Raw genomic sequence first — 72089 nt, forward strand, 5'->3', positions numbered from 1 at the left:
TGCTTTTTTTTTTTAATTTTTTTTACTCGGCCTGCTTTGTTTATAAGGAGCAAAACATGAAGGTTTTGTGTGTGTGTGTGTGTGTGTGTGTGTGTGTATTGTATGTATCTCTATATAGATACATACATCCATATACATACACATATATTTAAATATATTATATATATATACACACATATATATTCTGTATATATACACCTAATATATACACATATCTATTTGTATAATAGGTATTATATATTAGGTATATACCCATATACCTATAATAGATATAATATATTAGTATGTATGCTATATATACTTATATATTATATATACATATACACATCCACACACATATACATATATATACACGCTGTAATAACAAACCTTCATGTATTGTTCCTTATGAGCAGAATCAGTTGAGAATACAATTATATTTAAGGAACTTCATTACTAAGCCAACTGGATTAGGTACTTTGGACAGCTGCTGTTGTGTTGTAAAGTATTTCTGCTTCTACTGTCAACTGTAAACACTTGTTTATTTGAATGGAGGTCTGTTCAGATCATGACATTAGAGTATCACCTCTTGTCTCTCAGCAACATATGATCTTCTTGAATTTCACCAATATATTTGAATGACAAAAGTTGCACTGCTGGCCCTCAGTTTCATTCAATAATTTCATATCAAGATTGTCCTGTAGGAAAGCACACAGCCAGTCTGTGAAATAAAGCTAACAGCAGGAATCTAATTAATGGATTTGTTAACAGACCATTCCTGAATTACAGAATATTGGAACAGTAAAGAGCCTCAGAAACTACCTCATCCAACCTATATCTAAGTAAGAATTCTTTTTTCAGCATACAATTGGTTCCAATTTTTGATTAAAAACTTCTGATGGACTACTACCTCTTGAGGCAGCCCATTTGACTTCTGTATAACTTTAAGTAGACGTTTCCTATTTTGTTTTGCATTGAAATTAATTTGTATTTTCTAGTTAGTGTCCTGCTTTCTGTAGCCAAGCAGAATAATTCTAGTCCCTCTTCCACATGGGTAACTATTCATCTATTTTAAAAACACTATCTTTTTTTTTTTTTTCAGATTAAACACTCCCATACTCCTATAATCCATCTAAGACAATAGTTCTCAAAGAATGGTCTGGAGACTGCTAGAAGTCCCTGACACTCTTTCAACGGGCCTGGAAGGTCAAAACTACTTGATAATAATGCCAAGCATGTGTAATGGGCTGAGGCTTGAGTTGATGCATTGAGATCTCAAGCATTGTGAGGCTAAATAGTAATTGGACCATACTCTATTAATATATATATGCTTGAAGAAAAAATGGCCCCGCCCACTCTTTGTGCAAGTCCTGATGTGTTGCATAGGAAATGACGTTTTTGGTGGGTGGAGGCAGGGGAGTGAAAAGGGAAGTGAAAGGAGAGACTGCTGGCTGGTGTCTTGTCACAGCTGCTCGCATTGCTATCATGACCGCCCTTTACCTCTGATCCCCCTCTGCTAGCTGGCTTCCTGTCACAACTGCCCATATTGCTATCGCAATCCTTCTTCACCTCTATTGAGAATAAAGATTGAAGATTTTTCCCTTAACCTGAATTCCTGACTTCGGATGATTTTAAATATGCAGTCATCACAAGCATGTTTTCTTTTTGAAGTAATTATTTTTAAAAATTCTGGCAAATGTATATATATATATATATATATTATATATATATATATATATATATATATATATATATAGCTTTATGAATCATGTTGGGAGAGAAAAATCAGAGCAAAAGGGAAAAACTATGGGAGAGAAAAAAAAAACACAAAAAAGAAGTGAACATATAATGAATGTGTTGTAAAGTCTCTCAAAAAAGCAGATAATCATTTCCTGCCCCCTCCCCCCAAGGAATACATTTTCTTTTTTTAAAAACTGACTCTAGCCCTTGAAAATTTTTGAATTATGAGATAATTTGTTTGTTTTATCAAAATTAGAATGTAAGTAGATGTTCATTATTTACCCCCTTTTAATTGTTTAGATACATTTACTTTTTAAGGTTTCCTTTTTTATCCTTGAATTACATTTCAAAGATAATAATGATGATTACAATATTTGTGGAATTAAAAGTACATTTTCACCCATATAAAATTATATTGCGCTTCAAAGGAAAAGTTATTATTGGTTTAATTCCTAGGGCATGTATATTTTGTCCAGCTTGGACTTATCCCAAATAATTTATGTTCATTTTCCATTTTTACCTATTCTTTCTGAGTGTTTTCTAGATATCTCTGCATGTTTTAGCCATGATTCCTTATGTGCTGATTCTAAGAAGCCATGAACCTTGGGATTGTTGTGGTCTCGTAGTGAAATAAAGATGTTTTAAAGGTCTGCTTGTATAGTAATTTACTAGAAGTGAGCATTGGCCTGTTGTGATATGGGAGCCACCTGCCAGTGGCTGCTGGAGGTCTAACTCAGACCTGTAGAATGGATCTCTTCATGTGAGAGGATGATGATGATACAAGGAGACTGAGAGGTTCTTGCATTCTCTGACCTCTCTCCTCTTCCCTCTGCCTCTGATTTATTTCATTCCCAATCCACAAGGAACATCTGTGTTAGTAAAGGCTGCTTTGTAACTCTTTCAAGTGTTATGATTCACAGCTGGAGAGGCTCTCGGAGAACTGACCTGCCCCTTCACATGGACCTTAACATTGGCCCCTAACAAGTCAGGATTAGCTGACTTCAAGGCTCCATATACCAGAGAGTGGTCTGACCTCAGCACTGCTTGTGCTTAGAGAGAGCTCCTGTAGGCTTTTGAACATCTTGTGTAGTTCTTAGACAGATAGAGGATTTTCCTGATATTTTCTTCTGTATATATTGATTATTGATTCATCAAGAATCCTTGTAATTCTTTACTATGAAATTTCTTTGATGAAATTGGCTCAGTTTTAACCTCTTATAATGCTATCTTTATCATCAGTCTCTCCTGCTTTATCTACATATACCTTGCCTAAATTTGGTCAAGAAGAGCAAATGAATTGTTTTTCATCCATTCAATTCATTCAATCTACAATTTGTATTTTTTTCACTTCACTGACTCCAAATAACCTATATTCGTTTTCCATTTTCACCTACCCTCTCTGAGTGTTATATAGATATCTCTGCATGTTTTAGCCATGATTCCTTATACGCTGGTTCTAAGAAGCCAGGAGCCTTGGGATTTTTGTGGTCTGGCACTAGTGAGATAAAGATGCTTTAAACAAAAGATAAAGATTATCTGAGATTAAATCTTGTAAATAATGTATCCTCTGAAACAAATTCCCTGATACTCCAGGGAAACTACAGAGCTGAGTTTGAGGTTATCTAATATCTTCATGCATATCTGAGCTAATAAGTTTCTTTGTTTTCCAAATGTAAAGGATTTATTTATTTAATTATTTTTACTCCTTAACTTTTTACCTTTTCTGGGTACCCAAGCCATCTCAGAGACTTGTTTAAATGTATTGCCTTAGAGTCTGTTGAGTCCTGACAGAAGTCAGGACCATATGTGCACATGCTTAGAATTGAATTTTAGAACTGAGAGAAGCTTTTGGAAATTATCCAATCCACTTTCCTTAACTTTACAAGTTAATACTACAAATAATAGCTACATACTAAAAAAACAAAAGCAAAAAAATAGCTACAATTTATAAATCACTCTAACATTTACAAAGCATTCTAAACAAGTTATCTCATTTGATCCATTCAACAAGATGGCAAAACAGAAGTACTGTTATTATTATCGCCCAGCCATCTTTTTTTTTTTTTTTAAAACGTTGAGTTTTAGACAGTTAAATAACTTGCCCAAGGTCACATAGTCAAGGAAGATCTGAAATAAAATTTTAACTCAGTTCTTAGTGACTTAGTGACCAAGTCCAGAATATGCAAGGCTTAATAGGAATGAGACAGCTTATTCTTTAAAGGCTAGACTTTCACAGTCCATTGTATGTCCTTTTTGTGTAAAATAGACAATGTGGGTAAATGTGTATAATTTTTGTACATTTAAAAGATCTGATGCTTGATTCAGTCTCTGAGACTGAATTCCATCATTCTAATAATATTGCTTCTTGTCTAGGATGCATCTTGGTACATTGGAAAGAACAAAGACTCTGAATTTGCTGATGGGAAAGGGGAGACAGAGACAGAGACAGACACACACAGATAGACAGACAGACACAGAGAATGGGGAGCGAGAGAGAGAGAGAGAAAGAGAGAGAGAGAGAGAGAGAGAGAGAGAGAGAGAGAGAGAGAGAGAGAGAGAGAGAGAGAGAGAGAGAGAGAGAGAGAAAGAGAGTCAAATATGTGGGCAGGGATAAAGGATGTACTTGTTACTGAACAAAGCTTGGGACCCAATCACACAAGTTGCTAACTCTCTATGACCATGGTCATAGATTTTCTCCTTTCTCAGCCTCAGTTTCTGTGTCTTCAAAATATAGCTAATAATAGTGCCACAGGCTCTTCATGAGTAATAAATGTAATAATGTATGCAGAGCAGTTGACAATTGGGAGTTATTAGTCTAATTACACAGGACTTAAGGACTCTTCCTGTGTTCTCCTGTGAGACTCTTGAATGATCATTGTTAAATTTAACAAATGTGTCCTGGATATTGGCTGAGAGTAAGATACACTATGAACTTTCAACTACCCTTGTCAGATATACACTTTGTGTATTATTCATAGCAATTAAAAATGTTTTGTTCCAGACTGCTATTGCCTCTCACCCTTCACACTTTTGGTGTGAAGGACATCTGTGTCCCGAAGGAACATACACGAGAAGATGAGATTGGCACTATTGTTAACAGCTCCTAGGTGGGAAATGTCATATAATACAAACCAAAATCAAATACAAAGTATTTGTTTGGATTTATCTGCTATTTCATATTATCAAGGTCTATTTACCCCCAATAGCCTGGAGGGAGAATTAAGATTTTATTGAATTTAGGAGAAACATATTAAATGGGTTTAAAAGCTGAGATGTGACTGAGACCCAAAATAAAATGTAAGGATGAGAGATCCCATATTCAAGAAAGGTTATTATTAAATGTATTTAGAAGTCACTTTTCTGACTTAATTATAAATAATTCAAGGAATCATATGTTAACATGAAAGAGTCCTTGGAATTATAGAATATAGTATATAAAGCAGGCAGGAATCTTAAATCATCTGATTCATCTCTTATTTTATAGACAAAAAAACCTTGAAATCCCAAAAGAGAATTAGCCTTGTGCAAGGTAATACAGGGAATTATTGTTAATATAGGGCTAAAACCCAGGCTATTCTAATATTATCACCATGCCATCAATAGACTCTTTCTTTTCTTTTCTTTTCTTTTTGTTTTTTTTTTTTTTTGTTGTTGTTGTTGTTCTAGGAGACTTTGGCATTGTTTTCTATCTAATTTCTAGGAATTTAGACCAATAATTTTCCTTCTATGGATCACATTTTTCCCACATATTAATATAAATATTATGCAAAATCAGAGAGATTGCATATTGTGGTAGAATGATTTAGGGGAAATTCTGATTTGGGAAGAAATTTAGAAACAGCATATTGTAGTTGAGTTAACTTGGGAGACAGGATGATGAACTGGGTTAAAATTTCATCTCCAATGCATACTAGCTGTATGACTTTAGTTAAGTCACTTAAAGTCTTAATATTTCTGGAAAACCTCAAAAAAAATATATATATATATATATATTTCAGAGCCATCACCCTATCTGTATTAGTGGAATCTCCACTGGGTGCCTCCTGCTCCAAATGGAATCACAAATCAAGATCAAGTAAAAAATGCAGTAAATAAAACTCCCAATTTATAAAAGAGAATAATTTTTATATAAAAATGGCAACATTCTTAATTTAATTTACCTCATATTTGTATTTCCTTCGGTATATAGATCAGTGTTGGTTATGTAATAGAGACTTAACAAATTATTTTTAAAATTTATTAAAATTGAGCAAAAAAACCTTCTGCACTAATGTGTTTAAAATTTCCAACCATTCATTTTGCACACCTGGATTTTAGTCCCAGTTATGCCTTCAGTTGTTTCATCTTGTGCAAATCTCTTCCCCCTTTTTTGCACCTTATTTTCTTCATCTTAAAAATGAGGACATTAAATTTAATAGTTTCTAATATTCTTCTCCAGTTGTAACTAATATCCTATGCTCTCTGTTCCTAAGTTTCCTTCATGCACTATATTCTATATTAATATTCTATATTCTATAGTCAGTCAGACCAACAAGGATTTATTGAGAACTACTATGTACCAGATACTGTACTAAGTATAGGGATATAAGAACATATTTGATTGAATAAAATAAGAAAGTCCCTTCACTAGGAGTGACCTCTTTTAATCATAATCAGTTATATGATCTTCATTGTTCTTCACCTCCATAATGCTCTTTTTGACATATATTTCCAGAGGTTGACTTTTTTCTTTCCATGTTCCAAAAGAAAGCCTTTGGGGCAATAAATAACTTTTTTTTTTTTTTTTTTTTACTATTGATACTCTGGAAGTATACATATAGATGCATGTATATTCACAATTACCCTGCACATGCATATGCAAGTATCTATGTGCATGCATATTCATTAAAAAGTAACTCTTTAATGATACATTAAAAAAAGAGAAAGGACTTGCATGATTACAACTTGTTAGCTTTGCTCCTGCTCCAGTTCCGTTTTAAAAAAAAAATATGGCTTTACATTCCCACCTGCTGATTTTCAACTAAAACAGAACTTAGTTGCCTGCTGATCCTGCTGGCTTTTTAAAATGAAAAACTTATTCTTCTTAAACTCCTGGAAAATTATATTTAAAAATCAACATAATGCCACTGCCTTTTCTTTCCCTCTGCCTTGAAAAATGTTAGGGAAATATCTGGAACAGCCAATTGTCATTTCTTGTACAGATTCAGTCCCTGTCATGAGGAAGGTATGGAGTTGGAAGTTAGCAGGCAGGAGAATTGGTTTTTACGGGGCCATTTAAATCAGTGTCAGCATGTTGTCCTGAGAGAAGCACTAAATTTGAAATCAGAAGCCTTGACTTTGTTTTTTTTTTATGTTAAATCCAATATATGCATACATATTTATACAATAATCTTGCTGCACAAGAAAAATCCCATCAAAAGAAAAAAATGAGTAAGAAAACAAAATATAAGCGAACAACAACAAAAAAAGTGAAAATGCTATGTTGTGATCCCCACTCAGTTTCCACAGTCCTGTCTCAGGATAGATGGCTCACTTCATCACAAGATCATTGGAACTGGAGACCCTGACTTTGAATCCCAGCTTGCTATTCACAACCTGTGTGTAAATAGCATGTTCCTTTTTTAAGCTTTTGTTTCACCAAAATGAGGGGGTTGGAATAGATAGATGATTTCCAGAAAACTGCTTGGCTTGGAATCCTATGTTCAGAATAAAAAGACATTTCTAATTGCCCAGTTGTAATAGGTAAATTTCCATTTTATCTTGGCAGAAATCAGGCCTCAATGCCTGTTCCTGGTTATCTCATATTTTTGCTGTCCTAAACAACTATTCCCATTCCCCACGGCTTTTTAGCTTCCTTTGATATATTGTCTTCTCTTAGACTATAAGCTCCTTGAGGATAGACATTGTCTTGCTTTCTTATATTGATGTTTCCAACTCTTATCATAGAGTCTTGCACATAATAAAGACTTTCTCTTTCTATTTAATCTAATGAAGGTTTGGTACAATTGTTTTGTACCAGATCATCCTTTAAATCATAAGTTATTATCACATAGTTATTATCAAGTGGGAAAAAATGAGCTAATACATGTGAATAGCTTTGTAAAACTTGTCTTAAATGCATATGAATACTCCCAAATACAATGAATTCCAGCATTAGATATATGTTATTGATAATTAGAGAGGCAGCATATTGACAAGGATGTAATGGAACATGCCTTGGATCAAGAAACATATGACTTGGTTTTCTTTCATTTTAGGTTTTGCCTCTGATATTCTGAAAGCCCTGGAATAAATAAAAGAAACAAACATTTATTAAGTACTTACTATGTGCCAAACACTGTGCTAAATGTTTAACAAATATTATCTAATTTGATTTCCTCCCCATTTCATAGTTGGGGAAATTGAGGTAGACAAAGTAATTTGTTGAGTTCACGTGGCTAGAAAGTGTTTGAAGGTTTACCTTGAATTCTGGTCCTCTTGACTTTAGGCGCTGTATGACTTAGCCATCTATGATAGGTCTGACATTTTCCTCCCTCACTGTCTCTGGCTTACCTAATGTAGCTTTTGTATCAAATGGAAAAAATAAAAAACAACCAAAAAAAAAAAAAAAACCTTCCTTGCTGGATGTAGCTAGGGTCTATGGGACTTGAGTCCTGATACCACATAAGTCATTGTACACTGATGAATTATAGAACAAATGAGTTTCCAAAAGAAGGTGAGCGGAGCTGTGTTCAGGTAATCTATGTGCCATTCTATCCTTGCTGCATATCCTTGCAGTGTTAGGGCAAAGTAAATCTCCTCCTTTGATGAATGTTCAGTGACTTGTGCAAGCTTCATATTGTTCCAATATCAAACAAGTTCTGGCTTTAGATTTGGGCCACAAAGCCACCTCCCTGGATCTGTATTTTTGAAGTAATAATTTGAAGACTTTCAGATGACTCACCATCATGGCTGGCTTTGAAATTTTATGGCTTGAAATCCTCTTTTGCTGTGATATTTTTTGTTCTGATTCTGAGGTCTTTTCTTATGCTAACATTCCATAACAAAAATTTTATAAAATGAAAACGCATCTGGAATGGTTAGTATAATAAGCCAGCTATCCACTATTCATACCTGGTTGAGAGGGAAAGAATAATTTTAGAATTTAGGATACTAGCTTGAACACAGACCTTCAAAAAGTGATTCTGAGTAGCCAGTAAAAAGACAAAATTCTTTGGACAAAATACAAAATGTAGGGAGTATAATAATAGCATTTATATAGTGCTTTAAGATTTGCAAGGTGTTTTGTAAATATCGTCTCATTTTATGCTCACAACATTCTTGGGTTTGGGGCACTATTGTTGTTCCCATCTTACAGAAGAGTAAATCGAATCTAAGGGAGGTTAAGTGGCTTGGCCAGGGTCATAAGTATCAGCTGGACTTGAATTCACGTCTTCTTGATTCCAAGTCTAAGACTCTATTCACTAAACCATCTAGCTGCCTCTAAAGAACCACAGAAGGGAAAAAAAAAGAGAGAGAGAGAGAGAATAAAGGATTCTCATTGAGAGGACTCTCATTGGCCCTTTTATGGTTTGGCCAAGATTTAGCTTTGGAAAGCATGATCCAATATATATTATCATAGTTATTGTTTTCATTTGAGAGTTAGGAACATGGAGTGAACCTGTGATTCCATTAGTGCAGAGAGAATTCCTGGATAAGAAAGCTCTCTCTCCATAAGCAAAGTCACTGCTTCTGACAACTCATGGTTTTAGTGTTTCATAGAACTCTGAGAGGGTCACATAAGTTTGTAGGTGTTGGGATGGAATTAGACATTTACTAACACACATTAATCTTTAAGTGCTGAAAAAATGACAAGGAAATGTTTATGAGGAGTGTTTCATAGTTTCTTGAGGGAGTGATTCTTCATCCAGTTTCACTAAAGAGATTGATAATGATCATGATCATGCTTCTGCTATTGTTGATAGATAGACAAACAGATGGACATTAGATACATAGATAGACAAAGATAGATATAAGTGAGAGAGGGTGGTGCATCTAGGTGGCTCAGTGGATAAAGCACTGAGTTTGGAATCAAGAAGACTCATCTCCCTCAGTTTAAATCCAACCTCAGATGCTTACTAGCTATGTGACCATAAGCAAGTCACTTAACCCTGTTTGCCTCAGTTTCCTTATCTATAAAATAAGTTGGACAAGGAAATGGCAAACCATTTCAGTGTTTTTTGCCAAGAAAACCCCAACTGGAGTCACAAAGCCTTAGATATGACTGAAAAGTTCTGTCAAAAAGGAACAAGATATTTTCCTAGAGATTATAGAAAGAGTTTTCTTTCTCTCTTTTACTGCTCTTGGGGAGGCTAGGATTACATGAGGTCAGGGTTTAAATGAGAAAATGGGTGAAGTTAAAACAGTGAAATTTTCAAAAATATCTTTCATCTTCATTTCTATCAGATAAGAAACAAACAAGCACAGAGTCAACTCAGGAAAAGTGAGGCAAAATCATGCAATTCTTTGAATGCCCTTTCTAACCTTTCCTGTTTTCTAGTATGTCCTTAAAAAGACAACCAGACTATAGATGATGTTATCAAGTAAAGAAAGAAAAAAAGATAAGCCAACAGGAAGTAATAATATGGCTCTCTGAAATTGTTAGCTGTTTAGCTGTTGCCTTTGATATGCACTAAAAATAAGCTGATGTTTATTATCTGACTCAATTTTTGACTATTTTTCCACTTCAAACTAATAGTGCTCATTTCTTTTTTAAAATAAATTTTCATTGATAAATTATGTTCTTATGTCAATTTATTTTCCAAACATATTTCATTCTTCTCCCCTCCCAGAGAGTTATCCCTTATAACAAAGAATTTTTTTTTTTACAAAAAAGAGGGAGAGAAGAAAAAAATATCAAAATTGATTGAAATATTGAAAAAACCCATGAAGTTAAAAAATATAATGTCTTACATCCTTGCATGCCTCAAACCTCAATGTCTATAAAGAGGAGGGGAGGAAAGAGCACATTCACATATCTCTTCCATGGAGCCAAGGTTTTCCTATGTAATTTTCTAATATTTATTCTATCATGTAGTCATTGTGTTTATTGTTTTCTTAACTGCTTATTTTATTCTGTGCATATTAACACGTCTGTGTTTCTCTGTATTCCTTATATTCATTGTTTTTTTATAGTACAACAATATTCCATTACATTAATATACCACCTTTAATTTAACCACTATCTAATTGATGGACTGATGATGGACATCTAGTTTGTTTTTAGCTTTTCATCATTACAAAAAGAGTTGTTGTAAATGAGTATATATGGAGACTTTCTTTTTATTAATGGCCTCTTTGGAGTAGTAATCTACCTATCAAGAAAATTTCTGGATCAAAGATTAGAGAAATTTTAGACTTTAAATTGTAAAATTCCTGATTGTTTTCCAGAATGATTCTGCCACATTTTCAGTGCTATCCACATATGCATTTCCATTGTCTTTCATATTTAAAAAAACACTTTTCTACATAGTTCTTTGAGGCAGGTAGGATCAATTTTGTAATACTCTTTTTATCAATGACAACACTGAGGTATAGAAATATGTAGTGGATTGTATTGTGGTAGTTTGTAAATGTCTACTCAGCATTTGAAACCAGGTTCTCTGATTCCAGAATCAGGTTCTTTTCATGAAACCACATGTTCTTGTTTGTGCTTAGGCTCCATTAGGAAAACTTTTTTTTTTTTTTTTTACTAAAATTTGATAGAGAGCAGATGGATTTTTTTTTTTCACTTGGATGTCAGTGACATCAAAAATATATCAAAGTAGAATTCTGCTTCTTCATTCTATTAAAAAATCTTCTGTGACTATCTATTACCTGTAGATTAAAGTCTAACCTAATAATATTGGCGTTCCGGGCCATCCATGATCTGAATCCAACCTATTTTTCCTACCTGATTTGAAAGGTGATTTGATTGAACGAATGTGACTGGAGACAACATCACTTTCCTCTAACATGTCTTTGTATCAGAAGGCAAATCTATTTTTTATATTAGATGGGCTCACCAGTATTTTGGTAATAAGCTTGTGTTTTGTGTGAGTATGATATCTTGAATTTTTTCTTCTGCGGTCCAGAGACTAACCAAGTCCAGTTTTGGAAAGATGGTGGTTATTCTGGCCACTTCAGTATAATATAAAATGATTACAGAAGGTGAATTTATGTCTCCTCTTTTTCACTTTTGCGATTGCTATTTCAAATCTGTAAGATTATAGGATTTAAAGCTGAAAAGGACTTACGAGGTCAGCTAGTCTAAGTCGTTTCTATTAGAATGAGGAAAGTAAACCCAAAATGGTTAAATAAATTGCCTAAGGTCCACACAGTCATTGGGGTAGAGCCAAATTTTGAACTAAGGTCCTCTTGACTCAAGTCCAGCTTGTTTTACTCTTCTTGTTTTACTGTGCATATATCAAATAACAATTTGTTCTGCACCTTTCTGTTTCTCAAAAGTAATTTTTGCTTGATAATTGCTTTGTGTATCAGACATCTCACTAGGCTGTATATTCCTTGGCAATAGGGATTTATATTATCTAAACTTTGCATCTATGATCCCTCTCTTTGTTCATAATGCTCTACTTACAGGTGACACTTTATACTCGTCTTATTGAATCATATCACAGGTCTTACTATTTGCCCTGCCTTTAAGCCTCAGAGTCTGCTGGCACTGGCATCTGACCTACTTCTGCAACCTAAGAATCTCCAAGCCACACAAACTGCTCCAACACATAACACTACAGATCTCTACAAATATATGGAAGCTGAACTTTCTTTTAAGAGTTGTCTCCTCCAATTAGTGAGTGTGCAAGGATTGTCTTACTTTTTCTATTTGCATCTCCAGCCTTTAGTACAGTGTTTGTCACATAGTAAGCACTTGCATGTTCTTCATTGATTCATTATTTCATTCATCCTTTTCTGTAAAGCCTAATTCAAAAGTTACTTCCCCTTTAGAGTCATCCTTAAGTTCACTAATGAGCAATGACCTTCTCTGCTGAGACCTCACTTTGTTTTTGTGAATTCTAATATATTTGTATATTACTATGAATTCTAATTATCTGTCATTACCTCTTATCATACAAGTCATTTGATGTTAGGATTCTTACAAGGTGCTAAGTCAGTGGAATTGATAGAGACAATAATTATCTAATTTAGCTTAGTACTTAACAGTTTTCTAGTTCAGTACATATACTTAGTACTTACTACAATTCCATAAGATTCACACCTTTAAGAGAGCATATATAAGGAGGAGCTCTCAGGGCCAAAAAACAGAAGCCCACTAGAAGGTCTCGGAGGAGGAAACAGATTCATTTCATCTTCCACCTTTGTGCTGGCTGGAGACTGAAGCAGAAATCTTTGGAGTACGGGAGATTCAGAAGCCAGAACTCAAGTTCTCAGAACCAAGACTATAGAAAGCCTCTAAGAAAGCTAACCGGGCCCAAGTGATGGAGATAAGACTTTGAAGGAGACAATAAAGGATTTGGACTTTAACCCTTGGCTGCATTTGGGGTGATTACATTGAACTGAAAGAAGGCTGCCTCCAGAAGCCCCCCAAGAACATTATATTTTAAAGAAGAATATTACATTTTGGGAGCTATTTGTAGTAAGAAATTATGTGTTATCTAAACTTTTTTGTTAGTATAACTGAACTTAATAAACACAGTAGTCATGTAAAGAATGATTTTTTTTTATGTGTGTGTGTGGTAGCAACGACAAATCTACTGTTTATTACTGTGAGTAGGTGGGAATTAATGGATGCTTTGATGGTCATTGAGGGGACATAGACTCCAAGTCCTTCCTTGAATTTTTCCATGCAAATGTTCATTTAGTAAAGTGATGGGAAACAAATATATAACTAGAAAAGCCAAATAGTCCATGCTAAGTGCCAAGCAAATGATTCAATCACTCAGTTCTATCAGAGATCAATGGTGGGAGGAAGGAGAACAGAATTTATCCTAAGATCTTTGGCCTACAAAGCAGGAAATCTTACTTTAGATACTGTTCAGAATCCATTCGATATTGTCTGGGTACTGAAAATAGTTGCTTTAAGAAAGAAAAAAAACACAGTCTTTTAAAACCTTAGCTTGAGGGTTTCCAGAATTTTTAATATATCCCAATTTCAGGATTTGTCTCCATGGCACCACAACTTCAGAATAGCTTAATAATCAAATATGTGTGTTGAAGAAAAATCTATTTTTTAAAAATGCCAAGTATCTTAACAAAGAAAACCAATAAAAATCTCAAGATAAGAGCTAGGAGAAGAGAGCAAATTATGCTCCCCCTTGTCCCTTGCCCCTTTAGTAAAACACTTAATCAGGTCCCTTGAAAGACAAAATCATTTCATTTGTACTCTTACTAATTCAAACTCAACAAATATTTATTAAGTACCTCCTTTGGCCAAGGTACAACCCTAGTACTAGAGATACAAAAACAAAACAAAACAAAAAAATTAAGCAGGATCGACCCTTTATTCTGCTAGGAAAAAATATAAGCAAACAAATAAATATGATATAAGGTTACCTGTAAAAATGATTAACTGGGAAGGATTGAGGAAAGCTTCATCAAAAAAGCACTTGAAGTAAGCCTAGAAAGAAGATGGGGTTATTAGAGAAATAGAGAAATCCATCCTTCAGGCATGGAGGATAACCCTATATGAAAGCACATAGACTGAAGGATTTTGAGTTTGAGAAAGGGTTAAACAGTCAGATTGCATGGTTGATTTCTTAAAGGGGAAATGGTATAAGATAATTCTAGATCCTAGAGTTAATTAGAAGCCAAAGAAGACTTTTGTCCAGAATAGTAATATAATCAGACTTTCACTTTTAAGAAGGCAATTTTGTGGCAGATGTGTAGAGGACAGGATGGAGAAAAGAGAAGTTTGAATCACTGAGTATTTGGAAGCTATGGTGATAATCTAGGTAAGATATGATGAGGGCTTGAACTGGGGTTTTAGGTATACTAGTGGAGAGGTGATGGATGTCAGATGTAGAATTAGAACTGACAGGACTTAAGTCATTGTGTACAATGAGGAAATGTATGCAAGGAGGATATGAAAGGAATGAATCAAAATGAAGAACTTTGAATACTGGAAGGATGCTATAAATGAAAATAGGTAATTTTTGAGAAAGTATGGGTTTGGGCAAAATTAAATATAGGAAACAACTCTTAATAGTTTGATCAATACAATGACCAACCATGATTATAGAGGAACAATGATCAATCATGACACCCATTCTTGTGACAGTGAAGTGATGAACTCAAGATACAGAATAAAACAAGTTTCCAGACACAACAAATATTTGGAATTATTTTGCTTGACTAAGCATATTTGCTACAAGTTTCTCTCTTTCATTTGGTGGTGGACAAAATTTTTTGGGGAGAAGGAACAAGGTTACCAATTAAAAAAAAAAAAAAAGAAGACACAAAAGCAGATTATTCCCCGCACACACAATTATACAGAAAAAATACTGGAAGATCAGTTCACAGAATACAAGGACAGCTTTGAAAATAATGTGCTGAAATTGAAGCATATTCAAAGATGGAAGCAAGTTTCCCATGGTAAAAAATCACAATTTCACAAGTATTCTTTTTATTCTGCTTTATATATGAAAATGTTCATCTTTCTTGGTGTTAAATTAGGAAAAAAAAAGAAAAATGGAAATTGGAATAAAGTCAATGATAGGAACAAATATGAAATAAAAATCAATGAAGATTTCTGTAACAAAATTTTGTTATTTTGTCAATAACAGTAAAACCCCTTATTCTAGATATATCAAAGTCTCCAGCTGATGAAGTAGAAAAAGAATACAAGATAAGGAAGATGATGAGAGATGCAAGAAAAGACCAAATAAAGTCACAGGAAGTCTATATTTGTGAGAATATTGGAGGACTGATTTTGAAAGTATACAAAGGAAGCAAGCTGCCATTCCTTGGCCAGTTTCTGATCTTACTGCTAACAAAATGAGATGAGAAAAGATATGTATATCTGTTAATTTATAAATCTACTTTCCCATCCCTACAAAATGTTTAAATGTTAATGATCTACATACATTTTTAGAGCATTCTTGATGAAAGTATGAATGAGCAAGAGACCAATTTTTTCAAATGATTTTCTATAACAGGCACATTTTTACAGTTATATGATTCATTGAAAGGTACAGAAAATACAAGATCACATTATGATGGTTTTTCCTATTTATTCCCTGCTTCTTATTATCAAAATACATATAAACATAGTTTTCATCATTCATCCTTGAAAAACCTTGTGTTCCAAATTTTTCTCCCTCCCTTCCTTCCCTCTAACCCTTTCCCTAGATGTTATGGGCCAGAACTCTGAAACAAGGATTCTTACAAGGTGTTAAGTCAGTAGAACTGATAAATACAATGGTTATCTAGTTTAGCATGGTGCTTTAATAGTTCTCTAGTTCAGTAGATAAGTTGGATAAGATTCGCATCATGATAATGTAATTATAAAAGAGCATATCAACTGGGAGCCTCAGCCAGAGTCAGAACCAGAGAAGACAAAGGACTGGAGGCAGGAGCTCAAGCTCTCAGAGCCAAGGAGAGCGATACATGCCATCTTTGGTCAGGCTCCTGGTGGCTCTCCTGGGGACTGAGAGACAGATTCATTCACTCCATCTCACACCATCTTGGGGGCAGGCCTGTCCTACTCAGCTTCTCCATTGAACCCAAGACTCTGGAAGGCCTTTAAGAAAGCTAGCCGGGGCCTCAGGTAAAAAAAAAAACTAGACTGTGAAGGAAATAATAAAGGATTTGGACTTTAACACCTGGCTATTCTTGTGGTGATTACTCTACTGAAAGGAAGGCTGCTTCAAGACCTCCAGAAAAGGAACTAGGAACACTACATCTAGAGAATTAGCAATCCAATATATGTTAAGTGTGTACAATTCTTCTATACATATTTCCATATTTATCATGCTGCACAAGAAAAATAAGGTCAAAAAGGAAAAAAAAAATGAGAAAGAAACCAAAAAGCAAGCAAATTACAATAAAAGAGTGAAAGTGCTAGATTGTGATCCATCTTCAGTCCCAACAGTCCTTTTTCTGGATGGAGATAGCTCTCGCCATCACAAGTCTATCAGAATTGGCCTGAATCACCTCATTGGTGCAAAGAGCCACATCCAACTACGATGGTTCTTTTGACTGTGAAAACACATTCCATTTGACAGAACAAAATGCCACCTTATGGATTCCTCCACAGTCTCATGAATTTATCAAGATCATATAAAAACTCTTAATGATGCAACAGAAGTTATTTTGTTCTATTGTCTGCTAATTAATAGCATTAAATGAAGCATAAATTAGGAGATGTTTGCTCATCTTATGCATTTTCCATTGTTATGGAGAACATACAAAACAGCATCCAAAATGATTATAGATGGTGAGTTTTTCTATATTCAGAATTATGGATGATATTTTTCTAACTATTGGGCACCTGAATCCTTCCGAAACTCTTAAATGAGACCCATAATTATATATAAAAAAGGTTTTATATATATAGGGAAAAAATAAAAACAAATATATGAAGAACGTTTATTTCCCAGACAAAATATTTATTTCTATGAATAATCCATATATCAATACTTTTTCTTTGCTTAAACATTATACTTGGCCAGTTAGCTGCTTTTAGAACTAAACTGGAAAAGAAGAATGAAAACTTTGGAAAAATGGGAATTCCTTTTAATGGCTTCACATTTTTTTGTTTTAGTTAAATACCCATGTTTTAAAAAGATTAATGTTCTTTCACTTATTTTATATGGCTGTAAGCATTAGAATATTACCATCATCTCCAAAGTATTAAAGTTATGGGTGACCCAAAAGACAATGGAAAGATTCTTAATGATAATGTGTAAGATAGAACATATTATCTATGATAAATTATGCAAGAGAAGTGGTATAAATGATATCATCAGAGAAATGAATGACTAAAGAAGATGATAAATGAAAGTAAGGGATATCTGATGGATAGCCCACTGCTTCACTGATATAAAAGAAACATCAAGACATATAAAGGGAGGTAGCTAGATGACCTACTGGATACAGCACAGGTCCTGCAGCCAGGAAAACCTAAAAATCCATCTCAGTCACTTGATACTTACTATGTGACCCTGGACAAATAATTTAACACTTTGCCTCAAAAAAAAATATAGAGGAAAGTCCTTAGTTAGTAGAGAGAGAGACCTTCTTGGAGTTATGGGACAACATGAATAAGAAGTCATATAGGGGAGGCAACATGATTGAAATGTATTATTTACTAATACAATGGATATTCACAGCAATAAATTCTTCAAAGTATGCCACGGAGGTAGAATATAGTTAAATCACAAGCTTTAGAACAAGACTATATCTGGATAGCCATATTGTTGTGAAGAGATAGATTATGGACTGAGGGATCATCTCTCTATATTCCTGAATATAGAGAGGATTGGAATAAAGATTTTGTAAATTTATGAATTCCTTAAGCAAAATGGGACACTGACTTGCAAACTTGTAAATGACTGTAACAAAGGTCTGAATAATGTAACATGGAAGAATGGACTATCACATAAAAACTTTTTGGTCACAATGAAAAAAGTATAAGACTCCTTGGACTAACTGACTTTCAAGGTCTCTCCCAGTTCTCAGCCTCTTTTCCCATTTCTATTCCCATTTCATTGAATTAGGATAGATGAGGGAATGATCACCTAGGGACACTTGCAAAGATACACAATGGGGATGCGTTGCCATGTAGGTGCAGTATTGATGCCATGAATTTTAGTTCATCTATTATGGTTCAGGCTTTGACTCCCCAGACAACTTTTTCATCTTGTTTCTGAAGCTTTCTCAGTTTGGTAATACTTCCATTCCTGTGGCCTCTCTTTTGAATTAAATTGTATCTAATTATTCAATTGATAAGCTACTTCTTAAAACTCCATTTGAGAAAATACTACATAAGACATACTCAATTTTAACAACTTAACCTAACTTTCTAGATTACTTTTCTACCTTGCTTCTACATACAAGCACTTACTCCTTTCTATTTAGATACCTTCTAAATCCTTTTTAGATGCTTTCTTTTCTCAGTAGAATATAACCTCTCTGAGATCAGGAACTTTAAAAATTTTGGTTAGTAATTATATTCATAGTTTTGTACTATGTTTAAAACTTACTAATTGTTCATTAATACTTTTTTCTGTCTGACTGTCCATTCATCCATCAATATATTCATCTCTCTGTGTCTTTGTTTCTGTCTTTTTTCTTTTTCTCCTTGGTTAATTTGCTTCTTTAGGTGAGGAATGATGTCTTTGAGGAATTTTGGAGTCCTCTGGTAAGTAATATTTCCCTATCATATATTTTAGCAATTAAAGCTTCATCTGAGTGAGGATATCTCAAAGTCTACCTTTGACACATACAAACTATGTAACTTTTGGCAATTCATCTTTCAGGGGACTGGTTAATTCTTTAACTTTTTTTTTCTTTCTTTCTTTTTGCTGAGACAATTGGGGTTAAGTGGCTTGCCTAAGGTCACACAGCTAGGAAGTGTTAAGTGTCTGAGGTCAAATTTGAACTCAGGTCCTCCTGAATTCAGGTTTGGTGCTTTATCCACTGCACCATCTAACTGCTCCACAAGCCTGGTTAACTCTTTAAGAATTTAAGTTGCAAACATAAAGACAAAGAGTGAGGAGAGCTGAGAAATCAATGCAAAGATTAAGCACCATTTTAGAAGATCCATGAAGAAACATGCTACTTAATTCCAAACAGAGAAATTATGCAATTAAGATGCAGAATATGACATCTATTTTTTGGTCATGGTCAACATGGAAATTTGTCATACTTGACTATACATGTTTATTAAAAGGTTTCATCTGTCTTTTTTTCTTAGTGGGGAGAAGCTCGGAGGAAAAGAAAATTAATGCTTATTCACTGAAAAAAGTAAAATAAAATAAATTCATTAAAAGAGACAATAGTTTGCAGCAAAAGTGCTGGCCTGCATTTGTAGAGAGGCTTTTCTTATCTAGGTGCCAATTAAATCAAAAACTCAATCCATATCCTTATGATATTTTACATTGACATTACCCTGAAAGGAAGAAAAGGTAATTTTTTTGTTTGTTTTTGGTAGAGAAAGATGTAAAGTTAATTTGAGAGCCATGAGAATTTTAGAAGCAGGTTGGTTAAATGGACACTTTTATAGATATTGTAGAGATGTACAAAACTCAGGTATTATTTAGATTGGATTTCCCATTGCAACTCTGACAATTTTTGATTGAATGAGTGCTTATAGCTAACGATGGGTCACCTGTGCATAAAAGTGCCACTCTCAGCAGTAAAATCCTTATTGTGTGACCGGACTTTGACTGATAGGTACCCTGCTAGTCTTTGTGTATAGATGCCACGGTTAACAAGTCCAGAGACTGGGCAGCCTCTTGCTGACTGGCACAGTCAGAGTTAATCTCCCTACTTCCTTGTCCTTTAATCCCTTACTCCTAATTAGGCAATTTAGAAAACATTCTCATTTCACCAGGCTGGACTATTTTCCCTTATGGATAATAAAGCAGTCTCTTGTTGGTGCCAGCCAGCTCTTTGTGTAGAGCTCTACATAAGAAGTTGATGCTTGAGGAGCTCTGGGCCCTTTGACCAAAGTTTAAAGCTCTTGCGAGGATCCAAAGCAAAAAGCTACCCACCAAATGTTGTTCTCCATAAAGGGCAATAATGAAGTTTGCATAGAATTCTTTTCTTTTGCCACCTCCTCTCTCCCCTTATAAATAGTAATATGGTCTTGTTAATTGCTGTACCTCGAAGACTTTGTGACTCTACATACTAACTCTCCTGTATGACAGTGACATTTCAGGCAGGACAGGGAATTATTTGGGGAGAGAGACATGCCTATTTTTAATCTATTCATAGAGTCTAGAGTAAGATATTCTACAAATTAGACAATTTTTCTCACAGGGGAGAGTAATAGGACACACTTTGTATTTGCCAGTTCCCTCTTTGTTGTAAGCAAGAAGTTATAATTAATAAGAATCCCATACATTCCTATGTTACCCTACTATTTAGTGAGACCTTTCAAATCCAAGATCTCATTTGATCCTCCCTATAATGCAAAGAGGTAGGCAAGGGTGGGGTCTAATCATTTAGTTTCCTTATCAACCTATCTTCTATGGTTTCCTAAAGCTTATAGGATAAACTATAAATTCTGTAGACTGACATTCAAAGACCTTGACCATTTGGATTCTACTTGCTTTTCTATACTTTTCTCTCACTCTTTCTTTTGTCTTGTATTTTACAGGTAAGGAAATGGAGGCAAACAGATGGAAATGATTTTTCTAGGACTACAGTGTCAGAGCTAAGCTACAACCCAGATTTCTGATCTTAGAGTCAAGTGTTTTGTTTTTTTTTTCCTCCCTACATCAATGTGCTTTGTTTCATTTGCATCTAGCAATAATCCTATGAGACAGAAAGAATAGGAATTCCACTAAGTTTAGATTTAGCGAAATATAGATTTAGATAGTGGAAGTCACTTGAACAAGGTCATAGATATAGAAAGTCATAAAACTATGATGAATCCAAGTTTTTTCTTGTTAATTTGCTTTCATTGGTTGTCCAGTCAAAGGACCAGGGTGACCCATTCAACTTTGCTTGGTCTCAATTTACCATCTGTTAAATAAAGAAACTGGAGCAGATATTCTCTAAGGCCCCTTTTTACTCAAAATTCTATGACTCTAAACCTGGGAATACACTAGGAAGAAGTCATTTGAGAAACAGGGAAGTATATAAATATCCTCAGCAGATCCTGGAACTGAGTAGCTAAGCAGTCAGTTCAAAGCAAAAGAGGAGGCTGCTAGAAATTCAGCAAGAAGCAGGCCAGAGTTTCCTGCAAAGAGGGAAAAAAAAAAGACCCCGTGAAATTCAGGGAATCTTTGCACTATTTCCTCTCAAAATTTTGTGAAGCAAAAACCTGAGGTTTGGCCGTGCTTTAATCAATTATTTATGATTCCCTCATTAGTCTCTAGTCCAGGGATAGTGTGGTCCCTCATTTGAATTTCCTATGGGTGAGGGAGTTTTGAAAGGAAATGTCATATTATATGCACTGTTTATACAGATCAAATATGCATGTGTTAGTTTTATAGATTGGTGTCAGTTTTGCATTTATTTATCTGGGACAGTAGTAATGATGTGCAGGGTGTTTTACTTGAAAAAAACATTTTCCTGGATTGTTTTGGAACAATGTGGCTTAGGACTGGGCCTTCTACATCTCCTGTAGTTGAAGGAGAGAAAGTTAGCCAACTGAGTCTCCAAGGGAGCCAAGGAAGTGAGAGTGATCCAATCATTAGTGTGATTACTGGTGGGTCTGGCTGATATGTGTTAATGAGCAGCATGCTTCCTGCAGAGAGGAGGTCTGAATGACTCTATCTAAGTGGCAGTGGCAGTAGCAGGGGAGAACTCACAACTTTAGCTTCATCTTTGGCATGGAGCATGAAAGATGATAGGGATATCATTACTTTTGCCTTTGGTTCTATTATCCCACCTTTTTTTTTAATTATGGAGGTTGGACTAGTTGATCTTTTAAGGCCCCATCCAACTTTGACATGTTCAACAATTCTAAAGTCCCTTTGACTTCCCACATTCTATGATCAATGATTCAAAGGATTCTCCCAGATCCAGCATCCTATGGTTCTAATTATTGTCCTTCATATTCAAATAGGACCAAAATGATATTGTGATGTCAAGGTCAATGTACAGTGTATCCAACTGTGGCTGTTCAGATCAAAATGAGTTTGGGAGCCTTAGTGCTGGGTAGGCTATAAAGGATGTGTAATTCAATATTATACACTTAACAAATATTAGTTATCCAATATGTGTGAAACATTGGGAAATTCAAAGATCAAAAAAAGGACATAGTAATCTTAAAGAATCTTACATTCTAGTAGGAGTTTAAGACAAATATTTAAATAGGTATGATATAAGTTATAAAGATCCTGAGAAAGATAAAAATAAAAAAAATCCTAAGGATTGAATTAATATTATTATGTAGATGGCTTCCAAGTTTATATATCCTGCCCTAATCTTTCTCCTGAGCTCCAGTCTCCCTTTACTATTGGTCTACTGAATATTTCAAATTGGTTGTCCCATAGTGATGTTAAAAATGGACATGCTGAGAACAGTATTGTTTTTATCTTTCAACTCTATGTTTCTTTTGAATTTTCCTATTAAAGATAAAGGTGCTACTATCCTTCTAGTTATCCAAATTCATACCTTGGTATTATATTTGAAACTCTGGTATAATATTTGTCGAATTCTATTGTGGAGGTAGAATAAAAAAAAATTGACATCAGATTCACAATCTCATACCTGTCCCTTTCTCTTTATTAATATATGACCTCATTCCTGGGCTATTTCAATCATCTTTTAATTGCTCCCTGTGGCTCAAGCTTCTTTCCTTTCCAAACCATTCTCCACATAGTAGTCAAAGGGAGGATCAACTCTGAATGACTGCTATTCTCAGCAAGACGATGATTTAAGACTACTCTAAAGGACTTATGATGAAATGTGCTACCCATACCCAGAAAAAGAACTGATTGTGTCTGAATGCAGACTGAAGTATCCTCTTTTTCTTGAGGATTTTTTTGGGGGGGCAATCTATATTTTCTATTCCAACATGACTTTTATGGAAATGTTTTGCATAGTTTTACATGCGTCTTCTCAGTGAGGGTAGGGTAAGAAGGACAGGAGAGAATCTGGAACTCAAAATTGTAAAAACAAATGTAAAAAATTGTTTTACATGTATCTGGGGAAATAAAATATTAAAATATAAAAATTAAAGTTGTTCATATTTATATCTTATTATACCTTTCCATCACATTTAGATAAATATAAATGCATGCATATAGAGAAAGGGGGAGAAAATGAAAAGAAAGAGAAAGAGAAAAAGAGAGAGAGAGAGAGAGAAAGAGAGAGAGAGAGAGAGAGAAGTAAGGAGGGAGGGAAAGACATGTATACACACATTTATAAAATACTCGCCTCCCCACATTCTATGATCTAGTCAAAAAAATCTTTCTGGCTTTCTGTTATGTAGCATTTTCCATCTCCTGTTTTTATACTTTTATACTGCCCTTTTCCTCTCCTTTTCTTGAATGAATTCTCTACTCATATCTGACTCATAGTATTTTTTTCTCCTCTAACACTTATTGAAAAGGACATTTTCTATATGATTTTCCACTTCCTATATTCTTCAAATCTCCTTTTATTTACCTTGTAAATATTTTGTATATACTTTATATTTATATATGATGACATTTTCTGCTAGATAAAATTTTAGTTCCTTTATTGAATGCTATTTTTGTCTTTATAATCCTAGAACCTAAGTAAAGTGCCTAGTACATAATAGACACTTAATTAATGTTTATTTATTGACTGACTGAGGAGATTTTCCATGTCAATAGTTCCTTAAACCAGTAAGATCACAAATGTGGATCAAAAGTTTTCTATATACATACTAGCATACATGTATCACACAATACCTACATAAATATATAATATTTGCACCCATATACACATATATACATATGCATGTTTCATGTATATGATTCATGATTCATATATAATTGGAATCAAAAGTCTTTTGATTCCAATTATATATGGAAAACTTGGTGAGAATTCTCTCTCTTTCAAGGCAGATGAGCATCTTCACTTTATCTTGAGTTTTAGAGAGTTCCCTGGGAGATTAAAAGTTTAAGTAAATTGCCCAAGGTTTCATAGTTCATACCTGTCAGAGATAAGATTAAATTGAGGTCTTTTTGATATTGAAGTTGAGTCTCTATGGAAATATTTACATGAAATAACATAATGATGAGATACATATTTTAAAAAGAGCATTATATACAATATAATAGCGAGATTTAAAATAATAATTAAAAAATTTAAAAGAATAATCAAAGCAAACAATATCATCAGGGAAAATATGAATAGAAAAAAGATTTGATCTTCATTTTCACATGGTAAGAGCAAAGGATGATAGTAGTTGTTTAATAAAGTTCACTGGTATAAAGTATAGAGAATGTATAGACATGGATGGATTTTAATTGTTATTGTTGTAGAGAATATCTCAATCGATGAAGTCATAGAATCTTTTGAATATCTGGATAAAATGCATAGATTAACATGTAAGTATATTGCAATCATGTGTTTATATAGAATTGTGTATATATGTACATGTATAGTATCTCTGTGCTACTCAGTTTATATTCATACATAGGAATGAATGAAAGTATTTACTGAGTGCTATGTATTAAGTACTTTACTAAATATTGGATGTAGAAATACAGAAATGAAACAACTCCTATTCTCTCTCTCTCTTTTTTTTTAAAATATCTTTTTATTGATAGAACACATGCCAGGGTAATTTTTTACAGCATTATCCCTTGCATTCATTTCTGTTCTGATTTTTCCCCTCCCTCCCTCCACCCCTTCCCCCAGATGGCAAGCAGTCCTTTACATGTTGAATAGGTTACAGTATATCCTGGATACAATATATGTGTGCAGAACCGAACAGTTTTCTTGTTGCACAGGGAGAATTGAATTCAGAAGGTAGAAATAACCCGGGAAGAAAAACAAAATTGCAAGGAGTTTATATTCATTTCCCAGTGTTCTTTCTCTGGGTGTAGCTGCTTCTGTCCATCTTTGATCAATTAAGGCTCTCTTTATCGAAGACATCCACTTCCATCAGAATACATCCTCAAACAGTATCGTTGTTGAGGTATATAATCATCTCCTGGTTCTGCTCATTTCACTCAGCATCAGTCCATGTAAGTCTCGCCAGTCCTCTCTGTATTCATCCTGCTGGTCATTCCTTACAGAACAATAATGTTCCATAACATTCATATACCACAATTTACTCAACCATTCTCCAATTGATAGGCATCCTTTCATTTTCCAGCTTTTAGCCACTACAAACAGGGCTGCCACAAACATTTTGGCACATACAGGTCCCTTTCCTTTCTTTAGTATCTCTTTGGGATATAAGCCCAGTAGAAATACTGCTGGATCAAAGGGTATGCACAGTTTGATAACTTTTTGAGCATAGTTCCAAATTGCTCTCCAGAATGGCTGGATGTGTTCACAATTCCACCAACAATGTATCAGTGTCCCTGTTTTCCCACATCCGCTCCAACATTCCCCATTATCTTTCCCTGTCATTCTAGCCAATCTGACAGGTGTGTAGTGGTATCTCAGAGTTGTCTTAATTTGCATCTCTCTGATTAATAATGATTTGGAGCATATTTTCATATGTCTATAAATAGTTTCAATTTCTTCTTCTGAGAATTGTCTGTTCATATCCTTTGACCATTTATCAGTTGGAGAATGGTTTGATTTCTTATAGATTAGAGTCAATTCTCTATATATATTTTGGAAATGAGGCCTTTATCAGAACCTTTGATTGTAAAAATGTTTTCCCAGTTTATTGTTTCCCTTCTAATCTTGTTTGCATTTGTTTTGTTTGTACAAAAACTTTTCAATTTGATATAATCAAAATTTTCTATGTTGTGATCAATAGTGATCTCTAGTTCTTCTTTGGTCATAAATTCCTCCCTGTTCCACAGGTCTGACAGGTAAACTATCCTATGCTCTTCCAATTTATTTATAATCTCATTCTTTATGCCTAGGTCATGGACCCATTTTGACCTTATCTTGGTGTACGGTGTTAAGTGTGGGTCAATGCCTAGTTTCTGCCATACTGATTTCCAATTTTCCCAGCAATTTTTGTCAAATAATGCATTCTTATCCCAGAAACTGGTGTCTTTGGGCTTGTCAAACACTATATTATTAAAGTTATTGGCTGTTTTGTCCTTTGAACCTAACCTATTCCATTGATCAACTAGTCTATTTCTTAGCCAATACCAGATGGTTTTAGTAACTGCTGCTTTATAATATAATTTTAGATCTGGTACAGCTAGGCCACCTTCATTTGATTTTTTTTTCATTAATTCCCTTGAAATTCTTGACCTTTTGTTTTTCCATATGAACTTTGTTGTTATTTTTTCTAATTCATCAAAGTAGTTTTTTGGGAGTCTGATTGGTATAGCGCTAAGTAAGTAGATTAATTTAGGTAGTATTGTCATCTTTATTATATTTGCTCGCCCAATCCAAGAGCATTTAATATTTTTCCAGTTGGTTAGATCAGACTTAATTTGTGTGGAAAGTGTTTTGTAGTTTTGCTCATAAAGTTTCTGATTTTCCCTTGGCAGATAGATTCCTAAATATTTTATACAATCAGTAGTTACTTTAAATGGAATGTCTTTTTGTAACTCTAACTGTTGGGTTTTGTTAGTGATATATAAGAATGCTGGACTTATGTGGGTTTATTTTATATCCTGCAACTTTGCTGAAGGTGTAGACAACTCCTATTCTCAAAAAGCTCAGAGTCTAAATGATGAAGACAAAAATATGAAAAAAAGAGTTCAATTTCAGGGAGGATGATAAAGGTTCAAGGATTCAGTTGCGGGACATATTGGTAAGCTCATGGGTCCTTAGAGTGCATCTTCAGGATAGTGCTTGGAGTTTTGGAAAGTCTATTCTCAGAACATATGATAAGGTCCAAGGAATCTTAGGATCAGGGTAGATGATAAGAACTGTTTTTCCATCTTCTAGGAAAAGTAAAAAATAATTACTCACTCAAGCAGCCAAGTTGCTCTTTCTACCATGTTACCCCATGCGACTATGTAGTCTGGGGGTAGGAAAGGAGATTCTGAACATGAATATTTTTGAAATAAAATACATACAGATATACAGTGAAAATAAAACTAAACAAAATATCTATTGATTGTGTCACACTCAGGATTTAACAAGAGTGAGATTTGGAAAGAGTACAGCCTATATGTAAAACCAATATTGTATCTGCTGAGTGTGAGAAACCTTTCCTGAGGATCGGTATTTCTAATGCTTGTCACAGTCCTGCCAGGATTACTTATTACTCTATATTTCTAGTCTTTTATCCTCGAACAAAGTTGGATGCAAATATTTTGCTTCTCACAAAATACAGACCTGGAAAATATGGCATCCTTGCACCAGGAGGGGACCAATCCCACAGGCTTCTAAAGTTGATTCATTTGTTTTTCTTCAGGATTTGTATTTCTTCTTTGACACCTGTGAAGAACCACATTGGTATTTCAATTTCTACCTACCATAAGAGACTACCTGTTGTGTTTAAGCATTTGCTTCATAGAGACAATTTTTAAAAATAGAAAGTTATTTAAAAGTTTGAAATTAGGAACATGACAGTTTTTATTAGTCCTTTGTGTTTTCTGACTCAAACAGGTGGTATTAGTAGGGGTCCTTTTATTTCTTCCCTTCTTTTCCCTGAATCCAGGGTAAGATTTAATTTTTGAGAGAATTTCACTTCAAATTCAAACCTAGAAATGAAGTGTAGATACCATAGATTTTTAAAATGATAACCAAAAATCACTGGAAAAATATACTTATATAATTGAGAGAACACAGTATTTGAGCTTAGATTTTGGTTTGAATCTTATCATTATCACTTAACCTTTGTTAATGTACATCCTAATGTGTTTCAGTTTCTTTATCTGCAAAATGGAGTCATAATCCTGTACTATCTATCACAGATTATGTTGTGAGAAAAGCTTTTATTACTATACTATTATTGTAGAATGTTAGAGCTGGAAAACCAAGAAAACATTGTACACAGTAACAAAAATATGTGATGATCAAGTATCATGGATGTCTTCACTTTGAAATGATTCAGAGCAATTCCAATATACTCATGATGGAAAGAGCCAAGAGAGAATTGTAAAGACTGAATATGGATCACAACATTGTATTTTCATCTTTGTTGGAGTTTTTTGTTTGGTTAGTTTCTTTTTAGTGTTCTTTTTCACTTTTGATGTGATTTTTCTTGTGCAGCATGAGTAATATGGAAATACGATTAGAAGAATTATACATGTTTTACCTATATCAGATTGCTTGCTGTCTTGGGGAGGAGGGGAAAAAAAGGGGAAAAAACATGGGACACAAAGTTTTGGAAAGGTGAATGTTGAAAACTAATTTTGCACAGATTTGGAAAAATAAAATATTATATTAAAAATAATGTTAGAGCTAGATAGTCTTCTCATTTAATAGATAAGATGATTTTAGTCCAGAGAATTTTTGACTTCTTTAGCATTACATAGGTAAAGAGAAAGGGAGAAGGGAATATGAATTTGTGTATTACCGAATAAGGACTGTGTGAAGTATTTTACAAACATTATCTCATTTAACCCCCATAACAATCCTGCTGGATAGGTACTGGAAGTATCAAAGTTAAGATATTATTAATATTAGCCATGCTTAATGATATCTTTTGGGAGAAATTTATTATCAGGTAATATTGAGGTAGCTATGGTGAGCTTAGAATATGGAGTTTAAAGATATAGACAAAAATTTTGATTTTTTCCACTCCATAGATGTGTAATCATGATCCCTTAACTTTTCTGAGTCTCAGTCTTCTTATTTGTAAATTTTGGATAATGATCATTTTACTGTTTATTTTACAGAATTGTTGAGAGGCCCATTGAGATCTTTCATGTGATAGTACTTTATATAAAACAGCTTAATTATGAAAGAATCTAACTCCTTATTTTTTCCCAACCTCTGCCTACACTAGATATATGGAGGATTAAAATAAATGACAAAAACATTTTAAAAATTGGAAAAGGTTTGGTGTTAGCAAAAATCTGACATATAATGATATGTATCTTCAATTAAAATGGAATAAGATTAATTGATAATTAAATGCTAAAACAAGGAAAAGTTACTGGAATATTTGAATTAAAGAAAAGAATCAATAGAAAGTAAAATTTTTAGATAATAAAGGAAATAGTTGTCTTTCTTCTCTTTATCCGTCTTCCAAAAAACAAAAACCCAGTCCAATATATTTGAAAATATAAATTAAAACAACTTAACTAGTCCAAATATTTAGGAAATTTTTAGTCAAATATTTAGAAAAAAAAGACAATGGTGATACTAACTCATTAAAATTAAAGCACAGATCCATCCTTTTAAACAATGCTCAAAAAGCCAAGAAAAAAAAAAAAAAACCCAACACCCCAACATACATTGTTATAAAATAAAATAAGATATGTGATATCTCAGTTGGTGCAGTAGCTAAAGTTCTGAACTTGGAGGAAGACCCAAGTCTAAATCCAGCCTTAGACATTTATTAGATCTATGATTCTGTCACTTGATCATTTTTGCCCCACTTTCCTCATTTATAAAATAAACTGGAGAAGGAAATGGTAAATCACTGTAGTATCTTTGCCAAGAAAACACAAAATGGAGTGATGACAGCAACAACAACAACAACAAAATGAAGATGTTTTTCTTATCTATAGTAAGGAGAAGAATTTATAACTAAAAATAGGAATAGAAAAAATATAAAATAAAAAAGAGACAACTTTAATTATGTAAAATTTAAAAACACCTAAATGACAAAAAAAAATCTGAGATGGAGAAAAAAATATTTTCATTAAATCCTACTGATAAAAGTTTGATTTCCAAGATAGGGTGGGAAAATACACAAATAAATAACTGATACATTTCTTAAGACTAAACATGAAGTTCTCGAAAGAAGAAATGTGAATAATCACTCATTTAGCTATATACTTTAGATCAGTCACTCTGAGGTATTATATCACCCTAGTTAAATTACCAAAGATGAAAAAAAGACAGAAATAGTCAGTGTTGGAGGACTTGTAGGAGGAAAGGAACATTAATACACTATTCATGGAGGGGTAGATTAATCCAAATATTCTGGAAAATATTGGAATTATGTAAGAAAAGTCATTAAAGTATTCATTTGATTCAATGATGCCGTTAATGGGCATAAAACTCAGAGTGGAAAATGACAAAAATAACAGTCCAATATTTACTAAATTTACATGTTGGAACTTTTCTTTTACATAGTAAAAACCAGAAACAAAGTCAATGTTAAACAATTGGGGACTTGCTGAAAAAACAATGACATATGAATATAATGGAACATGATTGTACTAGATGAAATCATGAACATAGGAACTCAGAACAAGGATGATTTGTACAAGCTGCAAGAGAGTAAAGCAATCAAGACTAAGAAAATGATAATGCATAATGACAACAATAATGTAAATGAAAACAATGCTTAAACAAAGTTGAAGTAAGATTAATTGCAGTGATCAATATTTGTTCTGGAGGATAGATAATGGAGAAAAAACCCCAGGAAATCCCCTTGTTCTCATAGAGAGATGATGATAGATACAGATGGAACACTACATAAAACTTAGTCATTAAATATGTCAGTTTTAACAGTTACAGATAGGGAGCTATATCAGGGAGCTTATAGGAATATATGTGCTATAAAAAGACAAAGCAATCAGTAACATTTAAAAGAGAGTGAAACATAATAATAGTTTGAAGTCTACCTACAGAAATCATTGGATTAATCTGGAAATGGATTTATGGTAGAGTTCACCTTAAATAAGAGAATATATTTTTATGAAGACCAGGATTTGAATGATAGGTAAATACTTCTACGTAAGTTTACAGTGTAGATTAAAAAACTGGGATAAGAAAAACCAAATACTGTGCTATGCACTCTGCTGCATAGTAGCAATACAAAAGTAAACACAAAGTAGTCTTTTCCTTTAAGGAGTTTGTGTTCTATAAGAGGTGGTCAATGAATAAAAATGAGCAAGGAAATAGGAAATATTTCTAAATTTGAAAAATAATAATTCCAGGTGGAGTTGAACAATGATAGCTAGGAAAAGCCTTATGTTCATGCTTCCTGAATTGAGCCTTGAAAGGAATTAGGAATTGCAAAGGAGTGAAAGAACACTTCAAGCATCGGAAAAAACTTGTGCAAAGGTATGGAATATAGAAACCAAATATTATATGTGAGAAGTAGAAAGTAAGTTAATTTGGTTGGAATGGTTAGAGTGAATGAAAGAGAGTGAAGGATAACCAGATTGGCTCAGGATGGGTGGACAGAGGTATGGATGAATAAATGTCTTTTTCTCTACTTCTTTCACTGTCTCTCTGCATCTCTATTTTAGTCTCTCTTCTTTCTTTTTTTCACTCTCCCTCTTTCCTTTGTTTTATCTGTTTATTTATCTACATATTTTCCTATTCATTTATTCATTCCTCCACCTATCTGTCTAAATCTATCTATCTATCTGTCTATCTGTCTGTCTATCTATCTATCTATCTGTTTCTGTCCTAGTGGTAATATAGAGCCACTGAAAAATTTTAAAAAGGGGAATTGAATAAGGCAAACTTTAATTTTACTGATGATACAAATATTACATTTCAATATTGTAGAAATAAACACAAAATTGACAATTATAACATTTAATTTTAAAAGAATCCATTCTACAAATTAATATTAAAAATAGATTTTTAAAGTTATCAATTGGAAACATGTGAGTTAGGAAGGAATATAAGGGTTAAAAAGGATTAGGGGATTAGGAAAAATATATTATGAATCAAGTAATTAGGTAATTAATGATGTTACAATAGTGATTTTAAAATAAAACTGATTTGAAATTAAAAAGCTTTGAGAGGTAAACATGAGGACTCTATTATGAATAAAGAGAAGTAACTGTCGGTTGATATTAAATAATACATCTAATGGCACCACAACTAAATTTTAAAAGAAAAGTTAACTGAAATCAAAAGGATCTGATTCAAAGTTTCATAGCCTGGGGTGTGTAGATAGGTTTCAGGGGACCTGTGAATGGGGTAGGAATAAATATACATATTTATTTGTATTAACATCTAATGGAAATTTAGCATTTCTTTTAATTATGATTTTTAACATCAATAGCAACAATAACAACAAAACATTATTCTGAATAGGGGTCCATAGGTTTCACCAGAGTGCTAAAGGGGATTGTTTTGACAACAACAAAAGCGTAAGAGCCCCTGATCTACAGAAAAAAAAAAAAATTAGGAAAGAGGGATTTCAACATCCCACTTTTGGAATGTAAGTTAAACAAAAAGATAAATAACAGAGAATCAGAATGTGAAAGAAAACTGGGAAAAATAATTATGGTATATGTGTATATTACAGAGTTCATTTTTTAATTCAAATGTGCATAGGACATATACAAAAACTGACCGCTATATAGACACTAAAGAATTTATGAATAAATGCAGAAACTTTAAAGACTTTATAGACCACAATGCAATGACAATGGTAATTAATATGGAAATATGATTGAGAAAATTATATAGATCTGAAAGAAGGTTTTTTTAATAATATGCTAAAATTTGGGGTCAAAGACTAATTCATATAAATAATAAAAGATAAATTCCATGTGATAATCATAATACAACACATCAACATTTATGGGAAGTAGCTCAAGCAGATTTTAGAGGTAAATTTCTTTCCCTGATAGACTATATTAATAAAAAGAAAAAGGTTACTTGAGTTTGCTATTAAAATGCTTCAGAATATCAACTCATTAATACACCCAAAATAAACACAAAAGAAGACATTTCAAATATAAATGGATACATTAGCAGAATTGAAGGGAAAAAACCCTGTCCCATTTAAATTAATAAAAAGCTGTTTTTAAAAGACCAATAAAATCCATAAGCCATTAGCTAATTTATATTTTAAAAAAAGAAAAAGAATAATGAGGACAAACAAGCTACAAAAATACCGAGAAAAGAAAAAAAGAGAGAGAGCCAGACAGACTGATAGAGACAGCGAGACAGATACAGATAGAGAAATTTGTTAGAAAATATTACACAAAATTACATACTAATTTAATTGAGAATGTAGAAGAAATAGAAGCATTCCTATTACATATGTATGCATATACAAGTTACACACACACACACACACACACACACACACAAACACACACACACACATTTATAAAACACTCCAATTACCAAAGAAATGTTATAGCTGCATAAGCATTGGAAGAAGAATTGAAATATGAACTGCTACATCAAAATACAAAAAACAAAAATAAACAAACAAAAAAACAGACCTAAATGACTACAGAAGAACATTTTATAAAACAGCTAAAGATCAAATAATTCTACTGTATCTAAACTGATTTTAAAAATAGATATGGTATCCTTTACTCTGTGCTTTCTATGAAATAAAAAAAGTTTCTGATTTTCAAACCATAGAAGAATAAAATATAAAAAGAATTATAAATCATTAACTTTAGTAAATATTGATGAAAATATTTAATAAGTACATATACATTAAAATAAATGAGATTCATACCAGGAATATAAGAAAAATTCCACAGTATTAAATATCCTAACAAAAATTAATATTGAAAGTAATAAAAATAATATAAAGAGATGTTAAAAAGTATTGGGAAAATATTGCATTCATTTACATTAAAGTCGACAAACATTTCTTACTACTTTCCAGGAACTGTGTGCTAAGAGAGGGAAATAAAAAGAAAGGGATGTGGAGGGGGAGGAGGAGTAACTGTTTTTTCCCTTAAAGAGCTCTTAGTTAATGGAGGAGGCATGTAATATACTATGCATATACATGAAATATACAGAAAAAAATGGAACACTATCTTCACCATGGTGAAAGTGGGGAGACTGGGAAAAACCCAGTCTCCCACATGAGATTTGAGATGAGAATTCAAGGAAATCAGAGTAGCTAAGAGGTGGCATTGGAAGTGGCAAAGAATTCCAGGAATGAGAGTCAGCTGTTGTGAAATCATAAAGTTGGGAGATTTAGTGTTATTTGGAAGTAATGAAATGATTTTTCTTTATTAAAAGCTGAAATTCTTTATTATATATAGTGGAGAAACTAAGTATTTTCCCACTGAAAACAAAGGTTAGATAATTCTGTAAACTTTTTTTTAATCATTATTATCATTTGAGAAATGTTAGTTATAACATTGAAAAGAAAAAAAACACAAAGAAATAAGCTGTGTTAAAAAAGGCTATATTTGTGGATTCTATTATAATATACTTAAGAAATTCAAGAGAATTAACAAAGGCATCAATTGGAAAATAAATGAATAAAAAAATTACAGTGTAGCATTTATTTAAAAAGTGTTGTTATATGATATTCTCTGATATAAGACTTAGTAATCTTGTTCTTCCAAACTCTACTTCCCTTAGAATAAAATATGGCATCTGTTCTTTGGGAACTGACATTCCAATAGGAGAAATATCATAAATTTAAAAAGTTATATAATATTTCTCACAGATCAAATGGAAGGTATTCTTTTAAGTATCCTTATAACAATTGGTATGGGGAGAAGAGACTTCTGCTGGAGGTGACTTTTAAACTGATGCTTGAAAGAAACTAGAGATGTCCAAAAAGTTGTGAGGTGGCAGAGCATTCCAGTTATGGGACATAATCAGTGCAAGTGGCCAGAGAAGCAAGATGGAGGAAAAACAAATATAAAGCTGGGTTATAAACTGTATGGAAGAGAGCAAAGTGTAGCAAAACAAAAGGTCCGGGGTGTGGAGAATTTCGAATCACTAACAAAAGGCTTTATATTTAATTTTGTAGGTAACAGTAAGTCACTAGAGCTTACTGCTTTGAGAAAATCACTTTGATAGCTATGTGGAGTATGGATTAGAGTAAGAGAAGTTGAGATTAGAAAACAATTTGTAAAAGAGCAGGTTAAATGGAACAAAAGTCCTGAACTAGGGAGCGTTAGATGGCACAGTGGATATTTCACAGGCTTTCGAATCAGGAGGGCCTGAGTTCAAATTTGGCCTCAAATACTTCCAAAGTATGTGACCAAGGGTAAGTCACTTAAACCTGCTTGCCAGAGAGAGAGAGAGAGATAGACAGACAGCCAGACAGAGAGAGAGAGAGAGAGATAAAGAGACACACAGAGAGAAAGACAGAGGCAGAGACAAAGAGACAGAGAGAGAGACAAAGAGAGAGAGAGATAAAGAGACAGAGAAACAGACAGACAGACACAGAGAGAGAGAGAGAGAAAGAGAGAGAGACAGAGAGAGATAAAGAGAGAGAAAAAGAGATAAAGAGACACAGAGAGAGACAGAGACAGAGACAAAGAGAAACAGAGACAGAGAGACAAAGAGAGAGAGATAAAGAGACACAGAGAGAGACAGAGACAGAGACAAAGAGAAACAGAGACAGAGAGACAAAGAGAGAGAGATAAAGAGACACAGAGAGAGACAGGCAGAGACAGAGAGACAAAGAGAGAGATAAAGAGACAGAGAGACAAAGAGACAAAGAGACACAGAGAGAGAGAGACAAAGAGAGAGATAAAGAGACAGAGAGAGACAGACAGAGAGACAAAGAGACAGAGACAAAGAGAGAGAGATAAAGAGACACAGAGAGAGACACACTGAGAGAGAGAGACAGAGAGACACACACAGAGTGACAGAGACAAAGAGACAGAGAGAGAGACAAAGAAAAAGAGAGAGACAGACAGAGAGAGACAAAGAGAGAAAGATAAAGAGACAGAGACAGAGAGAGAAAGAGAGAGAGAGAGAGAGAGAGAGAGAGAGAGAGAGAGACAGAGAGACAGAGAGAAAAAAGAGGAGGAGGGAAAGGAGAAGGGGAAAGGGGAGAGAAAAGAGCTCTTTGTGGGTTTCTTCATTGATATTTTCTTTTTTTGTCTTGGAAGAGGTTGTCTTTTATGCTAATGAAGGATGTTAGACCCTCAAGATATACCTCACCCATTCCTGAATTAGCGTAATAATATTAGATATATAGACCAAATAATAAAAAATGGAGAAAAGTTTTCTCTATGTTGGGCAGAAACTTTATGGAGGGTTTATGTGAAAACAAGGACAAGTATCATAAGAATGAGAAAACCTGGATGATGCAAAGTAAGCACCAGTGCAAGGATTATGCATATCAAGAAAATCACATCACTTTTTAAAGTGTATCTTTTTGTATTTCCCACTTTATAGTTATAAAGGACTTTTTACATACATAATACATTTCATCTCCATAATAACTTTTTAAGGTAGGAAGCATAAATTATTTTCTTTATATTTCTATATGAGGAAATTAAGGTTGAGATGTTTTCCAACTTTTCTAAGATCTCACAATTAGGAAATGATAAAACTGGGACTTGATCTATAGCGTCTATCTGTTAGCCTAGGGCTCTATCTTAGCTTATTTGGAATCAGGAGTTGAAGGTGCTATATTATGGCTCTGAAATTGATCCTTGTCAAAAGCAAAATAAAATAAAACAAAACACTTAAGGTATCCAACTCTTCTGAGTCCAAGTGCAGTGGTCTTCAGCTTGTACTCTCTCTTCCCAACATCATCCAACCTACTAAAGACCCTCATTGAGTCCAGGAATTACTATTCATATTGTTTTGTTCCATTTTCTTTTCTAACTGGAAATAGCTTTTATATAATCTCCCCACGTTTCCCCATTCTATTGTTTTCTCCTCGCTGGCACTCTCAACTATGGATTCTGAAACATTTGTGATCAACTTTGGAAACAGCAGGTGCTGAATTCCGGTACCAAGTATGATAATGAAAATGATTTGACAAAAAGCACTGAGCTCCCTTCAGCAGTGACAGAGTCAGAGGAGCCCAATATGTTCTTTTTCCTAGGTTGATGCTATTTACAAAATTACAAATAAATGCTTAATAAAACCTGAACTTGCCTTTTTTATCCACTCAGATCACCATGTACTGAGGCTGGGACATGAGGTATTTTATTTCTTCTGTAACTTGTATTTTAACAACACACCATACGTCAACACATTTAAAAAGGTGCAAATTACCTCTTTGATAAAAATGAACCCTTCTAAATATCAGTGTCAATAATTCTCACTTTTAATATTCCTACAAAAATTATGTCAGAAAGCTGGAGAGACTGGATTATGGCACAATTATCTTCACACATTCATTTAAAAATGAATTTTGGGGGTAGCTAAAAGAAGCCTTAGGTTATTGTTTAAGAAGAGACTTATAATTAGGAAAATATTGCTATTCATTGCCATAGTGATTTTTTTTCCCTGAAGCCCAAGTTGTTAAAAGCAATATGCTTATTATCCAGAGCCTCATAATAGAACACTGAAAACTATAGTTCCCACTAAGTTGTACATGTGTGCAGATGTGCATTTTATAAAATAGTGTCACACAGCTTCTGTTTATCACACATGATTCCAAGCCTCTATATTTAAATAGCTGCTCCCCTTTCTGATCTCTTTTCCTACCTTCTTCCTTGCCCCTACCTCAAGCTCAGGAGTGCTTCATATCTATGTCTCATTTGAGCCTCAAAATATCCCTGTGAGAAAAGTAACAAAAACATTATTACCATTATTTGATGGCTAAGAAAACTGATACTCCAAGGAGATTAACTTGTTCAGTATCATTGAGCTGGTAGCACTGATGGAATTACTGCTTGAATCTGACATTTCTGAAACTACATCCAATGCATTTTCTATGAGAAGTAGAGACTTTATGACAGACATGAATGCAGATTACCTATGAAAATTTGAATGTTGAAGCTGGAACAGGCCTTAGAACATAGAACAAGGAAGAATAGAGTTGTAAGTGTTCTTAGAACCAAGAGTCATGGAATATCAGAGCTGGAATAGTACTTATACTCATGGAGTATGGGATGTCAGAGCTGAAAAGAACTTTAGGATTATAGGACATAGACCACTGGGTCTTGAAGGGATCTTGTAGATCATGGACCTCCCCTCCCAGTTTTACAGGGGTGGAAATAAAGAACCAGAGAGAATTTGTTTGACCTGAGTTGCACAGCTCCTTAGTAGCACAGGTGGGCTAAAATTCAGTTTATTGAGCTAGATTTAGAATTAATTAAAAATTGAAACCACAAGATCTATAAAAAGAAATGGACTTTTTTGCTTGATTGGCTTTTGGAAGAGGATCTCTTTTTTGGTAGGAATTTCATCATTAAAGAAAAATTTATATTTGTTTGATTTCATATTCCTCAGTATTATCGTTTTTCTTTTCATTTCATTTCCCCATTTGATGTTAATTAGACCAGATTTGTGGGAAAAAAAAAATTGACCTGTTATCTTATATAGTCCACCCAAGAGAAGATGCTTGGTGTCTCAGAGAAAACAAATCCTAGAGCATTCTTGGTTTTTGTTGTTGTTGTTGTTGTTAATATTTATAAAAGATAAAGCAAGCTATTCTATTTCCTATTTAGAAGGGGACTTAAAATAGGACACTTCTTTTAAGCAAGGATACTAAAAACCCCAATCTCTCACTACTCTTTTTTGTTAAAAAGAATTTGGACAATTAGTTTCAAGGAATGGTGGGTGGGGTAGTGTTTATATCTAAAAAGATATGGATGAAGTGTGAACACATTCGCTGAAGTATTTCTGAGAATTCTACTTTTATTGTAAGAATGAATTGGCTGCAAAGTCTGAGATCATTTGGTAAGTTTACAGCTTTAGGGAGAAGGAATGATTTCTTTCTGTGTGTGGTGTATTTATTATCATGTCTGATTCCTCTGAATTTGGAGGTAAAGGACACACTTTGGACAGCATGACACAATTCCTTTCCCCTAATCCCTCCCTTGGGTGACTCGTTATCTTCAAACATTTCAGATCTGATCATATCCTGTTACTCATTTTCTGATTGGTGTCATCTTTTGATTCTTGATGTGCTGGAGAAAATCTGAGAAAGATGGTGTAAAGACAAATAAAAACCAAATGCAACAAACCTTTCTGAGATGTGTGTGTGCTATATGAAGAATACTATCGTGAGGGCTCTGGGGAAATTCAATTTTTTGTTAATAATAGTAATAGATATGAATCATTAATATTAATTATCCCCTATGATGCTCACCATATAAGACAAGGTCTCTCCTTAGAAATCATCAAGTCCAATTGGTTCCTAAATAAGAATCCCCTCTGTAGTATCTTTGATAAATATTTATCTAGTTTCTACTTGAAGACTTACTGACAGAAAATCCACTGTCATCAGAAGCAGAGCACTCTGTTTTTGAATAGCTCTAAGTGGTAAGATGACTTTCCTTTGTTCCAATTCCTACTTCATTTAATTCAGGTTCTTAAGGCCAAGGAGATCAAATCTGATCCCTTCAGATTCTTGAGGACAGTTATCAAGTGTCCCCTAAGTCTTCTCTTTTCTAGATAAAATATTACTCAGTTTTTTCAACTCATTATCATATGACAAGATATTGTATAAGTAACATATGCCTCATACTGGTTAGGTTAATCTTTTGTTAAAAGTCCTTAAACTGTCCCTGAGATTTAATTAGTCCAGAGGACTAAGTTCAGTCCGTTGATGTAGCTTACTGGTCATCCTGGTAATAATGTAGCTTATGACTGAAACTTCCTCCTCAGATTCAAGACATACCTTTCAAAAATTAAATTATATTTTATTTTTAATTAACAAATTTTCATTTTCTTTTCCTCCAACATTCCTCTTCCCTCACTGAAGAAAAAAAAAAAAAAACACTCATAAAGATATGTATAGTTAAGTAAAATAAAACCTTAAATTGTCCATGACAATAACTATGGAGCAAGTTTTGATTTGTATCTTACCATGGTAAATACAGAAGCAGGGCTGGGCTCCACTTAAGCAATTCTTTGCTAAATATCCTTTCTCTGTTATTGTCAACTAAACTTCCACTTGTTAATTACTAGGTGATCTACCATTGTCTCATTTTATTTCATTGACAAACCTGTATCCCTAAATAGCTATGGTGTTTGGACCTGGCTCACAGCACATGATTTCTAGATATTGTGACCCTCCTCAGGAAATATTATTTGTCAATTTTCATCCTAAAATATAATGCCCAGCATTGATTGCAGTATATTATGCTTTTGTCTGTTTAGCGCAGAACGATGATTCTTAATGCATGCTAAGATTTTTTTAATTTTTATTTTTTGTCTCTATATCACATAATAGGGAAATCTCTTAAATCCCACAATCTCTTATACATACAATCATTCCTATTTTACTATTTATTTACATGATATGTTTTCTGATTGCAAGTATAAAAACTCTACATTTATTCTTATTAAATTTTCTATTATTTAATCCAGTTCATTGTTCTAACTTATTGATTTTTTTTTCACCTGTTCATCTATCCTCAGGGTTTGATAAGTGTTATCTATTCATCCTAGTTTTAAAATTTTCATTTAATATGAAAATGTTAAAGAACATTGTGACAAGGATATATATACTTGGAACACTTCTCTAGAACATCTTCTTTTTACATGACTTTGGCTTTGATTAGTACTCTTTGGGTTCATTCAACAAATTGATAATACCTAATTTACTGTGGGCTACTATGTAGTTCCAAACTTTATATCTTTTCCCCAAGAGATTGCATAAGATTTTGGCAAGTGCTTTGGTAACAATTAAGTAAATTATATCCACAATATTTCCTTAATAGACTTAGCTAATCCTCCATTCAAAAACAAAACAAAATAAAACAAAACACTTAAGGTTAGTTTGGTAAGCTGGGTGGAACAGTGAATAGATTCATTTTCTTGAATTCAAATCTGAACTCATATACTTACTAGCTATGTGACCCCAGGAGAGCCACTTTTGACACTGCCTCAATTCCTTATCTGTGAAATGAGCTGGAGAAAGCAAACAATTTTAATATCTTTGGGGAAAAAAAACCCCCAAAACAAATGAGGTCACAAAGAGTCAGACATGATTAAAACAACAGAAAAACAACAATAAGGTTAGTTTAGAATGGTATTATTATTATTAATAAAATCATCCATTAGTACATTTTAGAACTTTTCAAAGAATCAATTCAAGATCATTCCTTTACTCTTTATATTCCTTTTAAAAAATCAGGGCAGCTTTTACTGACTGTAGTCTTATGGCACCTCTAACATTCTGCATTAATTTTCATTTCAAAAAGTTTTTGTTGCTTTTTGCTTTAATACAGCAATGATTTCCACCCATTCACACCCCCATTTGAATGCTTCTTTGTAAAAATGCAAATATTAAAAAATGTTAGAGCAAAACCATCTAAGACAAAGATCATATGTGACAGCATATTAAATATCTATAGTTTTCATCTTTCTACAAATGAGGGCAGATGTATTTCCTCATCCACTCTCCAGTACAAATATTATTCATTACAATTCATCAGAGTTCAACTCTATGTTCTAATGGTTTTACTTTCGTATTCTCTCTTCATTCAAGTCTTCCTATTTTTTCTGAATCCCTATATATTATTTTTTATGATGCAATATCATTCTATTTGATATATCAAAGTTTTTCAGCCATTCCCTAATAAGAGTGCCCTCATTTTGTTTATTTTTTTTCCTGGTCCCAACAGGATACTGATATGAACATTTTGATATACATATACTATATATATGTGTATATATATATATATATATGTGTGTGTGTATATATATATATACACACACATATATATTCATGTATATGTACATATATAAGCAATATTTTCATCTATAAAAAACTTTTAAGCTTAAATTTTTTTTGTTCTGAACTTAACAAAAACTAGCAGTTTATACAAAGAGGAAAAGAAAAATTTTTATATGTGAAACTTTTCATCTAAATTATATAGTTTATTTTTCTCGTATGTAATACATTCATCTACTTACTTTCACAACTGTTTTGTTTTTGTTTCTTTATTAACTTTCTTCATTTCTTTCCTAGGCATAAAAATGCTTTGATGTCTTATTTTTTCTTTCTTTCTTTTCTTTTCTTTTTTCTTTCTCTTTTGGAAAGATTGTTGCTAAGCACATCTTTCCTAACTAAATTTCTGTTACTACCATTTAAAAACAAAACAAAACTTATATATTAATAGATATGCATAGTCATGCAAAATAAATTGAACAATGATCATATCTGAAAATTTATCTCATTCTGTACTTCAAGTTACTGAAGTGATCAGCCAGAACTATTGCCAGGAGATCAATAATATATATGATTATTGGTACTCTGAAATCATGGTTGATTGTTGCATTGATTAAGCTTCTTAAGAGTTTCAAAGCTTAAAACATTAATATATCTTTTTTTTTTTTCTGATTTGGCTTCTATCAGCTCAGATCAGTTCATACATGTCTTCCCAAATTTCGCTAGAATTATATCTTTCTGACTAAAGAAGTCTAGGACTTAAACACTTTTGCACAGAAACTTCCAGAAAATTCTATAATTTGATTCATATTGAAGGGTTTACATTAAAGTTACAAATGTAAAGTAAAGTGTTTATCAAACAGAAAAGAAAAAAAAAAGCAAGTCAAAGATCCACTTTGTGGTATTGAGATAAAGATATTATAAACCACAGATTCAAACAGTTATTTTATGAGAAAGGACTTAAATTTTTTTAGTCACATTAAAAAAAAAAGTTAGCATCTTTTGATAATTTACAGTGTATGCTATTATTTGCACGTAGGCTATTTTGTCATTATAAGCAATCAAAAATTTTTAAATGTTGAATTCAGGGAATGTTTTGGGGAAAGAAGGGTAGAAAGAAAAATTATCAATGGGTTTGCCAAAAAGAGAAAAGAAAGGAAAGAAAAAGTGATCACTGAGTCATTTTAAAAAAAATTTACCAATAGAAGAGAAGGATGTTCATAAGAAAATACAGCTAAGTTGGACCACTTTGAAAGTAACCAGCTACACTGACTATATACTTTAAGAATATCAAATTGTTTACAATAAAGATTTGCATTTTCACATTTCCTCTTTTTTGTGTCCTATTTTGTAAAGGGAAATATCCCCTTTTTTGTGTCCTTTAAATTTAGAATTTAAAAAAAATTGCACTTTAATATTTTCATCTTCCTTAATTTTTAATAATCTAGAAATCTTACCATTTTTACTTCCATAAAGAACTAAATTTCATAGCCCACCCATATGTCAGTGTTTTATCTAAATCTTTCTATAGCAAAAACAAAAACAAAAATAAAACAAAACAAAAACTCCATACCTAGGTCCCTTCACTTAAGCTTTAGAAGCTCTTTTCTAAGCATGCTCTTTATATAAAGCAGAAATAAGCATGATTGATGGGCATGGGAAGGAACAAACATGTAGTAGGAATAAGGAATCTGGGATGCTAGATCTAGCTCTTCCACTAATTTTCTGTGTTACTGTAGATAGTTCACTTCCCTCCTCTGGGAGACCTCAATTTCATAGTGTGTAAGATGAGGAGTGTTGAAAGACAGTATTGTTCAGAGGTACCTTCTAATTCTGATATTTTATAGTCTATAAATCCAGCTCTGTCATGTGATAGTTCTGTTTCATGCTGTGGTTTTGAATTTGAATTTGGACTTTCAACATAGTGTTTCCCCTTAGCCTTGGGATATTTCAGCATCACTTAAAATGAAGCAGAGATGAAAGTATTGTATAAACTAGTTGTATAGACCACTAATCTAGGTAACGCAAGATCTCTGTCTGTTTCTCTGTCTGTCTTTCTGTCTATCTGTCTCTGTCTCTGTCTCTCTCATACACACACATACATCCAATCTACATTCTGTACACCCTTATATTTTGTGTAATGCAGAAACAGATCACATCTTAAACCACAAATTAATGTGCAGCTGAATCTCATGCATCATTTGATATTTTGTACTGCAATATAGCTGGAAATTTTCTGAATCCTTATTAAATCATGTGGCAATTTCAAATACTTGTGATGCCCTTCAAAAATGTTGTCTTAGGGCCTGTTATGGCCAGTATAGACATGGATTAGGTGAGGGGAGCACAAAGAGAGGTTACCCACCTCACTTGTACTTGGCATTGCCATGGTGACAATTAAATTTATGAATTATCTTTAGGCTCCAATCTTTAAGAGTACAAATATGGTACTCATTGCAATTAAAGACTTTATTATTTCTGCTTCAGTTGTTTTTCTTAAAAGTGGAAGCTTTCATGGGTTAAAATGATGTAACCAGTATTTACCAGGAGTAAATATTCCCATATCCCTGGCTTTGGGTGAGAGTGGGTGGCAGGGCAGGGCAGGGAGGAAAGTAGTGGGAGAGGGTGGGAAAAGGCTGGCTACTCCAAGACTGAGCTATATCACTCAGCCAGAAATGACACACCCTCCCTCCTAGCTACAAAACTGATGAGCCACAGCCTTTCCATTGATTGTAATCCTGAATGTGATCCAATGAAATGATTTCAAAATTTCTTCTTCATTGACATTTTGTACATTGTGATGAATGCAAAACTGGATCTACTATTTCTTTGACACACTTTCAGGAAGAAAATATCCAAAGATATATCCCTATCTATGAAAAAAGTATAAACCTTCAAAAAATCTGGCATTCAAACAGAGGCCTGGAGTATCACCCCATTCTCAGAAGAGCAGTGAGAATTAGATTGTAGTGAGTTCATTTAAGCTTAAAATTACACTCAGAAAGATGCTGGTAATATTTTTCTTTCATCACACCAGAAGAAGCATTGTACAGTGGAAAGGAAACCCTGCTTAGACATTAGGTGGTGTGGTGGATTGGACACTGACTCTGGAATCAGAGAACTTGGGATTGGATCCTACCTCTGCTATTTACAATTTGTATAACCTCTAGCAATCCTTTTATTTCTTTGAGCTTTTGCTTCTTCTTATGTGATGTTAAGGAGTTAGGTTTCAGGTCTTCTAAGGTCCCATAAGACTCAAAATCTATGATCCTAGAAAATGTATATTTGCTTTTGTGTGTATCCTGCTCTTGACATTTACTGTACAGTGCTGGACAAATCATTAACAAATGATGAGACTATTAGTAGTAAACGAGGCCTGAGAGAGATAGGAATAAGAAAATGTTAGCAGAGAGAAGGGAACTTATACAAATCCAACATCTTCCTTCCTTTTTTCCTTCCTTTTTTTCCCCCCTGAGAAGGAAGAAGATATTGGATTAAATAATATTTGATTTTCTTTTTGGTTCCAAATCTTTGATCTTAGGAGGAAGCAGATGTTTTTATGAGATCAAACTACACGCCAATATTTATGCATAAATCCATTATGAATTGTAAATATTTGGAGAAAAAAAATGTGTGTTTTTTTTTAAACCCTATAGATTGCCTTGCATTCTTGACAATCTTCTCCAAATGATTGCTTATATCACTGAATTCAATAATTTGTTTCTTTGGATTCATTCAAAGATTCTCTAAGTTTGATTGCTATAATGGGGATCTTGATTTAACATGGTATTTAGCCTGGTTTGTCCTTGTTTGAAGCATTAAATCATAGGTATTCTTAGAGCATGACCAAAGAAATAAGTTTGAACAAGGTAGTTTGGTATTGAGCAAGCAAAACTGAATTGGGAGCCAAAGACTGAATTTTACTTTCTACAAACTGCACTGGACATAATATTTTACCTTCCTGGGATTCAATTGTATCAGTTGTAAAGTGAGGAAGATTGAGGAAGATTCAGGAGCATGAATTAGTGATCTCCAATACAGAATGCCCTCTTTGGCAACATTTATATTTGTAATTAGTTTGAATGTGAAAATGTCTCCACTTTCTTCATTGGTACAGACTATAATTCCTTAATTAACTTTCTCATTCATTTAGATCCTGTCTGTGATTTAAAAAAAAAAAAAAACACAACAAAATAAATTTTTTTGTTCTTATATTATCGTTTTTAATTATATTCCTTTCTATTCCCACACCTAATAAGCCAGTCTTTATATCAAAGAATAAAAAGGAGGGGGAAAAAAGGCAGTTCAAAAAACTACTTGACATATCAACAGAATGACAGTATAATAAATATTCCAACATCTCCATTGTCCCCTATAGTTTCAAAAAGTAATGGAGGTTTTCACTTAGTCTTGAGAGACAAGGTTGATTGTTATAATCACAAATAATTGCTTAGTTTAGGGTGTGACTTTTTTGTGTCATAGAATTTTTAAAATCTAAGTTCTGTGTTTATTGTATTTATTGTTTCCCTCATTCAAAAGATCACAGATTCAAAGCTGGAAAAGACCTCTTGAGTCAAGTCCAACCTGTTTTATTCTGTATTTGTCAAATGGTTAACAAACATTCATTAAGCACTTACTATATATATATATATATATATATATATATATCTTATGAGTCTTCCTATGCATCCATAATTCTTTACATTCATTTTTCCAGGTTTACTAATATTTCATCACATTCAAATACCACAATTTGTCTTAGACAATCCCTAATTGTTGACCATCTAGTGTCTCCAGTTCTTTACTACCACAAAAAAGTGATGCTAAAAATATTTTGTTGCATATTCTTGTCCATGTCTTTTTATAATTCCCTTATGCTCCCAATGCTATGGGGTTTCTCTTCTCATTCTTTTATAGCATAAGTTGTAACGTTCATTCTTCATTCTTGATCTAACACTGGGCTAACAGCTTTGGGTGTCCTCTGTTTTTATAAACTCACAAACCAGACTGTTGCTAATGTATTGCAGCCTATTAGCAATGAAAATGTAGCTCATTTTTATTATTGGGATTATCATCAATTTTTGTTTTTTTAATATTCTAGTGTTCCATAATTCACAATCATGTAGGGTTTATTTTTTCCCCAATAGAAATGGGCTTTTCTAGAAGCAAATGGCACTGAAAGTATTATTCCATTCTATTTTAGATTTAGTTTGTTCATCTATAGTACCTGTTTAAGATCTATATAGCAAAGTACTAATTCTATGGGTTCCCCATTCAAATTTATACCAAGTCTTGATAATTATGCATCTTTCCTCCACTTTGTATTTCTAGTGTGGTTGCTTAGATCAATCTTTTAACTCTTTCAAATAATTATGGATTTAGCTGTCAGCCTTGTAACTATTCCAGGGCTCAAAGTCATTAGTCTATTATCATTTGTAATTAGAATCACTTAGAGAATTATTCTTTTGTTTCCATGCAGTGCAATTACCATAAGACTGCTAGGCACTTAGGTGAACATATATCTCCAGATTTTATGCCTCATTTGATAATAATACTCAATAGATAACTAAATAAAGCCATCACTGAAGTTACATCTAACATAGTCTTTTATTATTTTAATATATTCATGGGAGACATCTTCTGAAAGAAGAGACCTTAAATAGTTATTTTTTAAAAATTCCTTTTTTCAAATGAATAATCATAGATACAATAGGATATGATGTTTGCTCCCTTTTAGTCAGTTATTTCACTAGGAAGTTAGTATCTGTCAATAGGGATATTACCAGATATGCATTTAGTATTTATCCTTAACTCATATTCTAATTCTCTGAAACTGCAAATATTAATTATATTAGTTTATAATTATATTATTTTAGATAATGTTATTATCTAATTATATTAGTTTATATATATTATTTTATATTAGTTATTATTTATATTAGTTTATATATAATATATTTATATAATACATATGTATACATTATATAATATAATTAGTTTATGTATATGTATAATTAGTTTACATACATATATATATGGTTACAGAGAGCTTCATACCTATTATCTCCTTTGATCTTCACAATAACCCTGTATCCTGGAAGAGTCCTTAGTTAGACATGTTCTATCATCACTTGAAAGAGAACAAAGAAAATTTTTGTTAGAAATCTCTTATAATTTAATAAATTAATTGATCGAATAACAAGCATTTATTAAAGCACTGTGCTAATGAACTACAAAGGCAAAAATCAAATAGGCCTTTCCCTCAAGAAGCTTAGCTTCTATCAGGAGGGTTATATAGATAAGATATACATAGTTAAAAAACATGGAGAAAATAAATACAAGACAATTTTGAGAGACAATGGCATTGGTGAAATCAAGAAAGAATTCCTGCAGAAGTAGATCTTAAAGGAAATAGGGGATTGGGGCAGCTAAGTGGTGCAGTGACTAGAACACCAGCTCTGAAGTCAGGAGGACCTGAGTTCAAATCTGATCTCAAAGACTTAACACTCCCTAACTGTGTGACCCTGGGCAAGTCACTTAACCCCAATTGCCTCAGCAAAAAAAAAAAAAAAAAAAAAAAAAGGAAATAAGGGGTTCAAAGACATGAAGCTAAGGCATAGTCTAGATATGACAAAGCATAGAGATAAGAATTGTGGTATCATGTATAAGGATCAGCAAGAAAATAAATCTGATGGGATGCTGAGTATAGGAAGAGTTTTATATATATATATATATATATTATATATATATATATATATATATATATATGTATATATATATATATATATATATATATTATATATATATATATATATATATATATATCAAGACCACAAAATTACCATGATACTGAAAAGCCATCCCAATCATTGTATCACATGCTTCTAGAATCTCTCCAATTCCATGTTAAATTCTATGATTATAATGCACCCTCCAGCTCTAACATTCTAGCATTCTTAGATACCTCTAGCTCTGACATTCCATTATTTCATATGATTCTAATTCCTAATTCTATTCAAAGCCTGAGTGACTTCAATCCTGAGAATCTTTTTCTCTGCAGTTTCTATTTTCAACAAGTAAGCATTAAAAACTAAACAAAACAAAAAAACAACCTTTTGCTTAGGTTAAAAAAAAAATCCCTAGGGAATGGTGATGGGATTTTGAAAATTATTCAGCTCTACATCTAAAGTATTTCATGATTTATAGAGTTGTATATTGTAAATTGCCAGTTTTCTCTTCTTGTCTAAGGAGGAAATATTAGTTAAAGTCATTGTATGAAAAACCAATATCCTGATATAAATGTTGAGGAAAGCATTTACTTCATCCCCTGCATGGCTCTTTAAATATCTCCTAGTGATAAGGTAAGCCTGAAATCTTTTAATGTGCCTACTGCCAATAATATTAATATGCAGAGGTGGCTCTGGACATCAACTTAGTCAGAATCAACAGTGGCCAGGCAGAAATGCAAGCTTCCAAAATAAATTACTTGTAAAACTAAATGTCTCTATGAAATATTAAAGTTTAAACCCATTTTGTATTCCCTATTTTAAGTACAGCCACAAACTTATGTTGCAGCTTCACCAGTCCTATCTGAAAGTGAGCAGCAGCACTGCATCAATCAGCCTGAGTTGGCCGTGAGAAAAATAATCCCCCGTCAAAGTGGAATACAGGAATACATAAATAAAATTGCCGCTACAGAAAATATCGGCTCTCTAGGAAAGTTTGTCAGTGCGCATTTAAAGACTTAACATTTTTCACCCTCTGTTTATTTTACTTGGTTGATTTATGGGTCAGATTGATTAAGCAAATATTTATGAGCTAGAATTTCACCAAAAACCTGTCCACAGCTTTACCTGAGAGTTTCACTAGTCTTAGTCTGGCGTCAGTCTTGGGATCAGAAAATTGTTTGTATAGCCATGGAGGAGGAATTAAAAATCTTGTTGAATCAGGATTAGTGGGCTACATGAGGAAGAAGAGGAAGAAGAGAGAGCACATTTCCATAAGCTCTCATCTCATCTTGCAGACTGCCTCTCAACATGTAGCCCTATATGGACAAGTTTGGATATATTTTTTTTTAATGTAGGAAAAAAAATGTATGTATATGAAAACATGAAAATTTCCAGAGTAAAATGGACACAGACTCATAAGTTGTCAGAGTAGGAAGGGTCAAAGTGGGGGACCTTAGATTCTGAGAGCATAAAATGTCAGAATTGGAAGAACAGTTAGAATCATAGAACTATAGCATACCAGGACTGCAAAGGAATTTAGAGATAATCTAAGCCTCCTCTATTCTTATTTTACAAAGGTGAAAATTGAATTTCAGAAGGAAAATGACTTATCATCATCATGTAGATAATTGTATGGACACAAGATTCACAGCCTGAGACACTCAGAAAAATGGTTCTTCCATCTCATTAGCCAGATAAGTAAAACTAACCTTTATTAAACACCAATTGTGTGCCATGCACTATACTAGGCATTGGAGGTACAGTGATAAAAAAAAAAACAAACAAACCCAAAACAAACAAAAAAAAAAGTTTCTGTTCTCAAGGAACATCTATTGTCGATTGAAGAAGACAAATACAAACAATGAAGCACAAGCAAGACATATACAGAATAAATAAAGATTTATTTCAGAACGAAGGTTCTGAGATTAAGGAAGACTGGAAAAAAGCTTCTTTCAGGAAAATTCAGCGATTATATGATGTCTTATTGATTATTCATTCATAGTCATTCCATTTAGGTATTATCTGTTTTATCCAAACTATTCTTTCCCATTTTTATTTTATTTTTTCATTTTTATTTATTTTCATATCTTTACTTATGTCATGCTTCATGAGAAACATACTAATTGTAATGCTCCTATTTCTACTTACATAACTTCATCTCCTTGAAACTTTTTCAATGCAGTACAACTAAAACTGATACATTCCTCCTTAAATTTTTTCCAAGATCTTTGTCTGACCCTCAACCTTGCATTTCCCTCACTTGTATAATAGAGAGCTGTCACAGAGATTTATCTTAAGACTCAGTCTTCCCTTTCCCAGAAGGTTCCCCTAATTCAAGCTCATGAAGCATTGATTCCTGGTAAGTCTATTATATGGTCTTTTGTCTTAACAGTTCCACCATGTTTCCTGTCTTCTCCACCCTTCTTCCCTTGGGGCCTTCTTTCTTTCAAGTCTGACTTATCATTTGTTACTCCTCTGTACCCAATCACATTTTTGTTATCATTTCTGACTTACACTTGTATGACTTCCTAAGTGTGCTTGTATTTACAGATCTGGAGCTGTGATCAATTCTTTCTCCTGTCTGCTCATACCTGTGTGTGTTCCTTCCTACTCACCTTACTAGGATGGAGAAACAAGATTCATGTGTGGCCAGAGAGCACTCTATGGCTTCTAGCCATAAAGGATCAGCTTCCTAGATGTTAGAACAAGATGAAATTTGTTAAGGTCCTCAGATTCAGACTCCTCATTGTATAGGTAAGGAAACTGAGCCTAGTCTAATTCAGTACTTCATCCACTTTTACAAAAGTAATAAGTAGAAGACTCAAGATTTGAACCCAGGCTCTCTTTATTTGTGTGTGTATTTATAATCTTTTTTTTAATTAAAGATTTTTATTTTTCAAAACATATGTATAGATAATTCTGCAACATTAGCCCTTGCAAAATCCCCTTCTCTTATTCCCCTTCCCCAGAAGACAAGTAATCCAATATATGTTAAACATGGTAGAAATATATGTTAAATTCAACATATGCAAATTATACAATTATACAATATACAATTATCTTGCTGTACAAAAATCAAATCAAACCAGAAAAAAGAAAATGATGAAGAAAATAAAATGCAAGCAAACAATAACAAGAAGAGTGAGAATGCTGTGTTGTGAACCACACTCAGTTCCTGCAATTCTTTCTCTGGATATAGATGGCTCTTTTGATCACAAGACCATTGGAACTGGTCTGAATCATCTCATTGCTGAAGATAGCCTCATACATCTGAATTGATCATCATGTAATATTGCTATTGCCAGGCCCTCTTTGTAACGACACATATCTTTATCCATGTTGCACCCACTAACTATGGGCATTTTACAGGGTATCTTACCTCTTTTCTTTATCTTCTATCAGCTTCAATGGATTCAATTATTTTTCATTCTTATGTAAATAATTCTCTGATCTATCCACCTAGCCATGATCTTTCTCTTGACTTCTAATTTAGCGTCTCTAAATACCTATTGGTTAAATATAACTAGACATCTGGTAGACATTTTAAACTAAACAGATTTAAATATAAACTCTTTATCTTTCCTTCTCTGCTCCAAATATTCCTTTTTTCCAAATTTCTCCATTAATGACAAAGACTACCATTTTCCTGGTCACTCAAAGTTAAAACCTAAGTGTCAATTTTACCTCCTCACTGTTTCTTAATCTACTTATCCAATCAGTCACCAAGTCACCAAGTGTTATCAAACCTACTCTCAACATCTTCTCTTTTTTGATACCATGTTGCTATAAACTTTCCTCATCTCACACCTGGACTACTTCAAAATCCTCTGATGAGCTTCCTGCACAGTCTCTCCCAACTCCAGTCCACCTAACACTCAACTGCCAATGTGATTTTAAAGTACACATCTGACCATCCCACTATATCATTCAATAGACTCCTATGGTTCCCAATTGTACCAGGAACAAATATAAAACTTTTTCTTTGTCTTTTAAACTCTGTATAACCTGGTATTTTCCTACCTTTCCAGTCTTTTTATACTTTATTTACTTTCACATACACTATCAACTAATGTTTGTGATTAATTAATCTTATTAATTAAAAAAGTCACTCCATCTCCCAAATCCTTCTTCAAGAAGCCTGTCCCATACTCCCTCATTGCTAATGCCTTACCTGTGCAATTATCTCCAGTTTATCTTGAAAATAATTTGTACATAGTTTGTGTGCTGTTTCTTATTATGTTTCATATTATTATTTTAATGTGAGCTCCTTGAGGGCAATGACTGTTTTTAACCTTTTTTGCAACCTCAGTATTTATGTGCCTGACACATAGTATATACATGTTGACTTTACTTAGCAATGATTGGTATTAAAATATGTCTTGATTTCCATGGAAGCTTAGCATCATTAAAAGAATTTTGCAATTTCCCAAAGGCAATCCAGTTTCTCTTTCTTGTCTTGATCAGTCAATTTGGAGTCTAATTTATTGCCCATTTGTATTAACTATTCTAGTTATACACACTGATGACTAAATTTAATAGATTGTTTATCCAAATGAATGTAATAATCTGAGCAATAAATATATTTCAACTTGTTCTTTCCTTTGTAAATGGTCAAGTGAAGGAGAAAACTATGAAATAAATCTGGACAGATAGATTAAAGCCAGATTGTAGAGAGCCTTAAAGTGGAATAGGTTGTATTCTTCCAAATAAAAATTGCTCTGCTGATTTTATAAGCCTCTTCTAAGTAGGTGTGAATTGTGGGTTAGCATTTGTGTCTGTGAATGGAAGGAGAATTGAACTTGATGTCAAGAGAACTGGTTTCAAATCCAAATCTCCCACACTGTTGTTGTGTGATCTATGAGTAATTTTCTTCATTTTTTTAAACCTCAGTTTTTTCCCCACTTATAAAATGTAAATAATAATCCTTTTTCTAGAATTCCCTGAAGGGTGGTCATGAAGATCACATAAGTAAATGAATGTGGTAGCATTTTTTTTTTTAGACAGCATTTTATAAATGTTAGCAGTTTATTGTGTCATAGATCCGAAGAACTGCAGAGTTGAATGGCATCTCAGCAAACTGTTAATTCAGTCTATACACAGAAAAGAATCTTTACAAGCAAATGATCATTCAGCATCTCCTTAAAAAATTCCAGTGAGGGGTAGGGGAGGCATTTGAGGCAATCAACATCTGGATGGTTCTATTTTGTAGGAAATTTTTTATTCAAGCTTTAATTTTGATCTTTGAAATTTCTATGCTTGGATTCTTGCATCTACTTTTGGGACCATACAGAACAAATTATTCCTTCTTTCACAAAGGTAGAATTTTGGATATTTGAAGACTTCTCTCATATTTTCTTCTTTTTTCTAAATTAAATATCCTCACGTGTTTCAAGTGTTTTTCCTATGACATAGAGTCAAGGCCTTCACCATTACAGTTATTCTACTCTGGATGGTAAGTAAAATAAACAAAAAAACAAACAAAAACAAAAACAAAAAACAACCAATTCATCCTTCCCTCCTAAAAAAACTTAATAAATTCTCTTAACTGTTTGATGGCAGAAAATCAAACTCAACAGATTTTTTTAAGGCATTCATTAAATTTAAGGCACTTTTCTAGCTGAGTAAGGCAGAGGACAGTGGGCTGATCATTTCCCTTACTATTTACACAGTGGTTCTATATTTCAAGACCACATTAGCTTCACTTTCACATCCTTTCAAATTATACCATTAAAGTCTCCATTTGTTTTTGGTTCCCCCATTATCTGATATATTATCTTGTAACACCATCTTATAATTGTTTGTGCAGTGATGTTGCACGTAGTGTATCACATAACTCTATGTTAAAGGTAATACTATATTTCTAGTCTGTCAAGAACTTTGGGGATTCCAAAGCTATAAAACGAAGTATAGTCTATCTCTCCTACTTTCTTATAATCATTGCATCTTTGTTATCACACAATTAACAGACATGATGAACAGAACAGGACTCTATCAGAGACCTTCCCTTAAAATACCATTAATATTATATATTGGGTAAAGCTTAAATTACTTTTCTGTGTTGAGTTATTCATCAATAATGTTTCACTTTTCATGATCCCATTAGGGATTTTCTTAGCAAAGATACTAGAGTGTTTGCCATTTCTTCTCTAGCTCATTTTACAGATGAGGAAACTGAGGCAAAAAAGGTAAAGTGACTTGCTCAGATTCACACAGCTAATAAGTATCTGATTTGAACTTAAGAAGATAGGTCTTTCTGACTAGGGCCACTACTCTATCTACTGCACTCTTTACTTGCTCCAATTTTCTGTAGTCAATATCTTTTACTCTCCATTATATGTCTTGCTTTTCTCATGGAATTTTGATTGTGGATATAAGCTAAGGCATTTTCCAATATAAAGTCAATATAGTGAAAAAGCACTCAGCTACATGTCAGAAAATCAGGCTCCAATCCAAGTTTTGCAAGTCTCTAACTATTTGTCCTGGTTTTAGTCAATTTACTGCACTAACATTTGGATCCCTTATCTGTAAAATAGGGATAATAAGCATAATCCCTATTCAGCCTGCCACAGACAAATAGATTAACAGACACACAAATACACAGATACATAGAGACAGAGCTAGAGACACAAAAAGACAGAGAGAAAAATGGAAACACATACATACACACACACACACACGAGAGAGAGAGAGAGAGAAAGAGAGAGAGAAAGAGAGAGAGAGAGACAAAGACACACAGAGAGCCAGAAAGACAGAGATAGAGACAGAGATGGACAGAGACAGAGAGACAGACAGAGACAGAGAGTGCTAAGGAGACAGAGACAGAAAGATAGAGATAGAGAGAGACAGAATGATAAAGAGACAGACAGAGATAGACACAGAGAGTGCTGGAGAGACAAGCAGAGACAAAGAAAAAGACAGAGACAGAGAGAGACAAAGACACAAAGAGAAAGAGATAGAGACAGAAAGAGTGATAGAAAGACAAAGAAAGAGACAGAGACAGGGACACAGAGATAAAGATAGAGACTGATAGAGACAGAGACAAAGAAAGAAAGGGACAGAATAAGAGAGAAAGAGAGACAAAGAAAAAAAGATAGAGACAGAGAGAGTGTAGAATGACAAATAGACAGAGACAAAGAGAGAGAGAGAAACAGACAAATAGACAGAGACAAAGAGACAGAAACACAGGGAGAGACAGAGAATACCTTGTAAACAAATTAAACCAAATGATTGAGTGGATAAAGGAAAATAATATGAAATATTAATGTTTTTTACTAGGGGAAATTACATGTGCACAATACAAATATCATTCATGAATGAAGTATCCAAAAAGGATAGTAAAGTGGGAGTCACAGAAACTGAGCCCTAATCCCTGTTCTGATATTATCTGATTCTATATCCCAAGGGTAGTCATTTAACTTCTCTGAATGTCAGTTATCCCATTTGTCAAATGGGGTAAATAATCCTCACTTTATCACAGATTTTTCATCTGTAACTTGAGGGACTTGGACTACATGTTTTTTAAAGATCTTTAATTTTTTTTAAATTTAAACAATTTTTTTTAATTTTGAAGATAAAACCTGTATAATATTCCATGCTATGCACATATCTAAATAGCTATATAAAGATAGAAAGAAAAAGAAGGGGTAGAGGAACAGAAAGAAGAAAGGAAAGCAGTAGGAACAGGAAAAGGAAGAGGCCAAAGAACTGAACAGATGATTTTTTTTCAAGAAATTATTGATTTTGGATTAATTAATTTATTTTAATACATATTGCTTTATGGATTATGTTGGGTAAAAAAAATATATAGAACAACAGGGAAAAAACAGAGAGAGAGAAAAAAACACACACAAAAAAACAAGTGAACATAGCATATGTTGATTACCTTCAATCTCTTTAGTTCTTTTTCTAGATGCAGATGGCATTTTCTGTCCAAGGTTATTGGGACGGCTTTGAATCACAAAACCACGGAAAAGAAGCAAGTCTTTCATAGTTTATTATGCCACATTCTTTTTCTTCTTTTTTTTTTTTAAAGTTATTTAGTATTTATTCCCCCCAGTTACATGTGAAAACAAATTTTAACATTGGTTTTTAAAACTTTGAGTTGCAAATTCTCTCCCTTACTCTTTTCCCACTCCCATTCATTGAAAAGGCAAGCAATTTAATATAGATTACATGTGTGTAGCCATGCAAAATATTTCCCTATTATTCATGTTGTGAAAGATAAAATAGATTTTAAAAATACTCTCAAAAGAAAAAAAAAGTTTAAAAAGGATGTTTCAATCTGTATTCAGAAACTTTAAGTTCTTTCTTTGGGAATGAATAGAATTTTTAATTCTAAGTCTTTCAGAATTGTTTTGGATAATTGTATTGCTGAGAATAGTTAAGTAATTCACAGTCGATCATGCAATATTGCTATTACTTTTTATACAGTACATTCTTTAGCATCAGCTTATGTAAATCTGTCCAGGTTTTTCTGAGAAAAACCTCATCATTTTCTTATAGCACAATGGTAGTACCCCCAGAAAAGAGCTGTTATAAATATTTTTATACAGATAATCATTTTCATTTTTGTTTTTTATCTCTTTTGGGATGTAGACCTTGTAGTAGTATTGCTATGTCAAAGGATATGTATTGTTTTTTGTTTCAAATCCCTAATATATATATTGTTACTAACTTTTCCAAAGATATGCATAGATATAACTCAGAGTATGTAGACTTGGGTAGTTCCTTCTTTATTATATAATTTCTATTTATTTATTTGTATTTATTAAAGCTTTTTATTTTCAAAACATATGCATGGGTAATTTTTAGCATTCACCCTTACAAAATCTTGTGTTTCCCATCTTTTTCTCCCTTGCCTCCACTCCCTCTCCTAGATTTCAAGTAATCCAATATATGTTAAAAATATGCAATTCTTCTGTATGTATTTCCACAATTATCATGAGGGACAAGAAAGATCAGATCAAAAAGGAAAAAAAATGAAAAAGAAAACACAATGCAAGCAAACAACAATAAAAAAAAGTGAAAATATTATGTTGCGATCCACACTCAAGTCCCATAGTCCTCTCTCTAGGTGTAGATGACTCTCTTTATCACAATATCATTAGAACTTGAATGAATCATCTTTTTGTCCAAAAGAGCCATACCCATTGGAATTGATCATTGTATAATCTTGTTGCCACGTATAATGATCTCCTAATTTACTTAGCATCAATTCATATAAATCTGTCCAGGCCTTTCTGAAATCATCCTGCTGGTCATTTCTTACAGAACAATAATATTCCATAACATTCATATACCATAACTTATTTAGCCATTCTCCAATGTATGGGCATCCACTCAGTTTTCAGTTTCTGGCCACTAGGAAAGGGGCTGCCACAAACATTTTTACACATGTGGGTCCCTTTCCCTCCTAGGATACAAGTCCAGTAGACACTGCTGGATCAAAGGATATGAAGTTTGATAGCCTCCTGGGCATGGTTCCAAACTGCTCTCCAGAATGGCTGAATCAGTTCACTACTCTACGAAAAATGTATTAATGTCCTGTTTTTATGACATCCCATCCAACATTTCTTATTAACTTTTCCTGTCATGTTAGTCAATCTGAGTGTTTTGTAGTGGTAACTCAGAGTTGTTTAAATTTTCATTTCTTTGATCAATAGTAATTTATATGATCTTTTCTTATGTCTAGAAATGCTTTCAATGTTTTCATCTGAATACTGTCTGTTCACTTCCTATGACCATTTATCAATTGGAGAATGGCTTGAGTCAATTCTCCTATAAAGTTGAGTCAATTCTCTATATATTTTAGAAATAAGGCCTTTATTAGAACCCTTGATTGTAAAATTATTTTCCCAGTTTATTGCTTCCCTTTTAATCTTATATGCATTGAGTTTTGGGTACAAAAACTTTTTAACTTAAGTAATCAAAATTATCTATTTTGTAGTCAATACTGTATTCTAGTTCTTCTTTGGCCACAAATTCCTTTCTTCTCCATAGATCTGAGAGGTAAACTATCCTTTGTTCTTTAAATTTGCTTATAATATCACTCTTTATGTCTAAATTATGAATCCATTTTGATCTTATCTTGGTATAGAATGTTAGGTATGGGTCAATGTCTAGTTCCTGCCATACTAATTTCCAATTTTCCCAGCAGTTTTTGTCAAATAGTGAGTTCTTATCCCCAAAGCTGGGATCTTTATTAAACACTAGATTACTACAGTCATTAAATGTTTTGTGCTGTGAACCTAATCTATTGCACTGACCAATTACTCTATTTCTTAGGCAGTACCAAATGGTTTTGATGTCCACTGCATTATAACATAGTTTTAGATCTGGCACAGCTAGGCCACCTTCACTGGCATTTTTTTAAATTAATTCCCTTGAAATCCTTGACCTTTTGTTCTTCTAGAAGAACTTTGTAATTATTTTTTGTAGCTCTGTAAAATAATATCTTAGGAGTTTGATTGGTATAGCACTGAATAAGTAGATTAATTTAGGTAATATTGTCATTTTTATTATATTAGTTTGGTCTACTCATGAGCATGACATTTTCCCAAATGATTAGATCTGACTTTATTTGTGTGGAAAGTGTCTTGTAATTGTCTTCATATAGTTCCTTTGCCTTGGAAGGTAGACTCCCCAACATTTTACATTATCAACAGTTATTTTAAATGGAATTTCTCTTTGTATCTCTGCTGTTTGACTTTGTTGGTAACATATAAAAATACTGATGATTTATGAGGAATTATTTTGTTTCCTGCAACTTTGCTAAAGTTGTGAATTATTTCTAGTAGTTTTTAGATTGATTATCTAGGATTTTCTAAATATACCGTCATATCATTTGTAGAGTGATAATTTGGTTTCCTCATTACCTACTCTAATTGCTTTAGTCTCTTTTTCCTCTCTTATTGCCAAGACAAACATTTGTAATACAATACTAAATACTAATGGTGATAGTGGGCAACCTTGTTTCACCTCTGGTCTTATTGAGAATGGTGCTAGTTTATCTATATCTAGTTTATTATTCAATGGGTATTTTACCCTTTTATTCTATAGATATTAGGGCAGTTTTCCTTGATGATTTCCTGAAAGATGATGTCTAGGTTATATTTTTTCATCATGGTTTTCAGTAAATCCAATAATTCTTAGATTATTTCTCCTAGATCTCTTTTCCAGGTCAGTTGTTTTTCCAGTGAGGTATTTTACATTTTCTTCTATTTTTTTTTTGGGGGGGGGCAGTTTGTTTGACATTCTAAGTCTCATTGAGTTATTCAATTCCATTTGTTCAATGATAATTTTAACGAATTATTTTCTTCAGTTAGGTTTTTATTTATTTATTTATTTCCTTTTGCATTTAACCAAGTGAACTTTTAAAGTTGTTTTATTTGTTGTATTTTTTTTAATAGTTCACAAATTCTGTTTCTCAATGTGTTGGTTTCTCTTTAAAATCTATTTTGTAAGGAGTTATATGCTTTTTCCATTTCACCAAATTTATTTTGTAAGGAATTTTCTTCCATAATTTCTGTTTCCTTTTCCTAACTCTCTTGCAATGTTCTCATTTCCTTTCCCCATCTTTCTTCCAACTGTCTTTTAATATCCTTTTTAGAGGTCTTGATTTTGACAAGAGAGCCTTTTGAAATGGGTACTTGCTCATATCACCCTTGGAGCTTCATCTGGAGATGATTTGCCTAAATTGTCCCCTCAGTTTGAGGTCTATGCTTCTCTTTCTCCATAAAAGTTATGTATAATCAAGTATTGCTTGTGTATCACAATATGACTGCTTTTTTGCTCATTTTTTTAAAGGTTGAAATCTCCTCTTAAGAAAAAATATTGGCTACAAATACCTTTTTGTTCTGACAAAAATCTGGAAACTGAGTGGATGCCCATCAGTTGAAGAATGGCTGAATAAACTATGGTATATGAATGTTATATGGATGGAATATTATTGTTTTATAAGAAATGATCAAGAGGAGATCATTACTATATAATGATCAATTCTGATGGATGTGGCTCTCTTCAACAATGAGATGAACCAAATCAGTTCCAATAGAGCAATACTTCTATACCTACACCTGTTTTTTTGCTGGAAATTTGTTATACTCCAAGTATTTATAGATTCTGTCACTTCAAAACCAGTTCAGAAGCTATCTGATGTTGATCTGAGGAATGCCAGCTACACCTACAGAAAGAACTCTGGGAAATGAGTATGAACCACTACAAAGAATTCCCAATCCCTTTATTTTTGTCTGCCTGCATTTTTTATTTCCTTCACAGGTTAATTGTACACTATTTCGGAATCTGATTCTTTTTGTGCAGCAAAATAACTGTATAGACATGTATACATATATTGTATTTAACAAATACTTTAACATATTTAACATGTATTGGTCAACCTGCCATCTTGGGGAGAGGGTGGGGGGAAGGAGGGGAAAAATTGGAACAAAAGGTTTTGTAATTGTCAATGCTGAAAAATTAACCATGCATATATCTTGTAAATAAAAAGCTATAATTAAAAAAAAAAGATAAAATGGAAGCTATTAATTCCTGGGGAATCCTGATTGTGATTCCTTGATATTTGGGGAAAAAAAGAAAAGAAATGATCAGCAGGATGATTTCAGAAAGGCTGGGAGAGACTTACAGGAACAGATGCTAAGTGAAATGAGCAGAATCAGGAGATTATCGTACACAACAACAAGAACTATGTGATGACCAACTCTGATGGATTTGGCTCTTTTCAACAATGAAATGATTTAGACCAATTCCAATAAACTTGTAAGGGAGAGAGCCATCTGCATGTAGAAAAAGGATCATGGTAATTGTATGTAGATCCCAATATAGTGTTTTCACCTTTTTTGTTGTTTTTTTGCTTGCTTTTTTTTCTTTCTATTTTTTCCCTTTTTCATCTGATTTGTGTGTGGTGTGTGTGTGTGTGTGTGTGTGTGTGTGTGTGCAGAATGATAAGAATAGAAATATGTTTAGAAGAATTGCATGTTTAACCTATATTGGATTACTTATTATCTAGTGGATCAGATGGGGGGATAGAAGGGAAAAATTTGGAAAACAAGATTTAATAAGAGTGCATGTAGAAAACTATTTGTATATATTTTGAAAATAAAAAGTTATTATTAAAAGTTTATGTATATAGGCTACAAAAGAACTACAGCAATGCCCAAAGAATCTGCTGAGTGCTTTTTTTTCTATTCTAAATCACTGTCCCTATGTCTCTTACATCTTTTGTCAAGAAAAATTCAACTTCTTCCTGGTGGACAAGCCCTCACTAGGATGTGTGCAGAAACAATAGATAACCCAGTAATGTCATTTTGGTAATTTGACTTTCTAAAAGAAATAGCCTAGAAAATTGGGGAATTTTTCCTTTCAATTTCTTGGATTTTTTTTTTTTTAGCTTTGTTTTATTTTGTTTTACAATTTTTGCAAGTTATTGTTTGGTTCAAAGTAAAAGGGAAAAAAAAATACTCTGACAAGGAGAGCTATAAAAATATATAATGAAAATTTTGGGGTCTGGTGAGTTCTCCATCAAAACATGCCACCACATAGAATCTAAATGAACATTTTTGAGGGGTCTTTTCACTAGGATTAATATATTGAATAGGAATTTGAACTTACTAGATCATCAGTAAGAAATTTTGCAGATCTAAATCTGTGTTTCTCTGGAGTTTCCAATCTGAATTTGACAAATTTATGATTTCCCCTGGAATAAGAATGCTGAAAGGAACTTTTGAGATTCCTTAGTCATGGTAACAAGAGCTCTGAACTTGAAGTTAAAGGTCTTAAGTGACATCCCAAAAATTCAAAATAATTGCAACACATATATAAATTATATTGAATTGTTTGCTCTCAAGGGAGGGAATGATGAAATTTGGAACTCAAAATTTTATTTTTTCAGTAAGTGTTTTCAATAAATTTTTCAATAAATATTTTATTTTTCCAAATATTTGTAAAGTTATTTTTAACATTCTTTTTTGTGAAACTTTGCATTTCAAATTTTTCTCTCTTCCTCCATAAGTCTCCCCCTCCCCAAGGTAGCAAGCAATATGATATAGGTTAAATATATGAAATTCTTTTAAACATTTCCACATTTGTCACATTGTACAAGAAAAATCAGATCAAAAGGAAAAAAACACAAGCAAAAAAACCCAACAAAACAAAATAAGCAAGCAAGCAAAGAATCAAACCAACAACAATGAGGTGAAAATACTATGCTTCAATCCACATTGTCTCCATAATTCTCTCTCTGGATGGAGATGGCACTTTCCATCACAGATCTATTGAAATTGCCTTGATTCACCACATTATTAAAAAGAGCCAACTCCATCACAGTTAATCATAACATTATCTTGTTACTGTGTACAATGTTTTTTATCAGTTCATGCAAGTCTTTCCAGGCTTTTCAAAAATCATCTTGATGGTCATTTCTTATAGAGCCAGAAACTGGTGGTCTAGGCCTCTATCCACAACAACACCAAGCAAACTATAACTGATAAAACTAAAACTAAAACCTAGTAAGTGGAAGATTTAGCATTTGAATTGTTGTCTTCACCAGTCTTTCTTTTTCAATTCTTCCAAGATATGTGATTGTGTTGGTTTGAGAACTTGTACAGTGAACAGAATGCTGAATTTGGAGGTAAGAGGTCCTGGGTTCAATCTTTAATTATTCAGTTTCTGATCTGTGTTAACTTGAGCTGTTACCTAACCATTATGGACCACATTTTTCTCCTCTCAGAAATGAGGAAATGGAATAAGAAAGAATTCTAAGATTGTTGTGCCACAGTTCTCTTGTAATGTCCTGACCCAGTTTCCCTAATTGTCCTATTCAGTTACTCTGCCTCAGGTTATAACCTTTCCCTCTTAATGTTTGATGAGACAAAGGTCTTATATCTTTAGGCTATAATCATTCCTTCTTAATGTTTGATGGGATAAAGGTCTATCCATTTTAGATATCATTAGAATAACAGGAACATCTCCAGTACTTCCCCCCATTATGTCATCCTAGGTGTCTCCCCCTAATAGGTCATCCCCATTCAGGTACTTCCTCCATTATGTCGTTTTTGTTATCCTATAAGAGTCGTGTATCTGATATTCACTGCAGGATACTTTGAGACAAGAGTCCGATCCAGTCAATTGATTTACTCTCTAATAAATTAATAATCAAATTGTTCTCTAATCTCTATCCTGTCTCAGTTTCTCCAGCATTAGAAGATCTTTTTTATGTCTAAATCTATAATTAAGATCATCTTTCCTTTATGATTTAGCAGACAGCTTTCTGAAAATTGTAGGCAATATTATTTCCTCTACATTTCTGTGGGATTTTAAGACAAGAAGTTCCTTCCAAAGAAGTTCTCCATTGTATTTTTTTTAACTCCCTAGCAGAGTATAAAACCATGTATATATTAGAGGTTTAATATATGTTGAAATGAATTGATAGTAAAACTCTTTAAAGGGGAAATGTGAAAAAGAAGCTAAATGGTAGGATGCATCCTTAAATGGTGATTTGGAATGCTTTATTCCAAATCCCAATGACTAATGTAGTAATTGATGTACAGCTCTAATTATACACTTTTTCTCCTTCTACTGATCTTCTGTAACTGCTTCTGCCTTCTACAACCACACAGTATATATTGATGGGCTACCCTGAAGCTGTCTTGTTACTTTGGGGAGAATGCTTGAGAAACTCTCCTCTGAGAGAGACCCGCCCCAGGGAATCAAGATAAAATAGTTTCATTCTATTATTTTGGTGGGACTAGTTGAGTCCAGGACCACTCCCTACTTAGCTCAAACTTCACCCGGAGATCTAGATTTCTATCCATCCCTATTGAGCTGAAAATTGGCTCAAGATTACTCCCAGTAAGTGGTCCCATCTAGGCCTTGGGGCAGTGACAGTATTGAGGGAATCTCCTTTGGTTGAAACTTCTGTTTCAAGATTTCCTTATAAAAACAGCAACTTTAAATTCATTTCTTTGCCAGGCCAAGGGACCTCTCCTTGGCATAGCTGCCTGCGAGGAACCCCTGCCCACTGAGAGGATATTCTCTTTTCAGTGTTAACCCCTCTTTATCTCTCTGCCAGAATTCCTCTGCTAGACCTTTCCTTCTATGCCAGGACCTGGTAGAGGCCCAAAGCAGGACCATGTCTTGTCAAGGAAACTCTCTCTCTCTCTCTCCTTGGCATAGCTGCCTGCCAGAGCCCTGCCTGCTGAGAAGAGACCCCCTCTTTTCAGTGTTAACATACCTGTTTATCTCTCTGCCAGGACTCCTCTGCTAGACCTTTACTTCTCTAGGACTTTGCCACTGAGGAAGTCAGCCTCCTAGCAAAAGCTGACTTCTCAGTGCCAATAAACTTCTTTTTGCCAGTCTAACTTTTGGGGTTTGTAAATTCTTTTATGAAGGACCTGTGCTGGCCAGACGGGGTTCCCACAACTCTCTGCCCTGCACCAAACCTCATCAATATCACTTCCCTCTTTTATAGATTTATTGGTCTCTCTGCCATTACTTCCTTCTTGACTCCTTGCCATTTTGATTTCTCAGTGATATGCCTAGAGTCATGAAGACCTGACTTCAAATCTGAACTCAGTACTTACTGTATGACACTGGAGGAGTCATATAATCTCTTCCTGCCTCAGGACCTCATCAGATAGTATCAAGGATGAAATGAGATAATATCTGGTAAGCACTTTATGTTCTTTAAAGGTTCTATATGAATATTGGATTTTGTAATTATTTCCTCATTTGCTCATCCAGGAACTTATTGTGCCTCAATCTATTCAGATTAGGAATGGGAGGATGATTTAATTTGACTTTCTTTGTTCCCAGGGAAATGTTGGTCTTATTGTCCTGAACAAGATGTAAACAACTTACCATTCTTCTTCCCTTTATTATGCAAAGTTTAACTGGGGAAAAACAGGTGGAGAGATAATGACTGGATTTTGTTTAGACCAATAACATCTCTGAAGTCACTTGTTTGGCTGTTTTTTTCTTGAAGACCTCTTTAGCACATGAGAATAATGTATAATTGATCCCCTAAAAAACTTTGGAGGTTTCATTTATATTGGCTTATTTATTGTTTGAGTGTGTTTCCAAATGCTAAGAATACTCTAATATGTTCATGAATATGAATGCATACACACAAACTAGTCATTAATTCATTTAAATCAACTAGTGAAAGTCACTAGTTCCTTGTGGAACTATTCCTTGTATTATACTTGGTGTTAAAAGATAGTAACGAGATGTGGGGAGTGGGGAGCTTCAGGCTGGTGGATTTAAACCACCATTATTTAGCCTAATTCCTTAGCAAGATTGCCAATTTCACAATAGGTACAATAGTGGAAAGTATTTTATTTGGATTCAGAAGACCTGAATTCTGTTTCTGTCTGAGGTACTAATATATTATATGGCACTGTGCAAATTTGAGACTTCAGTAAAATATAATGGTTGGAACTGATGATCTCTAAGGTCACTTTCTGCTATAAATTCTGTGATCCTAAAATATTAAAGATGTCTTTTTGGGTATGGCTAGTTATAATTTTGTTTTGTTAAACCTCCTGGGAAAGACCTAAGATGAGCCTACAAATAATGTGAGAATTCGTTGCCAATTGGTTTCCAAATGTGTGTTCTTTGTTGACAGGAAATGTCTTGGGGGAGATGAGAAGATTTCATCTAAATCAGTTAGCCACTGTCAAGAATAAAGTCATATATGACAAGGCATTATGTGAGGACAATGCTGTATTTTGCATTTGAAGTCAAAAATGCTTTACTAATTGTTACCTGTGTCACATTGGGCAATATTAAGAACAGGTTGATTTAGAACTTAAAACTTCGCAAAACACTTATCTCATTTGATGCTCACATTATTATTCCCATTTTACAGATGAAGAAATTAAGTTTCAGAGAGGTTTAGTGAGTTGCCCACAATTATATAACTAGTAAGAATCAGGACATGAATGCGAGTCCTCCTCAATCCAGGACCAACCCTCTTTCTACCATATTAAATTATGTAGAATGTTAAATGATATAAGTCATTTTAATGTCTCTGGGTCATCTTGTCATATTGGTAAATAAAGGGGTTATATTAGATGCTTTTCTAAGACCTCTTCCAGTTTTAAATTCCCAGGATCCTATAAGTAACTAGTCAGATCTGCAAAAAAGAAAACTCCAAGGGAGAACAGAGGACCACTCATGTAGAAGGATGAGTACTATACACATTGATAATTATTGTTTGTGAGACTGATAGAAGTGCTAATGAGGTAAAGCTGCTGCCTTTGACCTAAGCACATAAAGCTCCCTTCCAAGGAGTCACTCAATAAAGTGGGCAAAAATGTATCACTGGAACAGGATCTGGAGCTTTCCTAAAGGTAAAGATGATCCAGACAGCCTATAATCTCACCTCTACAAAAGGTGATGGAAACTGGCACATCAAAGCAGAATATGCTCCACATTACAAATAATCAGATCTCAACATCCATCTCCAATGCATAGATATTTCAATTTTGTCCTTGGAAAAGCAACCATCCATGTCTGGTTTCAGTTTTCTGGATTGTTCACAATAGTTCTTTATTCACACCTCTTATATATACTTGCTATGTCAATATTGTACATTGTACTCATTTGTGTGGGTGTCTAATTCCCCTAATAGATTGAATTTCACAAGGATACTCATGGCATTTCATCTAAATTTTGAATCTGTCTTAGAAACAATATCTGAAGAGATATTTTTGAGTGAATGCATACATGAATAAATGAATGTTGTCTGCTATTCCTAGAAATGCCATTGCTTTAGTACCCTGACTGGTCACTGTTCTCTGATTCTGTGGATGTTCCATAAAGACTTTTCATTCACAGATAGTTGATTGCTTTTTCCTGATTACAGCAACTCAGAATATTTACTCCTATTCCTGGATTATATTTCCAAAAGACTAGAGAAATACTTCTATTTGATTTTCATACTGGCACCAACTTGTTGAGATGCTTTCAAATTATAGAGATGTAGAAATACAATGCTTAATGGTACACATCTCTTTGGTTCTTTAAGAAAGAAAAATTAGAGCCAGATATGTGGAAACTAGTGGGAGAGCAACTAATTGAATATTATGAAGCTAAGGGTCTTGATTCAATTCCTGAGGAAACATTTTATATATACAACATAATACAATTGGCTTTAAGGAATCCCACAAGAGGACAGCCAGACAAGGAAGTATGAGGAGAAAGAGCAGGAGCGGGATGATACTGACAAAGCAGTTGGAAAGCCTGAAGAACTGGACAAGAAAGGAGTTAAGTACCTTAAGGACAGTGTTGATGAACTAAGGAGTGTGGTGCTTCTCAGCAGTCGTCCTTAGGGCATTTCCCATCTCATGACCCTCCCTCTTCAATTTCGCTGTAGATGGAGGGAGGAGGAAGAGGGGGGAAGAACAGTGACACTATCAGCACTACTAATGCAGTAGCTTTGTCCATCCCCTACAACAACCATTAATTAAAGCTAAAGATGAAGGACAGGATACATCTGATTTGAAAATAGAAACATACCCTGTGATTGAAGAGTTTGACTCTTCAGGTCAAGAAAAAAGATGATATACTCATTTTAATCTGGAAATTATCAAAGATCTGAAAACGCCTGCACTCTTTGTAGGTCTACATTGTCTTATGTTAAGATGGTATTAGAGAATTTGGCTTATGAAGTTTTAACCCCTACTGTTTGGAAATCTATAGCAAAGACATGTTTAAAACTCAGAAAAAAAAAACTTCTTCCTTCAGTTCCAAATGAGGATCTCACTTTTTTATTTTTTTTTTTTAATTAAAGCTTTTTATTTTCAAAATATATACATGGGTAATTTTCAACATTCACCTCTACAAAACATTTTTGTTCTAATTTTTTCCCCTCCCTTCTCCCCATTTACTCCCCCACTTGGAAAGTGATCCAATATATGTTAAACATGTGCAGTTCCTCTCTATATATTCCCACAAATATCATGCTGCACAAGAAAAATCTGATTAAATAGGAAAAAAAATGAAAAAATAAAATACAAGCAAACAACAACAAAAAAAGTGTAAACACTATGTTGTGATCTGGCACCCAAAGTGGGGCATAAGATGTACAAGAATTACAAGAAGCAGCAGTAGCTTTCCAGAAGTAGCAGTGTTGCGGAGCTATTTGCCAGAAGGATCCTTCCAGAGTTCCTTCGGTAACCCTCGGGGAAGGAAAGGAAGAAGAGTTCTGGTAAGACTTTTTTTGTCAGATTAATCAAATGAGCCAGTACATCAAAGGGCCAAGCCAGGAGACTGATGAGAGACTTAAATGCCTGTTCTGAGTATATTTCTCTTCTTTGTTTGAAAGTTTGCCTCCATGGTAAGTTCAACACCTGCTACAACCATCTAGAGATGATAGTGCTGCTTACATTCCTTAGTGTGTGGACCATGCTGTGAGAGGAAAATAATAGCAAAAAAACAAAAAATAGAGAATTGTTAAGAGACAGATCAATTCTCTGAGAGTCTCCACAGCTGTGGATCATAAAACCTGAAGGAGTTGCAAGGCAGCCTTTGCTGACACAGGTGTTGTGGACTGGGAATGAAATAAACTGGAGGCAGAAGGAAGAAGAGAGAGGTTAGACAATGCAAGGGCCTTTCAATCAGAGAGGTGTATTCTTCTCACATGATCCACTCTGCTGGTCTGGGTTGGATCTCCAGCAGCCACTGTCAGGTGGCTCCCAGGAACACAACAATGGTTCACATTTAGTTTCCACTGTCCTCTATCTGGGTGTATATGACTCTCTTCGTCACAAGATCCTAGGAACTGGTCTGAATCACCTCATTGTTGATGAGAGCCACGTCCATCAGAATTAATCATCACATAATCTTGCTGTTGCTGTGTACAATGACCTGCTGGTTCTACTCATTTCACTTAGCGTCAGTTTTCTCTCCAGGCTTCTCAGAAATCATCCTGTTTGTTGTTTCTTACAGAAGGATAATATTCCATAACATTTATATGCCGTACTTTATTCAGCCACTCTCCAACTGATGAACATCCACTCAGTTTCCAGTTTCTAGCCACTATGAAAAGAGCTGCCACAAACATTTTTGCATATGTGCATATTCCTTTCTTGATGATCTCTTTAGATGATCTCTTAAGAATACAAGCTCAGTAGAAACTGTAATGTTCTGGCTAGCTTTCTGGAGGACCTCAGGACCAGCCTTGATCTTAGTGCAGGAGTGCAGGAGGCAGGAGAGCCACCAGGAGAATGGTCAAAGATGGAATGTCTCTTCCAGTCCTTCTTATCCCAGAATACTCTATTATAATTATATCATTACAGCATATTATGTATGTGTGAACTAGAGAACCATTGCATCACCATACTAAGTACTAAGTATATATGTGAACTAAAGAACCATCATCTTATCAATTCCATTGAGTTAACACCTTGTTTCAAGTATACTTCTCCAGAGTTCTGGCCGTCTACAAGAAACACTGCTGGATCAAATCGTGCGCACCAGTTTATAGGCCCTGGGGCACATCTCCAAACTGCTCTACAGTATGGCTTAATTAGTTCACAATTTCACATTAGTGTCCCAGTCCTTCCACATCTCTTCTGACATTCCTTATTATCTTTTCCTGTCATTTTAGCCAATCTGAGAAGTGTGTAGTGGGACCAATAATAATGTAGAGCACCTTTTCATATGACTAAAAATGTTTTGTTTTCTTCATCTGAAAACTGACTGTTCATATCCTTTGACCATTTATCAATTGGAGAATTCCCTTAAAGTCTCTGTCATTTTATAAATCTATAAAATAAAGTAATTGGATTAAATAATCACTGAGGTCTCTTCCCTCTTTTTTCTCTAGTTATCTAACATGGTGGATTCTTATAAATTTGAATCAATTCTCTATATATTTTAGAAATGAGGCCTTTATCAGAACCCTTGAATGTAGATTTCTTCCCCCAGTTTATTGCTTCCCTTTTAATCTTGTCTGCATTGCTTTTATTTGTACAAAAAGTTTTTAAATTAACATAATCTAAATTATCCATTTTGCATTCAAAAATGCACTCAAGTTCTTCTTTGGCCACAAATTCCTTCCTTCTCCACAGATCTGAGAGATAAACTATCCTTTGTTCTTTTAATTTGATTATAATATCACTCTTTATGTCTAAATCATGAATCTATTTTTTAGCCAGTACCAAATGGTTTTGATGACTGCTGCTTTATAATATAATTTTAGATCTAGTATCGCTAGGTCACCTTCATTTGCATTTTTTCATTAATTTCCTAGAAATTCTTGACCTTTTGTTCTTCCAGATGAATGTTATTATTTTTTCTAGCTCTGTGAAGTAATTTCTTGGGAGTTTGGTATGGCACTGAATAAGTATATTAATTTAATAAGTATTAATTATTAACAAGCGCATTAATTTAATATTTTAACAAACATTCGTTTATCAATTTATTGTCATTTTTATTATATTAGCTCGGCCTACCCATGAGCACTTGATAGTTTCCCAAGAGATTAGATCTGACTTTATTTGTGTGGTAAGTGTTTTGTAATTGTGTTAATATAGTTCTTGACTTTGCCTTGGCAGATAGACTCCCAAATATTTTACATTATTTGCAATTATTTTAAATAGAATTTCTCTTTGTATCTTTGCTGATGGACTTTGTTGGTAATATATAAAATAATGATTTATTTTGTATTCTGCAATGTTAAAGTTGTGAATTGTTTCTAGTAGTTTTTAGTTGATTCTCTAGAGTTCTCTAAGAATAACATCATATCATCTGCAAATAGTGATAATTTGGTGTCATACTCTAATTTCTCTAATCTCTTTTTCTTCTCTTATTGCCAAAGCTAACATTTCTAATACAATGTTTAATAGTTATAGTGATAGTGGGCAGTCTTGTTTCACCCCTGATCTTATTGGGATTGTTTTTATTTTATCTCCATTATATCTAATGCTTGCTGATGGTTTTAGATAGATTCCATTGGTCATTTTAAGGAAAACCTCACTTATTCCTATACTCTTTAGTGTTTTTCATAAGAATGGGTGTTGGATTTTGTCAAATGCTTTTTCTGCATCTATTGAGATAATCATATGATTTTTGTTAATTTGGTTATTGATATAGTCAATTATGCTAATGGTTTTCCTAATATTGAACCAGCCCTGCATTCCTTTTTATTGAACTAGCCCTGCATTCCTTTTTGTATTATCCTGGAGATAACTTGCTATAATCTCTTTGCTAATTTTTTTTTTAAGATTTTTGCATCAATATTCCTTAGGACCTCATTTTTTTTACATTTTGGTAGC

The sequence above is a fragment of the Antechinus flavipes genome, chromosome 2 (genome assembly GCF_016432865.1).
Source record: "Antechinus flavipes isolate AdamAnt ecotype Samford, QLD, Australia chromosome 2, AdamAnt_v2, whole genome shotgun sequence".
In the NCBI taxonomy this organism is placed as follows: Eukaryota; Metazoa; Chordata; class Mammalia; order Dasyuromorphia; family Dasyuridae; genus Antechinus; species Antechinus flavipes.